Source organism: Tiliqua scincoides, chromosome 2 (assembly GCF_035046505.1).
Source record: "Tiliqua scincoides isolate rTilSci1 chromosome 2, rTilSci1.hap2, whole genome shotgun sequence".
NCBI classification, from domain to species: Eukaryota; Metazoa; Chordata; class Lepidosauria; order Squamata; family Scincidae; genus Tiliqua; species Tiliqua scincoides.
Window position 1 is genome coordinate 216717189 of NC_089822.1, and position 72089 is coordinate 216789277.

General features: G+C 41.7%; 1 protein-coding gene across 2 annotated transcripts; it reads right to left on the minus strand.

The window, feature by feature from the left end:
* Nucleotides 1-5287: 5287 nt before the first annotated feature.
* FGD3 (FYVE, RhoGEF and PH domain containing 3) lies at nucleotides 5288-58931 on the minus strand. 2 transcript variants are annotated; one of them, XM_066613943.1, is made up of 18 exons: nucleotides 58869-58931; nucleotides 57032-57626; nucleotides 46143-46232; nucleotides 44757-44893; nucleotides 42594-42750; nucleotides 41026-41164; nucleotides 31999-32057; nucleotides 27875-28021; nucleotides 25117-25209; nucleotides 24102-24181; nucleotides 23672-23702; nucleotides 22929-23030; nucleotides 21626-21685; nucleotides 19241-19363; nucleotides 15598-15750; nucleotides 9590-9730; nucleotides 6211-6271; nucleotides 5288-5682 (listed from the first exon to the last, which is right to left on the minus strand). In XM_066613943.1, exons 2-18 carry the CDS (start codon nucleotides 57575-57577, stop codon nucleotides 5672-5674), a joined length of 2130 nt encoding a protein of 709 aa, XP_066470040.1. In that variant the 5' UTR covers nucleotides 57578-57626; nucleotides 58869-58931; the 3' UTR covers nucleotides 5288-5671. The 2 variants fall into 2 exon arrangements, with proteins under 2 accessions (XP_066470040.1, XP_066470039.1); XM_066613942.1 differs by having other exon boundaries at nucleotides 5288-6271.
* Between the last annotated feature and the right edge of the window lie 13158 nt (nucleotides 58932-72089).

Below are 72089 nucleotides of genomic sequence, written 5' to 3' on the forward strand. Positions count from 1 at the left end.
AAAACAAACTCCGCCTCCTGCCTGGCCCCGCCCCCTGCACGCTCGCTCTGCTCGGCTTCCCTGGGCAGTCAGACGCTGAGCTGGCCTGTGGGCTCCTGCCTTTCCTCAGTGCCTGAGCGGACTGTGGCAGCGCAGGACGGAGCCCAAGCCCATCTACTCAGAAGTAAGTCGCAGAGTCACTGGGGCTCACTCCCAGGAAAGCGTGGGTAGGGTGGCAGTCTCACTGCCCAATCCCGTGCATGCCTACTCTGAAGTAAGTCCCATTAGAGCCAGGGGGGCTTACTCCCAGGAAAGCCTCTCCCCCCCCCAAAGCCTGGAGCATCACAGCTTCTGTCTTTCCCCCCCCCAAGCCTGGAGCATCACATCCTCTCTCCCCCCCCCCAAGCCTGGAGCATCACAGCTTCTCTCTTCCTCCCCCCCCCCAAGCCTGGAGCATCACAGACTCTTGCTTCCCCCCCCCAAGCCTGGAGCATCACAGCCTCTCTTTCCCCCCACCCCAAGCCTGGAGCATCACAACTTCTCTGCAACACACTTTCCCCCCTCTCTCACACACACAGGCTGCCCCCTTCTCTTACACACACAGATGCTCTGCCTCCCCCCACACACACTCACACAGCAGGGGAGGGGCACTTTCACTCACCTCATCCAGCAAATGAATGTAAGCCTCCCCCCCCCCAATCACAAAGAAAAAACTGTCTCCTTGGTCAGAATGCCAGTGTTTGCTTATTGCACAAGCCCCAGGCAAGGCTCGGTTCTCACCATAAATCCAGAGGTTTGTTGTGTCTTGAGAATTCAAGTTGTGGTTGGACTTTCCACGTGTTCATTTGTATTGGAATCACGGAAGAACTGGCGAGGAGGTAGATGTGGTGTCAGCAGTGGCCCCTTTAAGGGTAAGGCCTGGGCATCCAGCAGAGTGTGCTGGAAGGCAATAGGGCCCTCAGGGATATAAGGAGTACCTGAGGCAGAAAGGGTTTGTGGGTTTTGAAGGAGTGCAGGTTGGAGGTAGGAGAGGAGACTGACTGACTGACTGGGTTTACTGAATTTGGAATCTGACTGTGGATTGTGACTGGACTTGGATACCCTGACGGATTTGACTGACCTACCTGGAACCTGACCTTGGACTGTAATTTGGCTTATTGGCTCTGGACTCTGATTTGGCAACTCTGATTGATGGGACTGATTTACTTGGCATCTGTGGACTGGAACTGGACTCACTTTTGCTTGCTGTACTGGTGAGTTGCACAAGGGGGACTGATCAGCCTTAAGCGGGCACGAGGCCCAGTGGATTGGAATTTGGCAGAACATCATTGTAGCAGAAAGATAATGTGATCCCCTATTTGTGTGCACCTGCTTTTGTGAGCTTCATAAATTCTGCCTCTAGCGATGATGAGTTCTTGGGGTTTCCAGAAAACTAGAGTACTCAAACCTTTAAGTCTCTCCATTTGTTAATGACAGTGATAATGGTTCTTAATGCCACTGTTGACTGCTGTTCACTTTACATGGTTCAAATGTTATTCTGTTATAGTTTATTAAATATTTTATTACACTATTTGGTTCAGAATATTTTTTTTTTCCTGTTTTCCTCCTCTAAAAACTAGGTGCGTCTTATGGTCAGGTGCGTCTTATGGAGCGAAAAATACGGTAGTTTAAAAAAATAAAAATAAAATAAAATAAGGTGATGGCTACTAGTTGAAATGACTTGAAAAGAGGATTGGACAACTTCCTGGAGGCAGCAGCTCTGAACCATGGTGGTTAAATAGAACCTCCTTGTACAGGGGCAGCTTACCTCATTAAAACTGATGCTGAGGGCAAATAAGGTAAGCAATTGTCTTTACATGCCTTAATTGCAAGGACCCAGAGGCATCTGGTCAACTGCTGTTAGAACAGAACCCTGGACCAGACGAACATAAGTCTGAATCTGCAAAGGAATTTCCTTCTTAAATCCCTTAATAACCATAGGTACTTGCTCAGCTATGCTTTCTAACTGAAGTAGACCATTTTCACTTATTTCCTGCAACTTTAAACCAAAAATATAGGAGTGGCATTTCCTTTCTTCTTAGTTCAGACAGTAATAAGAACTGCGAACAAGCACCATTAAAAAAACACACCCAAACAAAAGCACACAGGAACAGCTTCAAACAGCCTACATTTCATACCTGCTACCACTGTATTGGGCTACATACCTACTACATATCTAGTGGGCCACATGCGTTGTCCATAAACCATAAGAGCAGCTTGACTAGCCTCAACAAGGTGACTCATGCTTGCAAGGTGGTCATTGTCCACAGCTCCTTGACTTGTATGTTACTTCCCTTTTTTCAGTCTGACTGGTCTAACCATCAATAGGCACCTTATTTCAAACCGATACATTATTTTGTTTTTCTCCTGCCCATCTTCCAAGGAGCTCGAATCAGTGTTCTCGTCTCATAACAACCATACATTAGACAGGGAGAAAAGCACAGCTTGCTCAAGGCTAAAAAAAGTAAGTTCCATAGCTGAGTAAAGAGTTCATTGATTTCTGATGTTTCAAACTTCTCTCTTGTTTAGGTGGAGGACAAGTCATCTCCAGGTGCTTTACTATTCCACAAGGACAGCTCAACATCCCTGCCCCTCCCCATTCTTTGGGAGCTGTTTTTATCTATTCTGTATCAGCAAAAGTAGCCACACAACTCTCTGCATGTATTAGGCCAGGACAAAAAACTCTCAATCTCAAGAAAACTTGCAAACCTAGGGATAGGAAGCATTTGAGTGAGAAAAGCGAGAGGAGATCACCAAGGAAAAAAACCCAAATGCAACAAGAGGCACAAAGCTTTCTAAGGTTTTTCATCCTTTTGTGTGCCTTTTACACAGAGATCCATGAATGTAAAATTGTTCTGGCAGCCCTAGGAGACAAACAGAGGATACAGTAGTTTTTGTCATCTTCACTTGCAGTAATTTTTGTTTGATGTAAGCAACCACATGTGATATAGACTGGAGTGACTGTATTGTGTGGCAATTCCGACTATACTGCAGTTCCACTCACCATATACACTGTTGCTGGCATTACCATCTTACTATATTTCTCATAAGAGTTCTGCACTCCATGGATACTGACAAGAATAATAACCCACGTATAACCAATCAGCAACTATCTCCCCCACCATTTTCCTTTTAATATCAAACTCTATTACTTAGATTGTATCATTTCAATCTGGAAGCACAGGCAGAGCCATCACACATTTTAACAAAAGATTTCTCTCAACTGGTTAAAGGCATCAATGTCACCAGATTCCTACATAATTTTTGCTTTATGAATTTCAGTGGCACGGCAGATTGATCTGATCAGAAAAATAAGATTCAAATTTCTCTAACAAAGTGAATTAAGCTGTTTGAAAGTTCCATCCCAGAAGAGAAGATGCAATTCATGAGCATTATGGTTTCATTCATTCTAGTTGCTTGTTATTTAAGTTATTCTAATCTTCACCTGGAGAAATAAAAAGTCTTAACTGTACGTATCCAACCAGTTTTACAATCCTTAGCAACCAAGAGGTTAATGAAACCTCCCCACCACCACTGGCATGCTCCATTTTAAGCACTGCATTTAATCAATTTAGCTGAGGGGGCATCTTTCTACCACTATGGAGTACATGGGCTTTCCCTTCCTATTAAAAAAAAATTAAGTACACTGAAATAGAATTTGAGAGGACTTCTTTTCCTTTTCCATAGCAGCATCTCAGGTGACAACAGGAACCCTGCCCTCCATCTCCCTCATCATCAAACTCCATTTGAGAATAGCGATGTAGCTCGACAGGGATGAGCAACCAGCAGCCAATTGGAGAAGTCTGGCATGGGATAATGTTCACATATTTAATTAGCTAAAATATCAGCTATTTACACATAACTGTGGCTGTCAGGAATGGGGGTCCCTTTTCTCCTAGGCTTAGCCACCAATGAAAGCTGACCTGCATAACTTCCTCACTCTCTCTTTTCCTTTTACTCAGCAGAGTATATCATACCACAGCAGTCAGGTCAAAAGCATCATACCTTGCAAAGGGCTCAACCTATACCTAACTATGATCCACATCCTCTTGCAAAACAAGTTCCTCTTCCCATGCCACTGAACTCCACTCAGCACAACTGCTGCATTTATACTGCAGACTACCAGTCCCCGTAGCAAATGCTATCTTCCTAACAGATGCCACAGTTCAGCTATCACGGGGCTCTGCAATCTCACCTCCAGGATTTCCTTTTTCCCCCTCTGTCTTACTGTCTGGTACAGAAGACATGCAGTCCTCTGCAGTTACTGTTTTCAGGGAGAAGCAGTGCTTAACCAATCAGATCCCAGGCAAACTTTCCAGTCACTCCATGTTACAAAGACAGGCAGCGCCCCAGGTTCTGAAGTTTTGGCTCTGATGTCAGTACACAGGTATGATGAACACTGACGCTGAAAGTGTGTGACAAAGCAGGCTGTGGAGGGTTGAGCCCATCCAGAACAGGCTACGGGGAAGGCAAAAGTGCTGGATGGTGACTAAAACCAAGGAACTTGTTTCACATCTATGGTTCCAAACCAACAGCCCAATCCTAACTAAATGGCTGTGCAGCAATACAGTGGTGCTGGCATGGCTTCCACTCCATCCTGCGGGGAGGGGACAGGGGGGCAGGGCAGGGCAGGAGACTGGCTATGGGAGGCTTTCTTGGAGTAAGGAAACATTTGTACGCTTGCCCCCGAGTAAGCACCAGCAACTGCAGTGGGTCAACATGGAACTGCACCAGCTCGACTGGGCCTAATCCACCCTTCTCCACTCCGTTTCTCCCACTTCTCCTCTGTTTTGCCTTCCCAGCCCCATTTCACCTACCTGCTCTGGTGGGTCTTCCACTGGCATGCAGGAGGCCACTCCGCCAGCAGCCTGGCAGCATGTGTTGGCAGAGGCTGCTTTGCGACTTCTGTAATGCAGTCTCCTCTGCCACAATGTGTGGTACGTTGGTGCCCAGTTGGCAATGGATTAGGCCATAAATTTGCTGCAGTTTGAGGAGCTGGCTCAGAAATAAGTGACATGGATTTTTATTTGAATACATAAATACTTCTGCAAACAAAAGGTACACAGGAAACAAATTACAAATTCAATTTATACAAGTGTCTTAATCTGAAGACTAAGTCTCAATTAGATCAGTCATAAAAAATTCTTAATATGTGGTATTTACAAATTATATAAATAAATCCTTGATTACTCAAAAAAGTTAATTATTCTAAACAAAAAATGGTCACCTTACTGGGTGTACAAAAATGTTCATTTATTGGTAACATCCCAGTTTGCAGTATAAAACATTTGCATACATTAAAAAGGAGGCCATATAAAGAAATCAGAAAAGTGTGGGTAAAAGTAAAAAACCAATATATATTTATATATATAGAAATGCTTGATAGTTTGAGATATCTTCTTCAATGGCTTTCAGAAGACTTAGAAACATTTTCTACAGTATTTGTCTTGTGGAAAGGTCATTTCAAGAAAGAACAGACAGTGTTACCAAAAGAAACAATTTCATTACATTGCTCACAAATCACAGAGGAGATCATTTGTTTAATCCCAAAAGAGCAGACAGAACAGCATGTCAGTGGCCAGCCACAAGCCTTGTACAACAATTAACTTAAAGGCAACACTCCTGTAACTCACAGACTATACACATCTTGCATTTAATCAGCAACTGAAAGAAAAAGAAATATAGTGAGAGGAGAGAGAGAAATGGATGGCTGACTGATGGTTTTCCAATTACCTTTGATAAAATTAATGCTTTTCTTTTTCCCCCCTTTTCCATTACTATCAACATAAACACCATTAACAACTACACCTACTTATTCCATTTAACAACATATATGTCAGACAATCAGTACTATATGTGATGAACGTACAATAAAAAGTGAGAGGGGAGCAAAGAAACCACTGAAATTCCTCTACAGACGTACAGAAATATAAAGCCATACAGATTTTCAAAGTGCCATGATTACAAGTTCAAGTGACTCATCTTTTTCTCCCCCATACAGCCTGGACCACATAAAAAGGTATTAACTCTAGGAATTATTGGCTTCTTCACTTGGATTGTGAGTCTCCCCTCTAGATGCTTTGGTGAGAATATCCATCCATTTTATTTGCAGCTCCTCGTCATCTGCACTGAAATACATAGTTTGTTGGGACTGAGAGAGCTTGAACACGTATTTTGATTCAAACTTCTCACCAGAATGTGGAAAGTCAACTTCATATCCTGGCAGGGGTATACTGCGTGGAATACGTCCCTCCTAACATACAAAAGAAAAGAAGATGTGAAAACCAACAGTGACCATGAGTGAAAACAAACCATAGAATAGGTTAACAGCATAAGCATCTGCTTAGAAGTCAGAGTAAAACACTTCAGAGTGCCAACAATGTCTAGAAAATTTTGTGATCTACTTGAAGACGAATTAAGTACATGAGTGACACATCTATTTTAGTTTATATCCAGAACATAAGAAGAGCCCTACTGGATCAGGCAAAGGACCCATCTAGTCCAGCTTCCTGTATCTCACAGTGGCCCACCAAATGCCCCAGGGAGCACACAAGACAACAGACACAACCTGCGTCCTGGTGCCCTCCCCTGCATCTGGCAATCAGAGGCAGCTTGCCTCTAAAACCAAGTGCTTATGCTTACCTACTATGATTTGTAACCAGTAATGAACTTTTCCTTCAGAAATTTGTCCAATCCCCTCTTAAAGGCATCCAGGCAAGATGCCATCACTACTTCCTGTGGCAAGGAGTTCCACAAACTAATTACACGCTGGGTAAATAAATTTTTTTCTGTCTGTCCTAACTCTCTCAACACTCAACTTTCGTGGATTTCCCCTGGTTGTGGTGTTATGTGAGAGAGAAAAGTGCGTCTGTCTATCCATAGGCTTATGACCAGCCAATGAGACAACACACCAGGCTACCTGCTCTGTGGGCTGTCTTACAGCTGTCCCCAGGTCCCAGAGTTTAATCCAGGATTTCAACACAGTCTACTACAGTATCATAAATACCTGACTAGCATATCATACTCATCAAAGCTAATGAGTTGCTCAGGAACCACTGGGCAATCTGTTGCTGGATTGATATTCTCCACAGGCTTTGTTGTGCAGTGGCTTCTCTGCAGGCTTTGGTCTTGAACATCATATACTGAATTTATTTGCATTCTGCCTTGAATTTTCAGAAAGACAGGGCAAAATGCATTTTTAATGGTTTGCATGGAGTTTTTGCAATATTAAATATATAAAAAATGGATTTGCAAATTGTTTGAGCCTTGTGAATTTCAACTCTTTTTTTCTAAAAAAAAAAAAAAAGATGTACAACAAATGTAAGGAAGTTTGGTTTAGAAAGGAATGACAATATGTCAGCCTAGGAGACCAAAGGTGCAGGTCCTGATATAAGAACATAAGAACAGCCTCACTGGATCAGGCCATAGGCCCATCTAGTCCAGCTTCCTGTATCTCACAGCGGCCCACCAAATGCCCCAGGGAGCACACCAGATAACAAGAGACCTCATCCTGGTGCCCCCCCCTTGCATCTGGCATTCTGACATAACCCATTTCTAAAATCAGGAGGTTGCGCATACACATCATGGCTTGTACCCCATAATGGATTTTTCCTCCAGAAACTTGTCCAATCCCCTTTTAAAGGCGTCTAGGCTAGACGCCATCACCACATCCTGTGGCAAGGAGTTCCACAGACCGACCACACGCTGAGTAAAGAAATATTTTCTTTTGTCTGTCCTAACCCGCCCAACACTCAATTTTAGTGGATGTCCCTGGTTCTGGTATTATGTGAGAGTGTAAAGAGCATCTCCCTATCCACTCAGTCCATCCCCTGCATAATTTTGTATGTCTCAATCATGTCCCCCCTCAGGCGTCTCTTTTCTAGGCTGAAGAGGCCCAAACGCCGTAGCCTTTCCTCATAAGGAAGGTGCCCCAGCCCCGTAATCAACTTAGTCGCTCTCTTTTGCACCTTCTTGAAGGGGGGCAATATCTAGATTGCCCCCCTTCAATATTGCGAAATCTCAATATCAGCATTCTGAAAAGAGCAGTATTCCGAAGACAGCAACATTCCCTTAAGCGTAATGCAATAGTAGTCACTGTTATGACTCCATTAGCTCATGTGCCCTGAAGCTCCCTCACAACATTCATAAGGGAGTCCATGAATGAAAGCCAGAAAAGAGCATCTACTATTTGACACAAGAGAGGAAGCAAGCATGGAGATGAACGGAGCTGTTGAGCTTACCAGGTTTCCAAATCTGCTCTTTTCTTGTAATTATATTAGCAACTTATTATTCCTTCTCCCTGTCATCCATGCAAGGCTCTTGGGACCGAAATAGATGGGTATATATTGGTTTTCTACACATGGTGTCTTTCACCCCAATTGAGATGGGAAAGCAATTTTTCTGCATATTCTGTCAGTGAACATATTGCCCTTCTTTATCATTTCAGTGTTGACGACAGGGAGAGATCTGAAGATTGCTTTTATTGCTGTATTAATGCTGCATATTTCCAATGAATGTGATGCTCCTCTGAGCAGTCTAGAGCTGAGGAAATCTACTTGTTTCATACATTATCAAAGTACACTCTCAGCAGTTTTACAGTTGCAGAGATCTAATACTGTCAGAGAGTCAAACTTCATAAATCAAATGAAGATTTAAAGTCACGCTGTCGTACTGCCACTGCTCGGGGTGGGGGGGAATGAATGTTTCTCAACATCCATGAACTCTCTGAAAAAAATGTTTACGTTAAAACAGAGGCAAATAAAATAATCATTGTATATTCTCCTTTATGCCAATAAAGGTGAAATGAAATGAAAAGTATATCCTTTAAGAAAAAAAAGATGTCTGCTCAGCTCCCCCACCCCCGCAAAGAACATTTGAAGGCTTCTGAATTAAACTTTTCCTGAATTAAAACTGGAAGGACATAGCACTTTTATAAATGATTTACATTTTAGGGAATGTGAGATAAAGAAAATAGCTGCCCTGAGAGAAAGAAAGTAGTGAAATAAAGAAAAGATCCCACCTCACCCTTTGTATCTCTACACAAGTCCCTAAACATCTAAGTATATCTTCCCAATAACGAACATGACACACATGAACTCTTTTATGTACATATTGCACACACTGTCTACAGGATGAAAAAAGAAGATTAAAAAGGATGAATTTTAAAAAACAGAAATCCTGGAAGTCAATACTGGTAAAATTGACAACTCATTTGCAGTCAGAAATGACTATGTTGACAGACACTGTTGGAGACCTGTTATTGCTTATGTAATGTATTCCTTAAAAAAAGAGAAACAGGATAAAATGCAGTTTAAGGTATTTTAAGGAGATATGAAAAAAGGAGATTATAAGCTTCTTGTAAACAGGAATATTAAAAGTAATGTATAATAGATTGTGCGGGGTGTGGAAATTTGTGGGTAAGTAGTCAGAGACTACAGAACCTTTAGCTTATTCTTCATAACACACTAGCAATTATCTCAAACTGTTTACAAATTATTGTTCTGGCCTATTTCACAATGTGCGTGTGCATGTGCACATGTAGCGCTTGCATGTAAAATCCCAACATTATTACCTGACTTCCTCCTTGAAGGTACAAGACAAGGGGTTCCGTCTTAGGAATGGTAACCCATACTTTACACCAACACTTCCCTTTTTCTTGGAACAGGAGGTGGCTGCTAAAAAGACTGTTTTCTGCTCCCAAAATGCTTTGCTTCTATTGGGAATAAAAAAAAAAATACACGCACTTTCTATTAATTCCAAAGGTATTTACAATTTATTGAAATCTTAACAGTTTATGTTCAAATATTCATTGATGCGTAGACAATGCTGAAGAACTGTGATTACCAGAATATCAGTTTTAAATGTACTGCGGTTTAATTATCATGCTGTAGTTGCTACACGAATGTTCTTGGAAAATTTCACACTAAAATTCCACCTCCACAGTGAAAACTGAGAACAGCAATTAAGATGACACAGCTACTTTCAGGCTTAAAGTAGGTTGGGAGGAGATTGAAAATTAATGAGGAAGCTGTGTTAGCAGAAGTGCAATACTGCTACAAGGACAACCAAAATTCTAGGCTGAAAACAAATTTCTTTTCCCCAGAGCACTGTTAGGAGAGTCCACTCCTATTATTATTTACTTGGAAACAACTCTCACTAAGCACACACATATAGAACTGCTGCCAGACACAGTATAACCAAACTACAGCAGTAGTGAATCATTTGCTATGGAGATGCTGGTCATCTCAAATCGAAACACTGAAATACTGATATGCTTTCCTTATCACAACAGTATCATTAATTTGTGAACACACACATAAATAATGAGATTATACAAAGCTAACACCTTCCTAGAATTTACCAGTTTCTCATTCCCTTTAGCTCAACCTAGCCATTTTGGGGAAAGACAACAGCATATATTCTTAAAGAGGAAACAGGCTTGTATTTCATTGGCTAGGGTAGCAATTCCTGGCAGCCAGCCAACTCCTCTGTGATTTGGCTGGTTTATTCCATAATTCTTTTTTATAGGATGGTACTTAGCTTTAAGGGCAAGAACAGCTCAAAGCAACACAGTTGTCATTTTAAAGTTTCTAGATTTCATTCTTGAGGATGTGGTTTTGGTTATCCAAAACCCCACAGTCATAGTTTCCAAGCGCTCTCAGGGTGGGACAAGTTTAATTTGAATATAACAGTTGCAGACCAAAAATACTGAACAATTGTATCTATTAGTTGTAGTTTATATGAAATAAACACTACTAAAATGCACTACATAAATGGTGGTCACTTGTTCATTATGCTTTTCCAATATTTCTTTCATTATTAATCAGCCTACAAAGAACAAGTCAATGTTTAGACTCTCAACCCATTATGACATTTAAAGAGTTCTAATGATCAATGTTAAAAAAGAAAGAAAATAAGTAGTCTCGTTAACCTAGATTTTGACTCAGAAATTTTTTTATAATAATAGTTACCTGACAGCAAAAACCAATAAAAGTACATGTGGAGCCTATTTATCAGCAGCAGATCCCCAGACCTGCGTTGAGCCAGACTTCGCCCACCTGAACACTCCAAAGGCTGTCGTGTCTGGAGGGCTTTCTGAAGCCCACCAAGGCCACGCGCATCTATCTGCATCCTCTGCAGGCTTCAGAATGCCCTTACAGTCAAAAAACACTACTTCAGTTTCCTGAGGGCTTCCACCGGCCTCAGAATGTCTTAAAAGGCATTTTAAAAAAACCAAGAAGCACTTAAAAATGCAGGGGTTTTTTTGCTAAAAAAAAAAGCAAAAATGCTTTTTTGGCACATGAGGACCATTCTGAAGTCCACAGAGGTCAGGAGCAGACGCGCACAGCCTCTGCAGGCTTCAGAAAGCCCTCTAGAGGCAACTGGAGAACAGCTCCACTTGCCTTTGGAGGGTTTAAGGGGCTCAAACCATGGCTAAATTATGTTATCCATGGTTTCCGGTATCTGCGAGGGGTCCAAGAACAGATTACCTTGTGGATATCAAGGCACCACTTGTAATCTTAAATTAGGTTCACAACGCTGCAGACTTTGTAGAAATGAGGAAGATGCTGTGGTTAAAGTTGCCAAGGACTTTTAAAAACTCTGGCATGAAATGTTTTGAACATAGTCAATAGAAAATAAGATTTCACACGACTGTCACAACAAAATGCAATGGCACTTGAATAAAGAGTGCACGGTGCTACTGGTGCAACTCTCATATGTAGTTCTTTCTGGACTGCATCATCTGGGCACAGCACATCCAAATAGCAACCTCCATACACTTCCAGTTTGCACTTTTAACACTCAGCCAAATGTGCAAAGTATAAATGCAGTGTCTAATTTTTCATACGTCCCCATTGTGGCTTCTCCAATGTGTGCTTTACAGTTCATTCACAATCTACAACAAGCCCTTGCTTCTGCTGACATAAGGCTGGGCTGAATGAAGCCACCCAAGAAGCCTCTTTGAGGAAATTTCCCTATGAATATTAGAGGGGCAAGTATTCACCCACTGAGAGTCTTTAGTGCCCTTCCATTTACTGCACCGGAGTACAGCTTTCACTTCTAGGTTTTCGGTATCACAGAAAGATGAAATCTTCCTCTGTAACACTGGGGTCCTCTTTATAAGTCAGGACTGGAAAACTTGAACTTATAGCAAAACTTATACTTGAATTCGTCTCCTAAAAATCAATGTAAATATACAAAAGCCATACATCAATGTCGTTCATGGCACTTAAAAAAAGGAAATTTTATCCCATAAGAAATGATTGAAAAGGGGCGCAATCCTAACAGGCAGTTATGCCGGCATAGGAGGCCCTGGAGTGGGCGTGGAGTGGGACGTGGGCGGAAGCCATGTCGGTGCATTCAGATGCGCCGACATGCAGAGGCAGGCAGAAACCTCAGCAGCAGCTCCTGTGCCACCACTTGTGTCGGCGTGCTTGTGCCGGCACAAGTGGCGAAGGTAGGCGTGGGGGGCAGGGAGGGGGCGTTTCTGCATGGGGGGAGGGCGGGCGATGGGCAACCCCGGGGGCAAGTGCGCAGGGAGCTGGGGGCGGGGCTGGGACCCGGCAGTTATGCCGGATCCCAACCCCCGTCCTCAGAGAGACCCGAGCGGCTTCCAGCCGCTCTTCTCTCCTTTGACTTGCGCCACCTCCAGAGGTGGCGCAGGTCCGAGGAGACCCATAGGGGCGTGCAGCCCTTACCCAGGGGTAAGAGCTTCCCCTTGCCCCTGGCTGAGCTGCTGCAGCCAACGAACCTGCGTTGGATGCAGCGTAAGCCTCCTGGCTTGCTTGCTCCAGCGCAGGTTTGGATTGCGCCCTAAGACAAGTTTAGGTATCACAGGAACTATTTGCAGAATTAGTTTAGAGAAATGCATTTCACAGTTGAAGAACATCTAGTTAACACTATTTGGTAGGGCACCTACCTCCTCCTGCCTTTGAAAGCTCCAAACCTTATATTAATGGATCTCAGTGTCTACTATAGCACCTCCATTGCATAAAAGTCACATTGAGAGAAACGAAGTTGTTAGTACAGTGGAACCCACTGGTCCTAACTGCAGAGTGTGTATACAGGCAAGAAATCAGCAGCCAAGATGAAAGAATAGATTGTTAAAGAACCCATTTTGGCAGTAGGAATGGAAAGAAGAGGAGGCGTGGCAATACTGTGGTAGGAAAAAAGCTTTGAAGTCAGACCAGTTTTTATTTTATGATAAGGAAAGAAAATGATGAAAATGGTAATAGCTACATGGCTGATCAACTGAACGGATGGGTTATGTTGCTTGGCCAGAGTTTGTACGTATTACATTCCATCTCCATGCACTAAGAATTCAAGAGTTTCAGACTTCTCAGCATACTCAATTTGATTTACTGATAACCAACTTACTGCTTAAACAATTTAAAGAAGTTTATAGTCTGTGTCACTGATCCATGCCAACATCTGCACATAACACTAATAATTCACACATTTGGCTCTGCACACAGAAATACAACTAAAAATCAAAGAGTAATTGCACACACATAGAAAAGACTGAAGACAAGCTGAAATTCACCTGCCATGCTGAAGTCCAAATCCACATGTTCCACTTCCTCATCCAACACTTTGAACAATGAATCAAACTCCCTCTAAGTGTAGCTATTGAGTTTTTATGGTTCAAAACATAATCACAATCCCAGGGTGACCAGATACAATGGAGGGCACAGTGCCCAAACTTTTAACCATTGTATAGAATAGGGGTGTTGAAACCCCAGCCCGGGGGCCAGATGCGGCCTGGGGCAAGCCTCTATCCAGCCCATGGCCAGCCTCTGGTCCACTGAGAGCCTCTGGTCCATTCAACCAAACACAACTGGATCTGCGATCCAGTCATGCCCAGAGTGTGTTCTGAGGGTCGGGGAGGTGGGAGAATGTCAGTCCATTTGAGTGTGTGCTTTATTTCTGTGGTGTGTGTTGGTGCTTGGAGAAATTATAATGAATTTATTTAAATTTTATATTTACGATTTATTTTTTTTCTGGCCCTCAACACTGTGCCAGACATTTGGTACAGCTGTTACCAAAAGGGCTGTTTTGTTTTAGGGGAATTATTACAGTGCCCTTGTTGGAACCTCAGGATCGCAGGCTGGATAACAAGACGGCGCAATGCAGAGAAATTCCTTTTTAGCTTAAAGAGGAGACTGGGATAACTTTTAATAAAAAGTTTAATAAAAAGTTAATAAAGATAACTTTTAATAGAAGATTATAGTTTTATTACAAAAAGCACAAAGGTAAACATAATGCACATGGAAAAAATGATAAGTATATGTTTACTTGAGTCTAGTGTACCTAGCTTTTATGGTGGTTGCATGTAGAGAGTATTTGGTGCATCCGAGGAAATTAGAAAAAGGGAGAGGTTGTAGGGAAGGATTTTGGAGGTCCCTGGTTTGCCAAACCCAGTTGCTAACTAAAGATGGGGAGAGAAGGGGAGAAAAAGGGGGGAAAGAAGGGAAAGAGTGTCAGGCGCAAGATAGTTACCTGTCCTGAAGAGCAGTTGGGAGGGGGGGTCCTGTGAAGGAGACCCTCTACCTTCGAAGGAGAGCCAGAGAGAGAGCATGTGTGGAAAAAGCCCTCTCTTAAAAAGGGGTTTTCAGACCAGAGCTGAGCTCGGCTTGTTTACTGACACCCAGCAAGGCGTTTGGAGTCAGGATGTCCCTTATCAGCAAAATTAATGGCTGGCTTCCTAGCTGGGGGAACTTACACAATACAGTAACCCAGGAAGGCAGTTCAAATTTGCATAGAGTACTTAAGCAGTGATTGAGTTAAAACAATACAATGAATAGGAGACACTTAAACAATGATTTACTATGCCAGACTTCTTCCTCCTAGAGAGGTGGATGTTGTAACCATGAGCTTGTGACTTGGCCAGGGTTTCTTGGAAAAGTGTGCTGGGAGAAGGGTGGCCTGCATGATGTTTTAGTAACATAACCAGATATAAAATCACAACTAAGGAAAAGGGGGATTTTCACGTAACACAGCCCTCTGGCCAAAAAGTTTGAATACCCCTGATATAGAAGAGGGAATTTTGGCAGGTGCAGCCCAACATGGAAGGGTTTTTAAAGCTGTACCTGCCAAAATTCCCTCTTCTATACAGTGGTTAAAGGTACCGGCACTCTGTCCTCCATTGTATCTGGTCGCCCTGCATAATACACATTTCAAGGGATGAAATTTCTGGCAGAAGAATTCTCTAGTGTGCAAGCATTAGAAACAATGTGCACTGACTTCACAGTAAACAGTTTCCTTAAACACGCACGTGCACACAAATTCTGATTGGGTTACTTTTTAAAAAGTTTTTTTTAAAACTTCACTCATACTAAATGGAGTAATGACTGAGAAATGTACAGGGACAGGGAGGATTCAGGGAAGGTGTATAGAAAATGAAGTTATCTGAAAAGAACACATGTCCCTGTAGCACTAACCACACAAAAGCCCTCTGTTAGCTATGTGCAGTAAATGATGAACTACTAAATGATGAATGATAATGAAGGATAGAAGAATGAAAATTACGTGTTTGTGCTGAGGCAATCAGCATTTTAGAAATTAATTAACAAGACATACCTCCATGGTGATCTTTTTCTTTTGTTCTCCTGCAGCGTCGTTGCCTGAGATGTATGGAATTGCTGACGGCGACTGAAAACAGTCCTTACACACCCGATTGTGGCGGCTGTTATCAGCAAGCGTTTTAAATTCAGAACATTTTGCACAGATAACCTGGATTAAAGGAAACAAACCAGATTGTGTAATTCATAAGTCAATACTGGAAACTAAACATCCATATGAACCATTCTGGCCCTGTTAATCCTATTCAGGATTAACCCCAAAATCCTGAATGATAATAATGCAGGCATTTCAGACCCTAAGTCCATGGCATAATCAGTTCAAGACTACTGAAAAAACTCCACAGTCAGGGAATTAGAGGGCAGGTCCTCTCATGGATTGAGAACTGGTTGAAGACCAGGAAACAGAGAGTGGGTGTCAATGGGCAATTTTCACAATGGAAAGAGGTGAAAAGCGGTGTGCCCCAAGGATCTGTCCTGGGACTGGTGGTTTTCAACCTCTTCATAAATGACCTGGAGACAGGGGCGAGCAGTGAGGTGGCTATGTTGGCAGACGACACCAAACTTTTCCGAGCGGTGAAGACCAGAAGTGATTGTGAAGAGCTCCAGAAGGATCTCTCCAAACTGGCAGAATGGGCAGCAAAATGGCAGATACGCTTCAATGTCAGTAAGTGTCAAGTCATGCACATTGGGGCAAAAAATCAAAACTTCACATATAGGCTAATGGGTTCTGAGCTTTCTGTGACAGATCAGGAGAGAAATCTTGGGGTGGTGGTGGACAAGTCGATGAAAGTGTCGACCCAATGTGCGATGGCAGTAAAGAAGGCCAATTCTCTGCTTGGGATCATTAGAAAAGGTATTGAGAACAAAACAGCCAATATAATACTGTTGTACAAATCAATGGTAAGGCCGCACCTGGAGTATTGTGTCCAGTTCTGGTCGCCACATCTCAAAAAGGACATAGTGGAAATGGAAAAGGTGCAAAAGAGAGCGACTAAGATGATGACTGGGCTGGGGCACCTTCCTTATGAGGAAAGGCTACGGCGTTTGGGCCTCTTCAGCCTAGAAAAGAGGCGCCTGAGGGGGGACATGATTGAGACATAAAAAATTATGCAGGGGAAGGATAAAGTGGATAGAGAGATGCTCTTTACACTCTCACAGAACACCAGAACCAGGGGACATCCACTAAAATTGAGTGTTGGGAGGGTTAGGACAGACAAAAGAAAATATTTCTTTACTCAGTGTGTGGTCGGTCTGTGGAACTCCTTGCCGCAGGATGTGGTGATAGCATCTGGCCTGGATGCCTTTAAAAGGGGATTGGACAAGTTTCTGGAGGAAAAATCCATTATGGGTTACAAGCCATGATGTGTATGTGCAACCTCCTGATTTTAGAAATGGGCTATGTCAGAATACCAGATGCAAGGGAGGGTACCAGGATGCAGGTCTCTTGTTATCTTGTGTGCTCCCTGGGGCATTTGGTGGGCTGCTGTGAGATACAGGAAGCTGGACTAAACAGGCCTATGGCCTGATCCAGTGGGGCTGTTCTTATGTTCTTATGGGCTGGTGCAAAAGACTTGTGCCACCCAGCACAATCTCAGAATTGTGCTCTAAGTCTCCTAAAGCGAGGTGACAGCTTCAGCATGTAAGAAATTTTAATATTACTCCTGGAGCAATTTTTCAGTAATTTAACTTATATGGCATGTTCAAGTTTTGAGAAATTCTGTAGGAAAGACAGCGTTCTGCAGAGTAAACAGAAAATCTGTTTCATTAAGTTTCCTTGAAGATTAGAATATTGATATATTAACTGATAATATATCAGTTAATACATTGAAGACAATATATTGATATATTAATGAATGAAGATTTATTAAATGAATCTTCAAAGTAGAAAAATGTACATTTTCTTAGAAGTCTATGTATTTCCCAATCAAATAAATATCTATAAAGTATTAAAACTATCTGAGCAAACACCCCTACCACAACGTTCACAGCAGAGCTGTGCCTGAAACAGACAAGGATTTTAAACCATGGCCAAACATACAAGGAAGCCTGGAAGGTTTCAAGCACTCAGGATGAACATAAAAATAACGCTACTGATCCAGCCCTTTCAACAAGCACATTTCACCCACCGCTTTCCACTTCCCCAAATCTTCTAGATGAGGATGGGATAGTACATCATAGATTATCCTAAGAGTCTGCTTTGAAATCAGAACTGCAAGGACATGAATTCATTGTGGGGTACATTATATTTGAAGATGTCCAATTTAATGGCATGCCTTGTTAAGAACAGCTCAAACGATTCATAAAAGATTGCTCAACAGCAACTTCCTCTACAAGCTCCCAGATGAAAGCAAAGAGATACTTAACCAGACAGATATTACAAATCATTTCCTTGCTCTACACTTCCAAAACACACTACATGCATGAAAGCCCTTCACATGGCTCTTATGCCATGTCCACGTCTTATTGTACAACACCTGTAGTACTTCACTATCAATTTCGACTCAGTTTTTTGAAGCTCTTTTCTTTGCAAAACATCTTGCAAAAAACCTGTTCTGAACATCGGAAAGCCATTCAACTGAAGTTTGATGTACTGATGTTTCAGATATACTGTGAGAGTATGAAGACAAAGATGGCACAGAAACACTAATGTAATGAAATAAAAAGTTCCATTAGCTTTCTTTGGCCTATCTGGACTCAGGAGGGTAATGTAACATCTTTACTACTATAGTTATTAGAAGAATCTAAGCATGTCAATGGTTGAATTTTCCAAGGTACTGAACATTGATTCTTTATCAATGAAGTCAATGAACACAGCACCTCTATTTGTTGTGATGTGCTCCTGACCTTTGTAATGTGTCAAAGGTCAATACTACAAATACAGGGAGCCCAAGGCAGACCAGGAATGCATCAAACTCAAGTTAGATTTCCAAGGACATTTTTCACTTGTGCCTCGTTTCCCTCCCCCCTTTACTTGGAGAAGTTGTATTTATATTTCCTAGTGACTACCCTTGCCTGACTACCTCATCTGGACTTGAAGGGCATGCAACAATTATCAGGACAGCATGCCACTAGAGAAAATAAGGCCATTTAGATAAACAAAGAAATCATAGACTTGAACCTCCAGGGATCTGCCACTAGACAGTAGACACAAAGACAGAATACTTGACAGAGCTTGGAATATTCTGAGGCTGACTCCTCACATGATCAGAACTCCACTAGGTTCGACTGCACAGAGACCATGAAAAAGAACAAAATTTCGCTGAAGTCAATGAGTGTTGGAATAAAATTCCACTGATTTTAATGATATTTACTTCTTTGTTTGTATGTTTAAAAAAAGATGTGCAAATGCCAGATGGAGAAATGTTTTTCTTATTCAGAATCTGTATTTGTCCTAAGTGTGCCATCCATGTTCCTTTTCGCAGTATGATTTCCATTTTAAATTAACATGTCAGACCAGAAGATAAGTTTTGGGCAGTGGATAAAAATAGTGACATGCATACTAAAGTACTCCCTTGTCCTAAAAGGGTTTTAAAAAAAGTAAAATCCTTTTCCTGGCTGAAATGTGTAGACTATTACAACTTGTTCTGAATACAGTACCAACAGCATATCCCCAGACACTGAGTTCTCCCTCCAATACTTACAGCCCCACATTGCTTGCAATGGTGCCGTCTTTTTGTTATAGAGTTAAAGCTTTCACTGCAACTTTTGCAAGCTTGCTTCTCCTTGTCTCGCTTTGATTTGGAAGATTTTCTGCAGCACTCGGGCTGGAATGAAAAATGAAATCAAAAAGGAAGTTAAGCAAGGTTGCTGCAAAACCAATAAAAGGCAGCAAGATGTCAAAAGTAATGGAATCTATAAAGCACATACAAATAGTAGAGTGTTAAGATTCCCATATGCACCTTGACCCAAGCTTTGCCAGCAGTTTTTAGCCCATAACCACTTCTGTTGCCAAACAATTCCTGACATTTCAAGGGAGTGGCCAGGCCAGTCATTAAACAGCCTTTTGCAATAGTTGAAGTTGCTGAAACAAATACTGTATAGATTTTTTAAAGAAGTCTATTGATGTGCTCAAGGTCTCTCTACCCTTCCTGACATCTGAGCTGCTTTTCCCTCAGAAAATACTTCCTGCTGTGCTAGCAAAAGGTGAGATATATACAGGAGGCTACTTGTAAATCCATTAGACTCTAACCAGCGTTAAGGTCCATCAGTCTCTAACTGGAGTGAGACTATGAAGAATTTAGACAAGTTTATTCAAACTGTGGAACTGACAGTAGCCAGGAGATGCACAAACATTTCCTTGACCCTTAGTTATCCTACTGCAATCATTGAAAAGACTCAAATTGTAGCTTGTACCAATGACAGAGTATAAAAAACTATGCTTTGGGCACAGTGAACAACAGATGCCAGTAAGAATATGGTGGCTGCTGTGATGTTAATAGTTTAATAATGCAAGTTAACAACAAAGCAGCAAACACCACTACCACTCAATGGTTATTTAGTTTATATTAACATCCCTTTCTTGAACCCAAAGAGCAAGAAATTAATATTGTACAAAAACCAACGATTAAATTTTATGGCATGAATTACAGATTTTTTGTCTGCTGGTTTTAATTCAAAGTCTGCTGGTTTTTTAATAAGGGCTGGTTCCAACATATATATTCCCTTCTTGATCACTACCAACATCAAGCAGTGATCTCCGTGCGCCCATGAGCCACCATGGATTAGAACAGCAGACTTGTCACCTCGGAAAACCACACCTTCTCCGTGGGGAATAAATCTGCTCCTTTAAAAAAGGCATTTAAACCAGCCATGAAGCTGACGTTAACAAACATTTCTAGTTACAGTTGTTTTAAGCTGCTGTTTTATTTAATGTTTTTATAGCTACCAAAGTAATATGGCATGTTTACAATATTGTATTTAGAATGTAATTGTATCAACAAACACAGCAGGAGCCAAAGCTCTTCACTGCATTTGCGCAACCCTCCCTCTCTTCCACTCCAGCACAAGCAACCAAACACTGGTGGATCCTAGGCATATTGATAAGCCACCATGTCACAACTGCTGAAACTAGTGGGCTTATTTTAAGGAGTTGCAGCAACTCCTGGTCAGGAAATAACAATGTCATGGTCCTACTGCTCCTTCCTGGGAACATTATACCTGTGCTAAAGCAGAATCTCCAATTGCTGAAGGGCAGCTGCTTCATTCTCTTTTCCAACCCCAACTGTATCTGGTATTTGCTGAAAAGGGCAGAGGACAGCACAGTAGCTCATAGAACTACACTGCACAACAATACTGTGGATTGTGTTGTAAAGCTATGCTCATACTTTAGCATATGTGGCCAATTTGCAACCGAAAGCACTATTAAGGTGCTTCTTAGACTGATAGCACAGTGTGAACTGCTATAGATAGGATGCACACATGATTGCAGACAAACCCTCTTGAAAACAATGGCTTCCAAACAATGCATAATAATTCTGCTGATAATTAAGATTTCAGTTAAAATACTTATTTTATTTTTGACACTTTTATAATGCCCTTCCTCCCAGGAGCTTAGGGTGATATAGTTCCTTTTGTCCTCACTGCTTCATAGCTGATGGGAGTTTGAACCTGGATCTCCCGGATCCAAGTCCAAAACCATTGGTCAGAAATGGCTTAAATTAAGCTCAGTCAAAACACTCATCTGAGTAAACAGATACTCATTTGTAATTCTTGCATATTTTGGTACTGGTTTCAGGAGACCTATGGCCTTTAGTTAGCAACACTGATTTCTTATTCATAGAATTTTTAAGGAAACATAGGAAATGTAGCCAGCATAGAAGTCCACATTTCATAAGTGAGGTAAATGTTGAAATTTTACACCAGAAAAGATTGTGAAGAATTTTTTTTAACAGTTAAAAGTTTTTGTAACTAAAAACCAAGGATTATAGACTATGTTAGATAGTATCTAGAATATATTCTCTCTCTCTCTCGTCTCAAAACAAAGCATTTTAACATTTGCTTTAATGAGGCATTAATCTAACTCTCACCCCTCCAGATGTGCTGACATCGGTCCCTGGCATAGATTCCACAGAACTGGTACTTGCAATCTGGGGGGAGATGGAGACAAAAACACTTCAGTGATTCAAGGGTTCTCAATCATATTCATTCCAAAAAGAGAGAATCCTGATGTTACACAAGATTGCTAATACCCAGTACCCTAATGGCTTGATGCTATCAGCCTTGTGCTGTCCAAGGAACAGTTTGGAAATGGCCAAACTGCTTGCTCGCTTGGCCATCTTTGTTTGGGACATATAGTACATTTAAAAAAGAATAAATATCCTAGCGAGTTCTTGGAAAAGAGGTCTGGGTTGCACGGTACCAGTCTACCCAAGTGAACTCCACCACCAAGAGGAAATGTGAATCTGACTTGAGAAAACCAAACCAAATACTCCAGCGACTACACCACATGAAACTCTGTCACACACACCACAGCACATCCACCAACGAAACATAGCCATGATTGCCTGTCCTGCCCATCAAGTGCAACTTCATGAACACACCAGCAGTGCCAAAACCAATGAAGAACACTCAGGGTCTTTCCAAGAAGCTTCACGTCCAAGAAAAAGGCATCCCCATCACCACAGCAATGAAAGGAGGGCAGAGATGTGGGAGGGCACCTGCACTGAATACAATCAAAGCTTTAAAAAACCAGCTGCCCTCAGTGACAAGTTTGGGGGTGGCTCCCAAGCCCTTGGTTGGAACAAACGTAGGGCTGGGACAGTCCAAGGAGGCTACCCCTTTGAATGGGGGAGAAGGACCAGGGTAGAAGGCAACCTCTTCCCCCCTGCCATACCTCCTCATGGATGAAGCACTGGAGAGGGCTCTGAGACCCTCCATGCAACCACTAGCTCCTTCTTTGGGTACTCAATGCCAGCTTTCCCCATGCAGCCCCAGACAGAGCCCCAATTTGGCTGTTGCCATAAATATGGCAAACGGACAGTGTTACAGAACAATAGCATTTCGGTCTAGCATAATATAAAAGTCATGTTTAAAATGCGCAATAGCAGTGTGCAGATCACTGCGATGTCTCTGCAGCAGTGGACAAGTTGCTGAACCATCCTTGCTGCTCAAAATGTACTGGAAATCATGGCTAGAGATATCCATTTGTGCATAATTACTCATGAGAATGTATGGGCAAGAGGATAATACAGTTGACTAAAGGAATTTGAAATCAACACCTATGTGCACAAAGAAAATCAAAGACAGAATTTTATAAAATACAAAATCAAATGTAAAACTTTGCAGGTGTAAGTCAAGGGCAGGAACCATACAATACATTCCAGCACTTACCGATGAATCTGGGATATGTTCATCTTCTTGAGAAAAAGAGTTATTAAAAGCCCTAAATGTTTCACTGTTCTGTTTATGTTTTTCAATTGTTGCTTGAATAACCTGGAAGATGTCAAGAAAAAAATAAGCATAATTAAAAATGGCCCAGTATTTAGGGGGGAAAAAAACTTGTTTAGAAAATAAAAGTCCAACATCTTTTCTGTATCAGTTGAAGATGTCTGAAGAATTTTCCAAGCATGGTACACAAAGGCTGAATTTCTGAAACTAGTGTGTTCTGTAGGAATTAAGGGACCATAATCACATTGCTAACAAATTCAAGGAGTCTAAATCACTACCAGAATTTTGTAAATGAATTTTTGAAAATTTTGTAAATACCTGTATAAATAAATGGGAGGGGTGAAACAGCTGATGTGCAAAAGGGCTATAGCTCAGTTCATTTACATGCACCAGGTCCCTGGCATTTCCTACTAGGAAAAATCCCTGTCTGAAGCCCTGGAGATCACTGCCAGTCAAAGCAGACAATGCCAAACTAAACACAACAATGATCTGACTCAGTACGTGACACTTCCATGCCTTCTGCTAAGACACACAAGATTACAATGCAGAGATACTCAGTTGCTAACCTCAGAAATTAAAATTTTGTTTCCTATGCAGTTTAATTTGCTCAGTAGAGAAGAATACTAAAAATTGAATGAGTCCCATTATATTGATGAAAGTGCTCAGTAAAACAGAATGATATTAACCTGAATCCATTCTTTCTTCTCTTCTTCTGTCCTAAATAAAATGAGAAACATAGACACACATGTATTTTGCTTTCTGCAAATTCAGTAAATTAGTGCACCTGCTGACATTTTTACTGTCCTATATCCAACAGCAATTTTCATTTTTACGTCTGCAATGTTATAAGCAAACATCACTCACTCATTGCTTTGATCTCTACAGTAAATTATGAAAATTTATGAATTGTTGCTGGAATCTGATAAGCCATCTTTTCTAAAGCAAGCCTTCGCTATTCCTTTGAACTTTTCTTTCCCTGCTGATACAAAATAATAGAACATGCTACAATAATTTATTTCACCTATCGGTCGCATTGGTCTAATCTTTAATTAAAATAAATAAATCTTATACATACACACTTATACACACGCACACAACCCCAAGTAAACTCTGTACCTAGCTTGTAGTTCCAAGGACCGCTTTTTCCCCGTTATTGAGAATGTATGAGACACATTTTGCTTGACAATTTCCTGGACCTGGAAAAACAAGTCAATATTTTAGCATTTAAAAAAATTTAATTCCAGTCATTTTAATGCCAGAATAAACTGTCACACTCTCTAAATCAGGGGTCTCCAAACCCTGGCCCGGGGGCCAGATGTGGCCTGCAGCAAGCCTCTATCCGGCCGGGGCCAGCCTCTTGTCCCCTGAAAGCCTCTGGCCCACCTGACTGAACATGACCAGAGCTGTGCTCTGATTGTATCTGGAGGGTGTTCTGAGGGCCGGAGAGGTTGAGTGAACGAGCCCACTCATTCATTTATTCATTCATCTAAGTTCCATCTCTAATTTATTTATTTAAATTTTATATTTAAATTTTTTTCCTGCCCTCAGCACTGCGCCAAGTGTTGCATGTGGCCCTCTGAACAAAATGTTTGGAGACCCCTGCTCTAAATGCACAACAGCAAAACAGAGAAATAAGTATTTTTAAAAGTCTCCTTTTTATGGCAAATCTATTACAAGCATCATGTTCCCAGTAGCCCTCAACAGTACAGACAAGGATTGCCAACCATGCAGTTACTAAGAAAGCCTTGTGTTTGAATCTAGACTGCATTTGTTCCTAACCTGGGTTTGTTCTATGGCTATCCCCTCACTACATATCAGGTTAATGCAGGCAGCTCAGCACTTTCCTATAGGCACTGATACCATGCGGTGTCAATGAGCAACTGCCTGGGGTTTTGCTGCTTTATTTTTCTCGTGGGCTTCTCCTTGCTTAAAGAATGTCATATTCCCTATATACAGTCTTCCCTACAACAGTAGCACTTCTTCTGTCTTCCAGGCTGCCTCATACCTTGTTTGCACACTTGGGAATACAGTTAGTGCTTCTTTCTCAGGTAAGGGATCTTCCATGACAAGACTGACCAATTCTGAAATAAACACATAGAAGCGAAGCACAGAAGCAGGACAAGACACAAACCTGTAATCCTGCAATATCGATCTTTTCTCGAACACTGAATTTCTGGCCTATCAATCTCAGTTTTGGCACACAGTATAGCACCATGCTGTTAAACTGTAATGGACAGAAAATTCTCATTAAGAAAGGCATGCAGAAATCAGTTCAGAATACAGCCACAAAGTACTATGGTTTACCACTCATCATAAAATACAGTAATGCTAAATAGTTCAATATGGTTCATTTCTCCAAGTGCTCTCAAACAAAAGTGTTATAATTTTGCTTGCACTTTTTTGTTTTTTTCAAGGGCAGGAAAATTACCAGATCTAGACTTTTACCACAACTACATAAGGAGAGACTGAAAAAGAAGTACAGGTCCAGCCTATTTATACACGGATTTTTTATACACGGATGTGACTCAACACAAATGGCCACTGCAAATGAGAAGGAATGTGCTGATCCCTGGAGAAGGGGAAAAATGCACCCCTTTAAAATAGTTTAAATCGTTTAAAAAACTGAACAGTCCTTTAACAATAGCCTCCTTAATGAGAGAGAGAGATGGTAGGTGGCTGACAATTCATCAATCTTTCTCTCCCCAGTGGACCCCTTTCCCACTGAGCAAGTAAAAGAAAGGTGATCCCTTTGCACTGGTGAAGGTAGGGGCTGAGTGTTTTTAAATCATCGGAGCAAATAAACTTTGTTTTTTAAATGGATTTGCTATAGTTTTTTTTCACCATCCATGAGTGCTTGGAATGGAACCCACTCAATAATTAGTCTCAACCTGTATGTAAGAAAAGACTGAAAAAACCCTGCTTTTTTGGACCCCTGAAACCTTTTACCAAGTGCAAATCAAGTCCATTACAGCCTACACTTGGTTCCTCTCTTCCAAAAGGTGCCTCTCTTCACTTCAGTGCAAACAAAATCAGTTCATGTGCTTTCTGGACACCTTTAGACTATAGCATGTTCCCCTCTACAGATCTAGCTTCCTTTGTTACAGGCATTCCTCCCACATTCTCCCAAGTCCCTTTAGGGCATATCTGTATATTTAGTTAAATGAATCCCAGACATTTTTTTAAACTCAAGGTTCATTGCTTAGAAGTACTTTGGCTTCGCATGGTGTCACAAGTGTTTAAAAAATGGTGTTTGTATGCACCTGTATTATGCAAGTTTTATGTATAAGTTATGCAGGATCAAAATCCTGCATAACCGATTGGCCCAGTCTTATGGCTGGCCAATCGGGAGGTGGATCGAGATCCTACCCATTCAACTGGCCCTCTAGTTTAGCCTGCCAATCAGGTGGACTGAGACTGATTCACCAGCACCAATTGTGGGGAATCTGGGCAGCGATAAGGATTATAAAGCAAAGGGTGTTTGCCTTGTGTTTTCATTGCTAGGTTCTGTTCTGAAGATGAAATAAATGTATCGAGCAGTAATTTCTTGGCTTTCATTTATTCACATGGACGCACTATTTAACACTTTGCATTACCCTATCCACACACGCCCAAAAGGGTGCTTGTTCCCATGAGGTAAAGTGACATATCTGGCAGCCTGCCCTCCACCTACTAAACAAACTCGTCAAAGTCATGAAGCTCAGTGAAACTGTCTTTTTCCTTTGGGAGACTGCATCTGCCAACTGACTTTATTTAACCAAAGCTTATGTTCATATTGCACATACACATGCATAAGTTGCTATGTGCCTATGCCTCCCAACAAGCATGGGTGATTCACATGAATGTGCACACATCAGGAAATTGTATCTTTTCTAAGCACATAGGCACATTGCAATTTGTACTCACAAGCAAGGAAGAAAATGGGCTGTGGAGAAAGATTTGGGACCAATAGCTATGCCTACAATACCAAGGTTCCCAAACTGGAGCACTGTGATGCCCCAGCCAGGGGAAAGCTGTTGCTACCTCCTTAACAGGTGTGGCAACATTACAGTTGTGGCAACCGCACCTCTAGGATCACTGCACCACCACAAAAAAGGGTGCTTTATTAAACTCACAGGATATGTACCAGTCCTCCTGAGAGTGTGGGAAGCCCATAGACCTTTATGTGGGCCTCCCTACGCCTCAGAACAGCTCCGTAACCCTAGTGAGTTAAAAAATGCTCCTTTTCATGGCAGTGTCACAATCCTGGAGTTGCTGCCGCCAACCTGCACCCCCACCGCAACATACGGAGGTCCCAACTCTCCAGGAAAGTTGGGAACCTATGCTATAATGTATGCTGCTATTTTATAAAGAATCCACACCTCAAGAGAAAAACTGCACAAGAGTGTTTCCAGAAGAAGTTTTACCAATATTCTGTTCACAACTATGAGAAACTTAGAGACTATGTACGGACATTATCACACCTGGAGAAACATGCCAACTAATGACTGTATGTGCTTGCCTTTAGATTTCCAGAGAGTTGCTTCTGGCATACTTGACTTTGACAACGACAGACCTTCTGCTTGAGCAGCTTGTGACTGTTCATAATTCAGAAGCTCATACTTAAGTTTGATTTCAATGTGTTATTATTTAAATAATATCTAAGTGCCGCTTATCATGCAGTAGCATGAATACCAGGCTAGACTAATATGAAAGTAAGCACCAACCTTACAAAAATACAGAGCCACATTTTAAGAACAGCACAACATCTGGAAGAAAAGAAAATGAAGGAGCTTGCTCAAGGAGAACAGAGGAGGCTTTTCCAAGGAGAACTGCAACCAATCTTATCAAAGGGGATGGTGTATCTATGAAGTAGGCAAAACACTTGATTCCAAAGAAACCAAGTGACTCACCAGAAAGAGATACCTATCCTGAGCTGTACCATTCTTTGCTGACAGTTTCTGAATGTGCCCTTCTTTAATCAATTCATTGGCTGGGTTAACAATATCCTCTTCTCCTCCAAGTCGCTCATATACTTCTAACAGCTTGTGCATCTTTTCCTGTACGAATAGAAGGAAAAGGCTGGTTCAGTCCAGAAGAAACAATGACTTCAATTAACTCATGGAAAAAATGAAATAAATGTGAGCTACTGAACATGCACTCTAGATTCATAAAATTGTTTCTCAGTTTTCTCAGGAAAGTATATTCTGCTTTTAGTCCCATACTATTAAGTAATACTAATCACTGCATGCCCACAAAATCCTGAACTGCCCTCCGAACAAACTAGTCAGCAGATTGCTTTCTAGGCAACACATGAAAGAACAAGTTTCTAGCTAACATGGCTGCACCAGGAAAAGTTGAAAGCAAAAGGCAGATGGGGATCTGACGTCATATTTAATTCTGAATAACAGGGGCTGCCCTGCACACATCCATTTCACAGTGATGGTTTAAGAATTAATTCCTTCTGTATCTATGAAGCTTCCCTGGCATTGAAATGTGTGATGAAGTAATGGTTACAGAGAGTTTAAAAGTATACTGGAGCCCCTTGATTTCCTGGTCCATGTCCCATAAGCGGGAGGTGCAAGGGGTAAATAGTACCAAGAGCCAAGTTTAAAAAGGGTGCCCAGCAGTCAAAGGAAGTGGCCTCAGAAATTTCCTTTCTCACATTTTCTGATCTCACACATAGTTGCTGCCAGCATGGGATCTCAGTTGCCCTTGAGGCAAAGAAATGGAGGCCAGACTGACTGGGAAGCCAGGTGCACTGGGTGGGTAGAACTAAGCTGCAGAGACTTTTTGGGACATCACCATCCTCCCCCCACCCTTTTGCACCCACCCTGCCCCGTCACCACCCTCCCGCATCCTGTTTCATCCCCTTCCCTCCCCTTTGGGGAAGGGACCAAAAGGAAACTGTACCCCTTGATAAAACTCCTTTTGGAGGCCCTGGTCTATGGAGAAATGCTCCTGGTCTCAGGAGGAACTTCTAATGATAGAAAGAAATTCTCAATGTGAGGTGAGGTCAGGGCTGTTCCAAGGCCTCCAGACACCTGAGATGGTATGCAAAATGTTACCTTTCCCTTACCAGATATTGTGCCAGCCTCTGCTCCTCCCACTCTCCAATATTCTAGCTCAGCACATTCTTCCCCCTCCCACATTTCCTCTTTGTCCCACCTTCCTTTTCCCACCCAGGAAGCGGGCACCCTCCATCAATCTGCTGCCTGAGATGACCACTTTGGTTAGCCTCATGGATAGGCTGGCCCTGGATGACGTTTATTCTGCCAAAGCCAAGAATTCCACATCCAAATCCTTCACCTCTTCTGGTAAAGATGAATAAAATAAATGGGTGACATGACAGCATGACACTTTACCACCCTGCTTGCATTCCACATTACTGGTTGCTGAGGTGGGAACACATGATGTCACATCACACACTTCCCTTATCAAACATCATGGAAGAACTAGATTTCTATTTGCTGTAGCAACTCTGTGATTAGTATCAAACTCAATCCTAAGAACAGTTCCATCCTAAGTCTTCCTACCCTCAGGTAAGCTGAACAATTACTTGTTCTTATATTTTCAAAAAGGAAATAGCCATTACTCCTTAGCTTCCAGTGGCCCTTAGTGCAACCTATAATCAGTTTTGCACGCAGCATGAAGCTACCTAATTAAGTCTGCATAACAACTTCTGTACTTTTTTAAAGATCTTTTTTAAAGATGCTTCTACAAACTGCAGAAGTAGGTGTTTTTCCATCATGTTCAGCTCTCCCCTCCCCCCTTAGCATTTTTGTTTTTGCTCAATATCCAGCCTGAAGAAGCATTTTGGGGAACTCAAAAGCTTGCTCAACATTTTAGTTGGTCCTAATAAAGGTGTCTCTCTGCTACTTTCACATCCAGTTCATGATTCATTTTAATCTCACGTCTTTTCTCAGTATTGACAGCTTCCTTTTTTCCTACTTGTTAGCTATTCTTATGTGAAGAACTAAGACTGACGAATGACCAGACCAACACCTCTATGCAAATACCATTGTCTCCTTTCTACCAATTTAATATCAATACTCTAATAAATAATTTTGGTGGGCCGCTGTGAGATACAGGAAGCTGGACTGGATGGGCCTATGGCCTGATCCAGTGGGGCTGTTCTTATGTTCTTATGATTCGGGTTTGCCAATCAATTGCATACACATACATATTCAATTGCTTCACAAAAACACTTATCAACACAAAAAAAGCTGAATACAGTTTAGTTTTATGTACAGATATAGGACTTTGGGAAAGATTTAAATATTTAGAGGTACAGTATTTCATAGCTGATGCCTGAAATTCTAAAAATTAAAATGTTTCCTGCTCTCTCAATAGAGAAATAAAAGCAGCACTGAAATGTGGCTATGAACCAAGCTGCCAAAAGGGAGAAACCACAACTGCTTCCTGCAAAGAAAGTTCAAACAGAGGAAAAAGGGGGCTAATACATCCTTTTCTTATAAAACAAACAAAAAAACACACATCCCAAAACAGAAGTATGACAAAGAAGAGAACACTGGAGATGCAAGTCAAAATCAGATAAATGAGGAGTGTGTAAACCTCGTATTTTCCGTTTTTATTGTTAGAGAGCATTAATATAAAACAGCAGGGTGTAAGTTTTAAAAATTAAAAAAAATCTGAATTATTGATTGACACAGTTTATTGCCTTGAAGAACCTAGTGTTCAAAATTCATCAAGATTCCCTAACAAACACTGAATTTCTTCATTTGGGGGTAGTGCTGACTGAGCAATTCTTGCTCGCTTATTTTTCCCCATATTGTCACCTTAAGAAAAGTCCCAGAGTAAGGTTCAATAAGAAAGAGGCTTCCCTTCACTGAAACCAGTGCCTTTGAGGAAAAACTGCACAGCCAGAGCAGACAAGTTGTTTTGTGCATTCCCCATCTTCTTCGTCAAGCACAGTAGGTCCTAGCCAGTTCACCTTCTAGGATTGGCATGTGCCAGTTCATCAGCATCTGAGCCCACGTGACTGGGTTAGAGGGCAGACATTCATGCCAAAGTCATCATAAGCCCATTTAATCAGACTGATCATTGAAACAAATGTGTAGTGGTCTCAAAGCTCCCGACTTGGGACTCTGAAATGCCCAGTGCCAACCCGTCTGGTTGTTCTTCCACTGCTATTATACTAAATACACTGGCATTATGTTATTTCATAACATCACATTACCAACTACAAACAAGATGCCACAGAAGATACCTTCTCAATGACAGAGATGTTCCAACTTGACCCTTAATTTGGGACCATCTCATGTTTGGGACACTGAAAACCCACAATACTGGGCCAATTCTAACATTTTGGCTGGCATTAAGGTTTTTTCAGAGCGCGATACCATAGTCTTTCGAGACTGAAGGTTGCCAACAACAAGGTTCAATACAGAGTGCAGAGTGAGATCACACCTCAGAAATACAATCACTTGTCACCACACAAATGAACTCATGTGTGAAGTCTGCCTTTACGCATACAAACATACAATCTGCTCAACATCTATGATCCTTCCCACTTCCCAAAAGGTGTGTTACGATCACAGAAGTTTGCTAAAATACATGAACACCCTGGTCATGTGTGAAGATAACATTCATAGCATGTGTGTGCACGCACTGCTGAAGTCCAGCCCTGTTCTTCACCATATGTACATCTATAACACTGGGTCAAATGCTGGCCCTATTCTACTGAATTTGCAAGAACAATTGCCAAATACTTTGAGTATACCAATACAGGCATTTCTAAAATATGCAACAAAACAAGAGGAGTGCTTCAGAGAGTAGCAACACAAAACACTGATAATGAATAGGTGAAGAGAAGCACAGGCAAACCTGCTGCACATACATAGATAATAAAAATAAGAAAGGCACCAATTTGCACTTCAGCTTGATCTATACCAGATTTTCAATCAGTATGAAAACCATCATTAGGGTACCATGTGGTAATGAGAACAGCATTGGTTCAAATAAGGACCTCAGTTAATGGCTCAGATGATGATGCTATTACGCAATTTCTACTCACCATCTTTCGGATGGCTGCATTTGAATGGTTTGCTGCTGTAGAAATGAGCTCTAGTGATTCTGCAATAAAGAACAGTAGCAGTTATACATTTTTAAGATAGTTATCAGTTAATAGTGTAGTTTTGCTGCTTTTTATTTCCCTGATCTAAACAGCTTGACTGCAAAAAAAAAAAAATTCCTGCTAAATACAAACACATTTGTAAGCAAGAGACCCATTGCATCATATCCCTGGGGTCATCTGAGTCAATTGTACACACAAGAGCATTCCATTTAATACTGCAGATAACGTACCTCAGAAAAATATTACACAACATGCAATGTAAAGGACAAAAAAGTTTTGTTTTTTTAAAAATAGAATCAGATCTCAAGACCCAGTAAATCTTGTCCTTTGGGAACTTTTTTGTTGAGAAAAGTATATAAATACTTTTCATAATAATTACTGAGAATAGAAGAGGATGCTTGATCAGACAGAGCCCTACATCTTTATACAAATTCTTGTTCATGCTTGTAGGAAGGGAATTTCTGTTCTTTAAGCTGAGGCAGTGCCAAAATAGGCTCTGCCTTGCGCAAATCCAGTCTCAAACTCCTCTCAGATTTTTACATGTAAAGGCACTCGCTCCCAAACTCTGTGCTTTTCTGGTTGTACATCCTGCTGAACTTCATTGGCACTCATTATTTAGAATGAAGTTAGCCACTGTTTGTCTGTAGTTGTCCTAGGTAAGAATAAGGCAACTGAGGGCCCAATCCTATGGAACTTTAGCACCAGCACTGAACTCCAGCACTGGCACTAGGTGTCATAAACATGCAGTAAAGCATGTTAACGGCACTGTGGGAGGAGGGAGTGCCAGTGCCGGGCCAGTCCCAGTCAGCGCTGGGCCCAGCACTGTGCTGAGGACACCATGTGGCTGCCAGAGAGAGGTAGGAACACCAGGCAGTGATGTGTCTTCTAACCTTAACCTTACCTTTAAAGCAACCTTAAATCAAAATTGAAAGTTAGCACCTAAGGGTGGTACATAGGTCTATTCGTGAGTAAGAGCAGAGTCCTACACGTGAGTAAGAGCCCAAGGGTCAGGCATTTAAATCAAAGTTGAAAGTTAGCTGCACCTAAGGTAGCACCTAATCGAAGGAAGGGAGGAGGATAAAGTGGAAAGCAGGTTTTTCTACTTGTTTAAATTAAACCTATACTTAACCCAAGTTAAACTTAATCTAAGTTAGAACATAACCTAAACAGGTCAGTAAATTGGGATACAGGATCTAGAGAGCAATAAATAATTAAACAAACCCAAATAAAAACTAGCTTGAGGTTACAAAAACAGTCCAGCCTAAGAAAACAGAACTAGGAGGGAAAGAACCTAGGAAGGGCCAATTCCCAACCCATTAAGAGCCCCATTAGGCTAATCCAAGCAGTCCATTCAGGAGCCTGCAGAGTAGGTCACGCCCATCAGCAGCCATTTGCCTTCCTGAGCTTTTGTAAACTCACCTGGGAAGGCCAGCCCCCTTTCAATCAGGAAGGGAGGAGGAGCCAGCCAGGAGTATAAAGCTAGGCCGGCCATCGCGTGTGGCCTCTGGGAACCAAGTGCCTCGGGAACTAAGTGCCAGGTAAGGCACGAGAGTTTAGCATCTGGGCAAGTTCAGCAGCAGGGCAAGGAGGCCAGGGCCCCATACACTGCCCTTCCTCTTCCCTTCAGAAGAGGGCTGCTATCCAGTGCACGGTTTTTAAAAGGACCCCTAAATAAAACAACAACAACAACAACAACAAAAAAGCTATGCAGTCAGACAGCCAGCAGCAGGGTGGGGGCTATCCAGTGTTCTGCATCGAGTGCCACATGTATGATTATATGCCTCTGGGGCATAAGTCATGGGTGTGTCCTCGGTGCAAGGAGCTCCAGGGTCTCAGGGAACGCGTCCGCTCCCTTGAAGCCTTGGTGGCCGACCTGGAGAAGCGCAGGCAGGCAGAGGAGGACTGTGGGGAGACTTCCGGGGACGATCAGGCTTCGTCCCAACCTCAGGCGTGCAGCTCCTCAGCTGCCCGGGTGGGAAGTCTCGGGACTGGAGGACGTCATCCTGGAGAGGAGGGAAACAATCCCCTAGGGGGGACCCCTTCTCCAGGGGATGGGCCCGTATCCGAGCGCACTCGGAATACTCCTCGGCGGGAGGGGGGTCGGGGGCTTCTTGTAGTGGGGGATTCGATTATTAGAAACATAGAGGGGGGGTTTGCGACGGATGTGAGGACTGCATGGTGACTTGCCTGCCTGGTGCGAAGGTTGCGGACATCACTTCTTGTCTAGACAGGTTAGTAGACAGTGCTGGGGGAGAGGTAGCGGCTGTGGTGCATGTCGGCACCAACGATGTGGGCAAGTGTAGCTGGGAGGTCCTGGAGGCCAAATTTAGGCTTTTAGGCAGGAAGCTGAAAGCCAGGACCTCAAAGGTAGCGTTCTCTGAAGTGCTACCTGTTCCACGCGCAGGGCCAGCTAGGCAGGCGGAGATCAGGGGTCTCAATGCGTGGATGAGACGGTGGTGTAGGGAGGAGGGGTTTAGATTTGTTAGGCACTGGGGAACGTTTTGGGACAAGCGGGGCCTGTACAAGAGAGACGGGCTCCATTTGAACCAGAATAGAACCAGACTGCTGGCGCATAACATTAAAAAGGTGGCAGAGCAGCTTTTAAACTGATCCCTGGGGGAAGGCCGACAGGAGCCGAGGGGCATCCCTATGGGATGAGGATGGGGAGGTTAGAGAACAACAAGACAAAGGCAGGGTAGGAGAAGAAATTGGGAAACGTAGGGTGATGGGATGTGATAGACAGTTTGGCACAATGAGAGGATGCGGGACAAAGGAGCAAATAAGCAGTCCATCCTGGGGCATTCCGTGTATAAATGCTTTTATGCAAATGCCCGAAGTCTACGAGCAAAGGTGGGAGAACTGGAATGTCTGGTGACAAGGGAAAATATTGACATAGTGGGCATAACGGAAACCTGGTGGAATGCGGAGAATCAGTGGGATACCGCAATCTCAGGCTATAAACTCTACAGGAGGGACAGGCAGGGGCGTGTTGGAGGTGGGGTGGCCCTTTATGTTAAGGAAGGGATAGAATCCAGCAAAGTAGAGATTGAAGGTGGGTCCGACTCCACCGTAGAATCTCTGTGGGTTAAATTACCAGGCTTGTGCAGCGATGTAATACTGGGGGCGTGTTATCGTCCTCCAGACCAGAAATCGGATGGGGACCTTGAAATGAGGAAACAGATCAGGGAGGTGACAAGGAGGGACAGGGTTGTAATCATGGGGGACTTCAATTATCCTCATATTGACTGGATCAATTTGTGTTCTGGTCACGATAAGGAAACCGGATTTCTTGACGTGCTAAATGACTGTGGCTTAGATCAGGTAGTCACGGAGCCCACCAGAGGACAGGTGACTCTGGATTTAATATTGTGTGGTACGCAGGACCTGGTTAGAGATGTAAATGTTACTGAGCCATTGGGGAACAGTGATCATGCTGCGATCCGTTTTGACGTGCATGTTGGGGGAAGAATACCAGGCAAATCTCTAACAAAAACCCTTGACTTCCGACGGGCGGACTTCCCTCAAATGAGGAGGCTGGTTAGAAGGAGGTTGAAAGGGAGGGTAAAAAGAGTCCAATCTCTCCAGGGTGCATGGAGGCTGCTTAAAACAACAGTAATAGAGGCCCAGCAGAGGTGTATACCGCAAAGAAAGAAGGGTTCCACTAAATCCAGGAGGGTGCCCGCATGGCTAACCAGCCAAGTTAGAGAGGCTGTGAAGGGCAAGGAAGCTTCCTTCCGTAAATGGAAGTCTTGCCCTAATGAGGAGAATAAAAAGGAACATAAACTGTGGCAAAAGAAATGTAAGAAGGTGATATGGGAGGCCAAGAGAGACTATGAGGAACACATGGCCAGCAACATTAAGGGGAATAATAAAAGCTTCTTCAAATATGTTAGAAGCAGGAAACCTGCCAGGTTGGCCCTCTGGATGGTGAGGGAGGGAAAGGGGAGATAAAAGGAGACTTAGAGATGGCAGAGAAATTAAATGAGTTCTTTGCATCTGTCTTCACGGCAGAAGACCTCGGGCAGATACAGCTGCCCGAACGGCCCCTCCTGACAGAGGAGTTAAGTCAGATAGAGGTTAAAAGAGAAGATGTTTCAGACCTCATTGATAAATTAAAGATCAATAAGTCACCAGGCCCTGATGGCATCCACCCAAGGGTTATTAAGGAATTGAAGAATGAAGTTGCAGATCTCTTGACTAAGGTATGCAACTTGTCCCTCAAAACGGCCACGGTGCCAGAAGATTGGAGGATAGCAAATGTCACACCTATTTTTAAAAAGGGAAAGAGGGGGGACCCAGGAAACTATAGGCCGGTCAGCCTAACATCCATACCGGGTAAGATGGTGGAATGCTTCATCAAAGATAGGATCTCAAAACACATAGACGAACAGGCCTTGCTGAGGGAGAGTCAGCATGGCTTCTGTAAGGGTAAGTCTTGCCTCACGAACCTTATAGAATTCTTTGAAAAGGTCAACAGGCATGTGGATGCGGGAGAACCCGTGGACATTATATATCTGGACTTTCAGAAGGCATTTGACATGGTCCCTCACCAAAGGCTACTGAAAAAACTCCACAATCAGGGAATTAGAGGACAGGTCCTCTCATGGATTGAGAACTGGTTGGAGGCCAGGAAGCAGAGAGTGGGTGTCAATGGGCAATTTTCACAATGGAGAGAGGTGAAAAGCCGTGTGCCCCAAGGATCTGTCCTGGGACCGGTGCTTTTCAACCTCTTCATAAATGACCTGGAGACAGGGTTGAGCAGTGAAGTGGCTAAGTTTGCAGATGACACCAAACTTTTCCGAGTGGTGAAGACCAGAAGTGATTGTGAGGAGCTCCAGAAGGATCTCTCCAGACTGGTAGAATGGGCAGCAAAATGGCAGATGCGCTTCAATGTCAGTAAGTGTAAAGTCATGCACATTGGGGCAAAAAATCTAAACCTCACATATAGGCTGATGGGTTCTGAGCTGTCTGTGACAGATCAGGAGAAAGATCTTGGGGTGGTGGTGGACAGGTCGATGAAAGTGTCAACCCAATGTGCGGCAGCAGTGAAGAAGGCCAATTCTATGCTTGGGATCATTAGGAAGGGTATTGAGAACAAAACGGCTAGTATTATAATGCCGTTGTACAAATCTATGGTAAGGCCACACCTGGAGTATTGTGTCCAGTTCTGGTCGCTGCATCTCAAAAAAGACATAGTGGAAATGGAAAAGGTGCAAAAGAGAGCGACTAAGATGATTACGGGGCTGGGGCACCTTCCTTATGAGGAAAGGCTACGGTGTTTGGGCCTCTTCAGCCTAGAAAAGAGACGCTTGAGGGGGGGACATGATTGAGACATACAAAATTATGCAGGGAATGGACAGAGTGGATAGGGAGATGCTCTTTACACTCTCACATAATACCAGAACCAGGGGACATCCACTAAAATTGAGTGTTGGGCGGGTTAGGACAGACAGAAGAAAATATTTCTTTACTCAGCGTGTGGTTGGTCTGTGGAACTCCTTGCCACAGGATGTGGTGCTGGCGTCTAGGCTAGACGCCTTTAAAAGGGGATTGGACAAGTTTCTGGAGGAAAAATCCATTATGGGGTACAAGCCATGATGTGTATGCGCAACCTCCTGATTTTAGGAATGGGTTAAATCAGAATGCCAGATGTAGGGGAGGGCACCAGGATGAGGTCTCTTGTTATCTGGTGTGCTCCCTGGGGCATTTGGTGGGCTGCTGTGAGATACAGGAACCTGGACTAGATGGGCCTATGGCCTGATCCAGTGGACTGTTCTTATGTGGCATTTTGGAGTGGAGGGAGGGTGGAACAGGGGAAGGGACAGGGAGTGGGACCAGCGGAAGCCTCTTCCACTGGATCTTATCCTCTGTGTCGGGCTGCAAAGCCTGACACAGATGTTCTAAAGTTTGCGCCGGCAAATTAGCCGGCGCAGACATGAGAAGCACAGAAGTTCTCTTCCTTCAAGGAGACCTCCTGTGACTTCCCAGTGCCCACAGGATACAGCCACTGTTCCTCTGAATGCCGGGAGTGAGTGAGCTGTGAGTTGCCAAACAATCCCTTTCTCTCTATCTAAATCCTTAGCGCGAGGAATGTGAACTACAGGAGAACTCAAGCCATACTAGAGAGATTGTGCAAGTTAGGTATAAGATCAGTCAGAATGATCATGTGGCAGGGCATGGGGAAAAACTTTGGTCCCATACCCCACCACATATAGATTCCATTAACTTGGGCAGGGCAAAACCGAGCAAACTGTCAAAAAACCTTTGTACAGCAATCATATTCCACTTAAATTCATAAAAAGATGTCAATGACATTCCTTATATAATCAATATTTATGATATATTTTAAAGGCAATTAAAAAGTACTGAAATTTAAGATAGGAGGGAAGGAAGTAGGAATATTATAATGCCATTGTACAAATAGATGGTAAGGCCACATCTGGAGTACTGTGTACAGTTCTGGTCACTACATCTCAAGAAGGATATAGTGGAACTGGAAAAGGTGCACAAGATAGAAACCGGAAGGAATAAGGTTCCTCTCTTATGAGGAAAGGCGACAGCATTTTGATTAGGCTCTTTAAAGAGACTAGGCTCTTTAGTTCAGAAAAACAGTGCCTGGAAGGGGACATGATTGAGAAGTAAAAATTATGCGGGGGATGAATAGAGTGGATTGAGGGGTGTTCTTTTCCCTCTCACACAACACCAGAACCAAGGGACATCCACTAAAATTTAGTAGCGGAAGAGTTAGAACAGAGTAAAAAAAATATTTTTTTTATATTCTTTAGCCAATGTGTAATTAATCTGTGGAACTCCTTGTCACGTGATACGATCATGGCATTTGGCCTAGATGCCTTTAAAAAGGGATTGAACATGTTTCTGGAAGAAAAATCCATCATAGGTTACAAGCCATGATGGGTATACACCACTCCTGGTTTTAGAAGTAGGCTAACTCAGAATGCCAGATGCAAGGGAGTGGAAATAGATGCAGTTATATTGTTGTCTTGTGTGCTCCCTGAGGCATCTGGTAGGCCACTGTGTAATATAGGAGGCTGGATTAGATGGGCTCTTGGCCTGACAGTATTATTATTATTCAACATATTTATGTACCATTTTCAATAAGAGTGGTTCACAAGCAGTTTACAAAGTAAAGTAAATCAAATGGTTCCCTGTCCCCAAAAGGCTCAGATTCTAAAACTACAGGTGAGATACCAACAAAAGCCAATGCAAAAGATGCCATCCTGGGGTGATGATAATAATAATAATAAAAGTATTTATATACCGCTTTTCAACTAAATGTTCACAAAGCGGTTTACAGAGAAAAATCAAATAACTAAATGGCTCCCTGTCCCAAAAGGGCTCAATCTAAAAAGATGCAAAAAGAATACCAGCAGACAGCCACTAAAACAGACAGTGCTGGGGTGAGGTGGGCCAGTTACTCTCCCCCTGCTAAAAAAAGGAGCACCCACTTGAAAAAGTGCCTCTTACCCAATTAGCAGGGTGATCTGTAATATATAATGTCTTCTGTCCATGGGACTTATGTGACTTTTTTCAAAGTACCGCTTTCTCCTTGCTCTGATTCTTCTCTCAGGCCCCTTTTACTACCTTGCCTCTTGGATCTGTATCACTTACCTTTCCTAACTCCTGAGAATTCTTCCACAGTGTTCTGCATGTCTCATAAGTCTACTCGCTCTCTTACATGATCTCTTCTTAGGCAGGAGGTCTGGTCTAGAGGGTAGAGCCTCCGTTTGCCTGAAGATAACATCCGCAGGTCGCCAGTTTGAGGCCACCAGCACCATGCGACCTTGAAGCGGCTGACAAGCTGAGCCGAGTTATTCCATCTGCTCTGAGCGTGGGAGGATGGAGGCCAGAATGTGAAACCAGATCAGAAAGCAACATCTGAAATGTTGTGGTTCTTGAAAGATAGAACCTTCTTTCAATTGTAAAAATCCCTACGGGGATTTAAATAGCCTGCCTATGTAAACTGCCTTGAATAAAGTCTAAGGAGAAATCTGACAACCAAGAAAGGCGATATATTTATTATTATTATTATTATTATTATTATTATTATTATTATTCCTAGGGCTCATGTAAGATAGTAAGCAATATAAGTGTATCCTTCAAATTTTGCAAATGGCAACTCCAACTTAACTCCATCAGAAGTTGAAATGACAGAACATACAGGTTGAGTCTCATTATTCCTGTGGGTTCCATTTCCAGAACTCACCTGGATGACAAAAATCGAACTATAGCAAATCAATTTAAAAAACAAAGTCCCTTTGCTCTGGTGATTTAAAAACAGCCTTGCTGACCTTTGTGATGTTAAGAGTCATCAAGACGACAATTCAAGTCTCTTTCTCCAGATGCTTTTAAGGGATTATCTTTCTTTCATGTGTACAGGGGAAAGGGAGGAGGTCACTTGGAGAGAGAATCATTGATGGATTGTCAGTTGGCTGCCCTCTCTCCAAGTATTGTAAAGAACTGTTTTCCTTTAATTTAAAGGGCCCTTATCATGTTGGGATAAAAATCTCTACAACAGTAAGAAAAGCATTTTAAAGGGGTGCATTTTTCCCCTTCTTCAGAGTTCAGCACATTCCTTCTCATTTGCAGTGGCCATTTGTGTTGAGTCAAATCCATGTATAACAAGGTTGGACCTGTATTCTGGGCCATTATGCTAGTTCTGCCAGCTAACATCAAAGGATTTGCCAACATGTCCAATATAATATTATCATGATCATGTATAAGATATCAATCAACAATCAATGGCTAAAGGTGCCATAAATTAATTAGAAATCTCAGGTTTACAACTCAAATTGATTGCCATCATTATTATGGACTTTTCAGCCAGAGACTTTAAAATGTATGATATGCTTTATGAACAGTCCTTGTTCATTTAAATAAACAAATAAAAATAGATTTTGCAGAATAGGACAGTTTTTCCAAACCATGAGGATCAAAGGTTACACATACTTTCAGCATCTTTTGTATCTGGTGACTCTTCTGGAAGCTTTTTAAGATAATCTTTTAGGAGAAGTTCATAGCGAGGAATTCTCTGTACAGGTTCAAGCATGTGATGCTGTAATGTCAAATTTCCACATATTTCTTGTTTCTGTAATGCATAAAAAAACATATTGCGATGGCCAATTAAAAAAAATAATTGTGTCCTGTTCACATACTTAAACCATTTAGGGCGCAATCCTAACCCCTTATGTCAGTGCTTTCCAGCACTAGCATAGCGGTGCCAATGGGACGTATGCTGCATCCTGCAGTTGGGTGGCACTCATGGAAGGAATGTTTGTTCCCCTACTACAGAGCTGCATTGCCCTTATGTCAGTGTTGGAAAGCACTGAGATAAGGGGTTAGGATTGCGCCCTTAATGAAGTAGATACCAAGTATTTAAAGCTGCAGAACCATTTAGGATTTTAAGTAGATGTTCAAGGCAGTTCAATGAGCTTCAATAATCAATTTGTAACAACATGAACGTGACAGCAATGACTGCAAAGTAAAAACATAATCAAAATATTGCATGGAACTACATTCAGATGTATAAATAATGAAGAGTTAAGAAAAGTCAAGAGTTCCAATTAGCCTCTCCTAACTTTCAACCAAGAGAATATGATTTAGAGAGGTCCCCAACCCTCCTATCCTTTTCATAGTCTATTCTTGTGACCTTTAATAACAGTGTCCAATTTAGCTCAGAATAATTGAAACTGGACCACCAACCCTAAGGAGACTGGATCATATTCAAGTGTTATTATTGACATCACGTCAGTTGTTACAAAAAATCAGCGGCTGCATGGGTAATGTATAAATAATTGTTCAAATCTGGGTTAAACAGATCAGGTATACAGTTTTTTGGTCTAAAGGCACAAAATTCAAGTATGTTGCCATAGTAACCCCACAATGCTTTGCAGTGCAGTCTGTGCACTTTCATACTCTTGTGTGTTTGGTGCAGTTGAAAACTGGTGTGCAAGCGGTTTGTTGCTTATGCTTGAGTTTCCATACAGGACTCCAGACAGGGGTGGGTGTGCGTGTTTGTGGAGGTGTAATTATTTGCAGTAAGAGCATTAGTAAGCCCTGAGATTGCAACAACATGTGAAAACATTTGCAGTAATTCATGAATATTGATTAACTCAGTGGAGCGGAAGAGCAGTTTTTAGCAGCTGATAAGGCATGATTCAGCAAAGTCCAAAAGCCTACTTTGGGATACAGTCAAGCATTTTTTGCCATTTATTTTCTATAAATCACAGCAATATTACCTACACAGGACAAACAGGAATCCTTCCACTACACAACAGTATTATATATGCCTATCTAATTGTGTATAACAATAATCATTTGGTGTGTAAATCCAATGAACTGCCACATACTTCACGGCTTCTGAGGCACAATCACATATGTTATGACATCACTCAGCCTCCTCCCTCACATGCACCACTGAGGCTTACATTTAGAATAGCTACCCACACTTGTATAAGAAATCTAAGTGGAAGGGCTTTCTTTGGTTTTGGACTCCGTGATGTTCAATAGCTTTATACCTGTATGTTTTGAATAACATCTTTAAAAGAAGATGACCTCTGCATCCATGTATTCACCATGTCCATTGCTCTGTCAAAATTCTTCACATACTCGCCATACATCTTCAAAAATGGAGCAAGTTTTTGAAGGATGTCTCCTAACCGTGGGTTTATATTCCTACAGAACAAAACCCCCAAATTTAAAGGCAGAAACATGGAAGCTAACAAATTAGGAACTACAGGCATACATCTCATATTTCTATTTGTATAGATATAATTGCCTTACATATATTACAGAAATCAATCTGGTGCATATAGAAATAAATTTCCCTTACACATCAAATTAAGCAGGATTTGAAAATAGCTCATGTTTTGTATGTACATTTCCATTACTACATAAATTTGGAACAGCTACAAGCTCTGTAAACACTTTTTTTTCTTTTATTACCCTGCATTGTCAACAAACATGGATTGGAAGCCCAAAGGTATACAGTGTTGAGAGAACTGTATTCCTGCTTGTCTTATGAAAATTTATTCTCTGAATCCTTTTGGAAATCTTCAGTTTGTCTGGGATTTCACGATTTTGAATAATTTTATGTCATTCACAATCTTGGGTAACACATGAGTCACCTCTAGTTCCTTCATGAATATGTTAGACAGCAATAAAGATTTTAAGAACATCACTATTCATGTGACATTTATTGGTTTATAATTTGGTTTAAGTTTTGTTAACTGCTAGCTCATAACCATCTTTGTTTCCTGTCTTTTGATCAGGAACTAGTCCCTTAAGAGAACCTGTCATCTCATTCCATGACAACTATCTTTTCTTCCGAGTCTTTGGAGAAAAACTCTGACCAAGCTTTTTGACAATCCAAGTGTACCATGTTTATCTGACTGCCCTCACCTAAGTTTTAAAAGTACTGTGAGATGAGATTTCCCTTTATATAAGTTATGTCTATTTTCTGTCACCAATAAAACTGCAAGCGATTGTTAATTAGTCACATTTCCATGTTTTGAGTTCTTATTATGATTCTTGTTTCAGTCTTGATGTGGACCAAATTCTGTGTCCTGCACTTCAGTGGAGCTTCAATAAAACTTCTCCAGTAATGTCACTATGGAGCAACCTCCATGTATATAGTAGAAATGTACCCAACAGTGAAGAGGGTACGGAAGACCACTGCTTCTGCACCAGTAGCTGCTCCCTCTCTGTTTAAAAGATAAAAGAAAGCAGCTCAAGCCTACGTTATACCACTGGAGGCAAGGCGTAATAGTTTCCAGATGCACCATGGATTCAGAGCAGTGACGTCACTAGGGTTTGCGTCACTCAGTGTGGGAGACCAGTGCATCACCCCCATGATGGACTGCCTCTCATGCAATGGGCAGAGCAACAACCCATGTGGTGGGTGTAGTGATGTTCCATCACCCCTCCCCCACTGGCTTTTGGCTATACCTTCTGATAGAACACAGATATTTCAATGTGGTTTGTTTAATTGCATACTGCATGAAATTACACATTGATTGGTATACAACATGATTGAGCAAATTTGGTCACTAGCGGTGTCACCCACCCCCCCTGAGGGTATCACCTTACTAACACCATATTGGTTCCATGCGGTATCATAATATCCCACTGACTTTTCAAACACTCAGTCTCATTGATCCATTTCGAATTAAGGGAATGTACTTTTTTGTTACATAAGACAGTTGCATTTTTGTTTTCAGGTTTTATGGCCATACCTTTTGATAAAATCAAAATATTTCACTCCAGTTTTTTTCATTGCATTCCACTGTAAATTACACATCAAATGGTATATAGCATGATGGTATTATTCCTACAAACTACGATTGTAGCAATTTTGGTCACTAGTGGTGTCACTCTTCCTTTTGCATGTCACCTAGTGCGGCCTGCACCCATTGCAGCCCCCTAGCAACGCCACTGTTTCAGACCCAGCAGAAGTACGGAACTGGCATAAATTAATGATAGAACTACTGCCCAAAGGCCAGCTGAAATATGATTTGGTTTTCTGATGCAAAACAAAAAATTCAAGGCTCATGGAAAACTTAAGTATGAAAATGATGCTTAGACATATCATACTTTTGAATAACAGCACATCTTACATATTACAAGTTGACATGTTAGTAATCAGAAAGTGCTCAAAACTGAAACATTTGATGGTAACCCACCACTCATCTGTAATCCTTGTTTTGAGTTCCGGCAGGAGAAATTGTTCATGAAAGCGATAGATGGAAGAAATATTTGAAAAGATGCCTGTTACCACATCAGGTGGAATCCCGGCCTCATACAATTTAGTGCAAAAGACCTGCACAAAAAAAAAACAAAAAAAAACAACACACACACAGATTCACAAGATATCAGAAACGAAACTATATTTACACTGATTTAGTGCAGCTGGATAATACAGAGCAAGCTATTTGATAGATGACTCATTGTCTGCAGGATATGTATTTTTGGAATTGTTTTTCCATGATGCATTAGAGAGAAATGTTTACCTTGTTAAAATGATTCCTCAGTCAAGTGCAACAATATATACTTTTTCAATAAATCTGCCACCTGCTTAATTTCAAAGCTGCTTGTTAGTCATTTTGAATGAAAGCCAATATAAAAGTCTGTTTTTCTTCAACACTATATTATAGGAAAGAAACCAGTACCTCAAATATAAATCAGAGTTAAAGGCTCTTACTATTTTCAAGTATCTTCCCCAAATACTTTCTGCTAAATAAAAAACTGTTTTGCACCAAGGTTTTTTTTTAACCGTCTGGATAGTGATACTCTTTTCCTATTTCCACATTTAATTTGAAAGGAAAGCAGACGTCTGAGACAGTTATTTCAGACAAGTTTGACCCAGGAGGAAGCTAATGGTCCCCAAATAACTGCCATGCTGTGTTCAAAAATGAAGCAATGCAGAGCAAAACCAAGCAAGAATTTCAGTTCAACAACAAATTCATCATGAGAGACTTCATGATTATTTACTTTTTTCCTTACAAGTTCAGCCTTACTAATCTCCCATGAAACATTATAACCAATAACTTAGAATCTATATTAATAGCAGCACTTATACAGCGCTTAAAGTTCTTCACATACATTAACTCAAGAATTCTCACAACAACCCTGTAAAGTAGGAAGGAATTATTCCCATATTGCAAAGGGTGGGATTGAAGCTGTTCATGCTTTGGCATTCACTTGCCACAGATTACCCCTTAGTACCACAGATCAGCAAACAATTAACAACTCAGGGGTGCCTTTTTGATAGCTGATATAGAAGGAGTCATAACAAGGCTGTATTGGTTGTAACAGTCTGCCAGGTGGGGAGGATGCATCTGAAGTAGTGATGAACATATTAAGAGCAAGAGTCTCACAAAAGCAAAGTCATCTGAGGGCACTGGGAATAAAAGCAACCACTCTGGATAGGTAGTCACTACTAGAATGGTAAAAATCAGTTTGACAGACTGTTGCATCTGATCACAAAAACATGTGAATGATATTGATGGTGAGACTGGAATAACAAAGAAAAAAATCAAGAAAGTAAAATGTGGAAGATGCAAACTTACCTGATCTAAAAGATGAAGCCTTTTGACATAAGCTTCTTCTGTATGAAGAAGTTCATTTGCAATGTTAAACAGTTTCTGTGGTTCAGAGCACTGCAACATAAAAAAGGCAGAATTTTATTAAGTAATCTAAGAACCAAGGAAATAAGAATCTTTTTCATATTTCTTTCTTGCAAATGTTGATACGTGCTCTCCAGTGAAAAGAGTTCTTCCATTTCATGTTTCAGTGGTGCACACATGTAGTTAGTTCATGCAAGCAATTATGGAGGGAGTGTATTTTTCTAAAAGATTAATATGGTGTAACCTCTCATGATAGGTTTACAAACAGTTCAGTTCTATAAATATTTTAGTTTGCCAACCACAGGTCCCAAGCATATCCAGTTGGACCTTGGTATCTGCAGGGGATCCGTTTCTGCACCCCTTGCGGATACCAAAACCCACAGATAATCTAATCCATGGGTCTGTTTTCCCTGCATCTCCTGGATGCAACCGGCAAAGTCTTCCGGTTGCATCCGGAAGTTACTAGGAGAACCTCCTAACCTATGTTGGGTCAAATCAGCAGGTCCCAAACCCACGGATAAGGAGGGCCAACCTGTAAAATTTCACTCCAGAATATAGTCCAATACAGAATATAGTCCAATACAGAAGGCCCTTCGTCTCAACAGAAGGGAAAAGGTAAGAAGTTAAACACTACTCAGCTGGTCTACTGGAATTGACGGCCTACAGCCAACAAAGCACAAGTGTCCAAAATCAACTTTGATAGTTTAAATAGTTTTGCCATTACAGGTTATTATCCCTTATCCAGACTGCTTGAAATGGGAAGATGTCTGGATTTCAGAATAAACTGCATATAAATACAATGAGAAATGTTTCCTCCTGATCTTTCCACTGTTACCCATTCAGAGGTCTACTGTCCTATTGGGCATTTTTCAATAAGTCTGTACATGTACACACCATGGAACAGAGAATAGAACTTACTGCCTGTACCTACTTTGTGCATGGGAATGAGCACAGGACCTTCAAGTGTTCACACTACAGAAAGTTTTCTTTTCTTTTTTTTAAGTCTTGGATAAAAATATCTGCATTTCAGAATAGTCAAGTACAGTGTTTCTCAAACTCTGGGTCAGGACCCACTAGATAGGTCACAAGCCAATTTCAGGTGGGTCCCCATTCATTTCAATATTCTATTTTTAAATATTAGACTTGATGCTACCATGATATGTGACTGCATTTGGAGAAATGTTACAGATCTGTACTTTTAACAGACTACTATATATATGCTTTTAACAACGACAGTAAATAGGACTTACTCCTAGGTAGGTGTGGGTAGCACTGCAGCCTAGGATTGTTAAAAATTTTCCTGCTTGATGATGTCACTTCCAGTTATGACATCACTTCTGGTGGATCCTGACGGATTCTGATTCTAAAAAGTGGGTCCTGGAGTTAAAAGTTTGAGAACTACTGGTAAGGTGTTGCTTGGCAGCAGGTGGAGAAGAGGACAGCCAAACTAAAGATTCTTTGGGTAGATCTAGAGGCCCAAAGGTAAGTGGTAGAGCACAAGTTTTTGCAGGCATACAGTCCTAGGTTCAATCCCCAACATCTCCAGGTAGGGCACAGAAAAATAAATTCCTGTCTGAAACCCTGGAAAGCTGTTGCTGTCAGTCAATGTCAATAGTACCAAGTTACATGGATTGATGTCCTGACTCAGCACAAGGCAGCTTCAAGTGCATGTGTCGCTTCGAGTCACAATACCCTCCAAGGGAATGAAACCTACTGTGTGCAAGATTAGTCACCAGCATATAAAACTGCTTCAGCATCTCCAACTCTCATCATTTGGTACCAGTCTAGAATATTTCCATACCGCCTCTTGCTATCTTCAACCCCCATTCATCATTCCTAATTTTCAATATTTCATATACAGGCATCCTCCCATATCTGCAGGGGATTCATTCCCGTGTGGATATGAGAACACTATTTATATGGTGCCCCAAAGTGCCCTCCAAACACATTAACGTTGACTGAAATGCGATTAAGTATTAACAGTAAAGCAGTAAAGTTCCTGCTTCCTGTTAGCGTTCGATTCAGCTTTTCAAACATTCAGACTGCCTGCAACCTGCTTGAATGAACTATAAGCCTGTATGCTTATAGAAACCTACGAAAGGAAGAACATTTTTGCAGTGGTAAAGATCTAATAATAATAATAATAATAATAATAATATTATGAGCTCAGGGGGCGGAGGGAAGCAGCCTGCCCTCCCAACACAGGTGCCTCCTGTCACCCCCTTTACCACTTTAATATAATAATAATATAATAATAATAATATACAGTATTTATATACCGCCTTTCTTGGTCTTTATTCAAGACTTTATTCAAGGCGGTTTACACAGGCAGGCTTATTAAATCCACGCAGGGATTTTTACAAATTGAAAGAAGGTTCTCTCTTTCAAGAACCACCACATTCAAGATGTTACGCTCCGATCTGGTTTAACATTCTGGCCTCCATCCTCCCACGCTCCGAGCAGATGGAACAGCTCAGCTGCAGCTTGCCAGCTGCTTCAAGGTCGCACGGTGCCGGTGGCCTCGAACTGGCGACCTTGTGGATGTTAATCTTCAGGCAAATGGAGGCTCTACCCTCTAGACCAGACCTCCTGCCCAACCAACGCCTAACCAACGCTAATGGGTGTGCAGGGAGCACGAGAGATCCTCCAGATATGCAGATAACTGAATCTGTGTATACCATATCAGCTGATACAGGGGTGCTGCCTGTACTCAGAAACAACTAGGCATGCTCTCATGAACCTGCTGGAATGGATAAACCTAAACACACTTTCATGCAATTTCTTCTTCTGGATGTATTGAGGTTAGCATGTGTCATAAAATGCTGGGAGTGCAGAAATAGAGACATTATCAAAACTAATAGGCTCCCTTGTGTCAGCTTTCATTTAATAGTAGAGAGAGAAGATCCTCGATTATTCAGTCATGCTCACATTGTAATAAATGTACAGGTGTGAGCAGACCATGAAGCAAGAAAACCAAAGATTGCTGATAAATTCATCACTGCACACGTTTAAGCCCTTCCTCCTTCTCTGTCCACTTACAAAATCATGAAGGCATTAAATATTTATACAGTATAGCTCTTCATGAGTGTGCAAAACACATGATTCTTGATGTTGTCCTTACAACAACCCTGTAAGGTAAGTATTCATGTCCTCATATTGTAGTTGGAAAGCTGAAGCAGAGGTTTGCCTAAGGCCACCTAGTGAGAATTCATGACAGAGGCAAGTTGTGAACCACAGAAGTCCTGATTTAGGCTCTGAGTCGCTACACCAGGCATCTCCAAACCCCGGCCCAGGGGCCAGATGCAACCTGTGACAAGCCTCTATCCAGCCCACAACCAGCCTCTTGTCCCCTGAAAGCCTCTGGCCCGCTCAACTGTACATGACCAGAGCTGGTTGTGTCTGAAGGGTGATCTGAGGGCCAGAGAGGTTGAATGAATGAGCCCATTCATTCATTTATTTACTCATCTAAGTTCCATCTCTATTTATTTAAATTTTATATTTAAATTTTTTTTCCAGCCCTCAACACCACACCAGATATTTGATGCAGCCCTCTGGCCAAAAAGTTTGGAGACCCCTGCGCTATACTATGACAGTTTTCTATTTAAAGAAAAATATTTTAACAATTAAATATTTTATGGAAAAAATTTTCAGTGACAAATATTTCATTTAAGGAAATTTATTTTAAAACCATAGTGTCTTATCGTCGGCATTCAAAATTAGCTGAGTCAAGAAGAGCAGAGATAATTGTGGCTACAGAAGAGTGAACCTGCTCTTTTGCGAAATAATTTGACGTATGTGCTCTTGAATCGCTACCGGTCTAGAAAGAGGTGGCTGTCAAGTGTTAAGAAACATACTTGATTTATAAGGTTCTGGATTCAAGTGTTGGCATCTCTCTGTACAAAAGTACACACCTGACAAATTCAGCTAACCAATTAATATCATACAATTGTAATGCCTGAGAAGTTATTCTGGAAAGTTATGAGACTTTTATGAGATAAGTTATTCTGGAAAGAATACAACATAGAAGGACACGTGCCATATAATACAATAGAACCTCTTTAAGTTGACCACCCAAGGGACTGGAGGAAATGGGTCAACATAGGGAGGTGGTCAACATACGGAAAAAAGGCATTTAAATATTATCATGTTTGGCTCCCAGGACAACAAATGCAAGGCCAAGATTATCTAGATTGGATTTTTAAGAAGTTTTATTGCAAATATCAATGAGAATTCATCCTCTTGTGATGCTTACTATTTATATCATCTAATCTATATCAAGATACAGAGAATAAACAGCCCACAATCAGTGTTTAAAAAAACCCCTGAAAATTCATATGCTTAAAAAATATTGTAAGTTAAAAAAAATACTTGGTTTTTAACATTGGAAGACCAATGCTATTCCTTGCCAGCCCATAGCATGTAGCATGTTACATAGCCCCCAGCAGCTAAAAAAAAACAACACTTTTTTACTTAGGCTGCCTGGCCTCCACTGGGTCTCCCCAGATTCACTAAATGTCAGAAGGTGTTTGATATGGTCCCTCACTAAAAGCTGTTGAGAAAACTCTACAGTCGGGGAATAAGAGGACAGGTTCTCTCATGGATTAGGAACTGGTTGAGGACCAGGAAACAGGCAGTGGGTGTCAATGGGCAATTGACAAAAAAAGTGGAGAGAGGTAGAAAGTGGAGTGCCTCAAGGATCTGTCCTGGGACTGGTGCTTTTCAACATCTTCATAAATGACCTGGAAACAGGGATAAGCAGGGAGGTTGACAAGTTTGTGGATGACACTAAACTTTTCCAAGATGGGACAAACCAGACAAAACATAGGCCCACAGTATTGCATTCAGTGGGCAACTTACAGAGGGTAAATTAATACTCTGTGCATTGGTCTGTGCAATGATCAAAGTCGTCAAGATACAACTTACGGAGGTGGTCAATATAGAGAGGTGGTCAACTTTGGAGGTTCTACTGTATAGCATAATTTAATTTTCAAATGCAATTCAGAAACTGCATTATACACAATACAGGTCATGTCTCATTATTCGGAACCCCAGTGGATTGAAAAAAATCAGTGGATACCAAATGAGTGGAAAAATAGCTTTAACGACCCATTTCCAAGTTTCTTGCTCTTCCATTGTCAGCCCAGAATGCATCAGTATAGACACTATACCGCATTCAGACAGTAGATGGGGTTAATAATTGAATCTAATTATAATGGAATGAAATTATAATTATTTAACAGCACAAAGATAGACAATGGAATTTTGGTGCTTTTTTGCTTGTTACAAGGCATTTAAAGGTGTACCCTGGTATGAGTTAAATCAGTGGATGCCAAATCAGTGGATACTGAGGTACCACCTGTACAAGAAGAAATTAATTTAGGAGGTGAAGAAATATAATAGAGACAATGAATAACCAGAGTGTTTTCAAGAGGCTCCTAGTCACACTTTACCCTTATGAAGGGGCCTCATAAAATATTTTTTTAAGTAGTGAAAAACAATGTTCATCTAATTCTCAACATAAAGTTGACAAGAACACCACACCTTTTATTTTCTCTGTTTAAATTGGGAAAAATGGAAAGGGGAAAATGGGAAAAATGGAAAGGACAGAAAGTTAGCAGAGAATAAGTTAAGATTAAAAACAAGGTTTTTAAAATTGCTTTTCTGTGGTTAATGCAGAGATGCAGCCCTTTTTAACTTGTAAAAAAAAGAAAGAGGCCTTTAGGGTCATATATGTTGTATATCCATGCTTTAAACAGAACACAATCACAAAATTGGGAGCAGCCAAAGTACCTCTCTGTTTCTGAGGGGTGCATTTCACTACACAGGAAGGAACACAGCTGCATGGTGCTAGCAGAGTTATTTAAAAAGAGCACACCTCTGCAAAGCAGACCAGCAAATGTGGTCCAGAAGAGAAGACAGATTGGGAGAGAGAGGAAGTCAAAACACAATTGAGACTGTGGTGTAGCTGAACATGAAGATATCCAATTCAAAATATTTGCACACATTAAATAAAAAATTTAAGTTAATTCCATACATATTGCTCTTTCAAACCCAAATATGTAAGCTAATAAAATATTCTAAACCTGCTTTCAAATATAAAGTTTCATATGTCTTTGATGCCTATTTTGACAGGCATTTTCAGCTTTTAACTTGCAATTTTTATTAGGTAGAAAGAATGAAAAAAAATGAGAAAGGTATGTTTCCTTATTCTTTCTATGAAAGAAACTGTATGGTCATCAATGTGTGCATAAGTTAAATAAGAATAGCTAACAGACCTGATACTAAGGATCTTAATGTGTATTTAAAGATTAGTTGGTTAATGCTGTCATATAATCCAGGCTGCTGCTAGACAGACAGTACTATCTCCACCTAGAGACTTGCCACTGTGAGTTTCATTACATTGTAGACTGTGTGCGTTTATTACGCTATAGTGCAGAGCAAAGCAACGCCACATACTTTGAAGGGCTGCATTCTTCAGAATAGATTTCCTGATTTTATCTTATTGTCTGCTATTACTCTACCCCTAATTTTGCAATGACACCAAAATCAATATTTTTGCCCTTTCTTCTGGACTTGACCCATATTAATACACTGACCCAACACTCACGCATAAAGATTCAGCGACACTATTTCGGAGTCTATTCCCATGTTATTAAGCTTCAGCAAGGTACAATCGTGCTTGTTATTCACTGGGATTCTATTCCAGAACCCCTAGTGGATAAACAAAAAATCAATGGATACCAAATTAGTGGGAAAATAGCATTAAAGACTGACTTCTTGCTTCTCCACTGTCACCCCAAATGCATCATATAGATGCTATACCGCACTAAGCCACTAGATGGGGGGAATAAAGGAATCTAAAGGAATACATGCGTCCTCCGCTCATTTGACAGGTTAGGGACCAGAGCAATGGTGAAAAGCAGAAACCGTTGAAAAGTGGAACCCAGTCTTGTTTTAGTTTACAGATGTTGTTTCTAATGCTTTCCTAGCTAGTAATTATAAATGCCTTTTTTATCTTGCAAACTTCTGCTGTCACACAAAGATTTTTGCAAATTGACTCTCATTAACACCTTCGGGAATGAGAACAGATCCAAAGTTGGTGAGTACACTCTGTACACTTTAAACAAATTAGCTCCCCTTCTTTCCCCCAACAAATGACCCTGGTTCTGCCCTGCAGTCCTGCTGGACCCCACCTCCAGGGTAGCTCGCCTGTTCAACCTGCAGAGGTCCTCTCTCCTGCCAGCAGCCTCCCGCCACTACAGCAGATCCTTGGTCCTCAGCAGGTCTTCAGCACAGCAGCCACACTTCAAACTCCAGTGTCTCCAGCAGTCCGTTAGACACAAAGTCAGTCAGAGTATCCAGGGCAGAGTCCAAAGTCAATAAGCCAAGTCACAGTCCAAGGTCAGATTCCAAAGTAAGTCAGTCAAATCAGTCAGAGTATCCAAGTCAATAAGCCCAGTCAGTCAGTCTCCTCTCCTACCTCCAACCTGCACTCCTTCTACAACCCACACCCCCTTCCTCAGGTGCTCCTTATATCCCTGAGGGCTCTGTTGCCTTCAAGTGGCTGCAGCTGCGCAGCACACTCTGCTGGATGCCCAGGCCTTACCCTTAAAGGGGCCACTGCTGTCACCACATCTACCTCCTCACCAGATTTTCCAGGATTCCAATACATATGGCGGTTATGACATCTGCTTATCTTACATGGATACTAAAGAACTCCCCCCACCTTCCAGAGGCACCCTGCTGGAAGGAAAAAAGGACACAGACTCCAGAGGTGGGGAAGAGAAGAAGCCAGAGCTGGGGGGGGGGGGGCAGCCACAGGCCAGCTTCTGCCCTGCCTGCCTGCCTGCCCTCCCTCACTCAGGCTGCAACCCTCTCCACACTATCCTGGGAGTAAACCCCATTGGCTACAATGGGACTTCTGAGCAGACAAGTTGGTTGGAGCTCTCAGGTTGCAGTCCTCTCCACACTTTCCTGGGAGGAAGCCTCACTGTCTACTTGTGAGTAGACCTGCACAGGAGGGAGCTGAGGCTACAGCCCTCCACACCTTCCTGGCAGTAGCCCAGGGACTACAGCAGGGCTTGCTCGTGAACAGGCCTGCTGGGAATGGGCTCCCACTCACCCGTCCTTGCGCTTGGCCTTGAGCAGGCTCCAAGGTTGCAATCCTAGGCACCCTTTCCTGGGAGTAAGCCTCATCCAATGTAATGGGGCTTACCACTGAGTAGACACGCACGGAAGCAGGCTCCAAGGCTGCAATCCCAGGCACCCTTTCCTGGGAGTAAGCTTCATCCACTGTAATGGGGCTTACAACAGAGTAGACAAGCATAGGAGCAGGCTCCAATGCTGCAATCCCAGGCATCCTTTCCTGGGAGTAAGCTTCATCTGCTGTAATGGGGCTTACTACTGAGTAGACACACAGGATGTCTCCTCTGCTGTGGATGAAAAGCCTCTCCTCGCACTGAGTGGGGACCTGCTCAGGGAAAGGCAGGCTGCAAGGGCTCGCAATGGCTGAGGAGGAGGGCGGCGTCCTGCTGGAGATTTGGGGAAGGGAAAAACAGGGAGCTTAAGCCTGCAGAGCGGGCAAAATTGAAAAGGGAAACCAATGCGGGGCAGGTGGGGGTGAAGGGAGAGGAGGGCAGTGAGCTCAGGGGGCGGAGGGAAGCAGCCTGCCCTCCCAACACAGGTGCCTCCTGTCACCCCCTTTACCACTTTAATATAATAATAATATAATAATAATAATATACAGTATTTATATACCGCCTTTCTTGGTCTTTATTCAAGACTTTATTCAAGGCGGTTTACACAGGCAGGCTTATTAAATCCACGCAGGGATTTTTACAAATTGAAAGAAGGTTCTCTCTTTCAAGAACCACCACATTCAAGATGTTACGCTCCGATCTGGTTTAACATTCTGGCCTCCATCCTCCCACGCTCCGAGCAGATGGAACAGCTCAGCTGCAGCTTGCCAGCTGCTTCAAGGTCGCACGGTGCCGGTGGCCTCGAACTGGCGACCTTGTGGATGTTAATCTTCAGGCAAATGGAGGCTCTACCCTCTAGACCAGACCTCCTGCCCACTTTCACCCGGAGGAGCCACAGCAGACGGCTGAAAGAGCCGCATGCAGCTCCAGAGCCGCGGGTTGCCGACCCCTGTCCTAGGTGTTCCTGCTCCAAATCCAACACTTTAAACATTACATCATACAGGTTCACAATCAGATTTTACAATCTATAGAGATACTGTAACAGTAGGTGGTTGGACCAGATTACATCCAATGTCCCTCCAAACTCTAACGCTCTATGATTCTATCCAAATTCTAAGATTTGTGAGTAACCTATGTGAGCTGAGCTGCCTTATCATAGACAATATACCATGATTTTGAATGGTTAATGAAAACAAGCAACAATCTTCTAATGAATCTGTTTTTAATCAGAGAGGAACAACATAGCTATCTCTATGGACCTAGTTACAGATGTAAGCATTTGGATGGGAAGGAATAGAAAATTAAACTGGTAGCTATTTATTTATGTGATGGGCCTGAGCATGAAAAGATCACCACATATCTTATGGTTGCCCCTTGATTACATCCCCTCCTATAACTCTATGTTTTTGAACAACTGTTGCCTCTAGCAATGTAGATCACTGTTTCAAACTAAAACTGGAAAAGGGGAAGTGACAGGTCATCAGTTCATCATGTAGCCAGAGCTACAGACATAGGAAGAAACACATAAAATTACCATATACTGAGTCAGGTCATTGGTCCATCTATCTCAGCTTTGTCTCCACAGACTGGCAGATTTCCAGGGTTCCAGAAAGAGAAAGATCTTTCCTAGTTCTACCTGTAGATGCCATAGAATGAACCTAGGATCTTCTGCAAAACACATGTCCTATCATTGAGTCACAGACCTTCATCAGGTTCCCGATATTTTTAAATTATAATTTTACTCTTAGTATTTGCTATTACTAATGATATCCTGATACCACTGAGGTATCACCACTGGTTCCTGGTATGATTACAGCCACCACAGGGTGATCCCAGTGTAAATACCCATCTGTTTCCAGTCTGAGTGATGATAAAGATGATGAAATACAAAAGTATGGAAAAATCCCATGGACTAATCACTAAGCAACAGCAGCTTAGGACTGAAGGAAAGAGGCAAAGGCCTCAAAGGATAATGTGGCTGAGGCAGCAGAGAGGAAAGTGTCCGAAGGTGACCCCAAAGCAGCAGGAAGAGAAAATGGGGCTAGCAAATCCCCTAAGACAAAGGAGGCTGCCCACATCTCAATACAGTTGTGCCTCAGCATCCACAAGGGTTTGGTATTGGGACTTTCTGCTGATAACAAAAAATGTGTTAAATAAAAGCATTTTTTAAAGTGTCTCTTCACACATGGCTTAAAAACAGCTTTTCTTACTGTTGTAGAGAGGCTGTCAGCATTTAGAAATGTGATTATGAATCACATTTGCTTGGGCTGTAACAACCAGGAAGACTTGTAAGTTATCCTTGTTAAAATGTCATTAATATGCAGCATTTCAAAAGATTACCAACCAAAACCATAACCAAAAGGAGGTTATACTCAGCGACAGAACAATTCTCAGCACACAGAGGGGCAGACTAATCTGGCCTGAAGGTTTTTGGACTGCCACTGCCATCCAGAACAAATAATAATGTATAAAACATCCAAGATGGTATACAGCAGCTTCATATGTTCATCAAATCAATATATATATATATATATATATATATATATATATATATATATATATATATATATATTCTGAAAGTAAATTTCAGTTCTGTTCACTGCAGTTAGATGAACATACAAGTTAATATTTTACCTTGTTAATATCCACACATTCCAGCTTTGGCACATCTGTTTCCTGTTCTTCACTGCTTCCCTCATCCATGTCACTGTCTTCATCTTGCGCAGAGTCTCTCTTCTGCTCCCCATCAGAAAACCGGACACCCTTTTTGTCAGTTTCCATCTCTGCTGGATTCCCAGTCACAGGTATTTTTTTCTGTTCTCCACCATCTTCATTCAGAAAAGTTTCTCCTGCCACACTACAGGAAGGGCTGTCAATTCCACTGTCCCTATTGGGAATTTTGCCATTACTGTTCAGCTCAGCAGTGGAGTCCTTACGGCCAAGCTCTACTGTTTGTGCTATGCTGACATGCACATTCGTACAGTCTTCAGTGCTTGTGGCATCGTCTATATTTAGTTCTTTAATTTTCATTATGTCTGCATTAGACATTTCAGTGCTACAAAGCATGCCAGAGTCAGTCTCATCTAGTTCCTTACTGTCATTTGTAGAAGAGGCACAGGAAACTACTTCATCACAATTGTTTGGGCAACACTGCGTAGATGAGTTCATTTCAGGGTCCATCTTAAAAGCTAAATGAAACTGGTTTCTTTGACCAACATGCACAGGGCGTCTGCAAACAAAATAAAGGTACTGGATTAGTGGCATCACATGCAAAGTTTTAGGAATACAACTAGAATCAATCAGTTTTGAAGTTTTCCATTGGTCTAAATACCTATTGCATTTTGGAACAAGGTGTCCCAAGATCATCCCTACCGAGGTGATCTGGCTTGCTGCAGGTGGCAGTTTTTGGGACACCATTAAAGGGCAAATAATGGTTCTTTTTTATTATATGCTTGCCATGGTGTGGGGTGCCATCTGAATTTCCAGCCTCAGGCCTCAAACTGTCTTGGGAGATCTCTATAAATTTCTCATACTCACTTAAATAGAGCAGTAACAATCAAATTATGAAATATTTTAGGAATTTCTAAAAATGTAATCTAGGAATTGCTGAAGATGTAATTAGTCTGAATGCCTGCTTCAAATATTTATATTGTAGTATGAATTTAAACATAGTAACTTATTGAAATTTGTAATATAATTCAATGTTTAAGAAACAAAATGAAAGCCACAATCTGTTTCTTTAAAAAATTAAGAAAATTATATTGAAGAAGTTGCTGCATGCAGTGGGCATAAGCCTAAATAGCAAGTAAAACATTTATAACCCATTAAAAGACCAGTAAAATATATTTAGACTCATAACAAACCACAAAATAATACTTATGGAATGTTTTTAACATTAAAAACAACTCCTATATATCCTGTCTTACGACAGTACATACAAAGTTATTGATTTTAAAACCAGAAAACTCAATAGAAAAACTGTGCAGTCTAAATAAATCATCTATGCACATAAATTCCAGGTGGATAACCTCTTAATAATATCCGATATTTTGCATCCTTCTATATAGCTGGCTATTTAGTCCAACAGTATCCTTGAATCTACTGATTCTTTCTTTATACCTGAAATTCCATTTTTACTGAGCAAAAACAGCTAACCAAAACCTGTTTTGATTGAGCCATTCATTTATAAAATACAAGATGATCCAAAAGTAGGTGGACAGTCGGTGAAATAAATGTTATCATTTACTGTCCACCTACTTTTGGGTCACCCTGTATATCAAGTATTAGGCAGCTTTAAAATATCTCACTAGTTTCGGGACAGGCTGGGGAGCTAATTGGGAACAAATAAATCCATTACAATTTAGGCATATATGACAAGTCATACTTTTATCTTTCACTGTTAAAATAAGTCTTTCCCCCCAAAAAAACTTATCAAAAGAACAGATGATATCAGTAAAAACCAAATACTTACTTAATATTTTCAAATTTTTCAATGAGCCTGTTAATGTCTGCCGAGGTTGGTGTTAGGTTGCCTTCTTCAGGCACTAAGCTTCTTGATGACTTGGGATCTGCTGGCAAGGGCCTGGATGGTGCCGGAGGAATCCTCTCCTGCCCAGCAGGCTGGAGATGAACAGGTTTAGGAGGAACTAAAAAAAGAAGAAGCAGTAGCTACATCTTTAACAACAACAAAGCTGATTGCTCCAATAAAAAGTTGGAGACACCAATGCTTTACTATGCTGGAAGAAATGTAACATCAGATTATCTTCATACATCAGCACAACAGGTTGCTTTAAACCCAACTCCTCGTCTTCTCATTTGTATTTTGTTAGAGCTCTCAAAGACTCACAGTGTGACCACTTCCTTGTTGCTAAACAGGATGCACAGTGCACACAGACACTAGTTTTGAAAAAAAAAAATTAGAACCTTCAACTCTAGTCTGTGCCTCTAACAGTGACTGCCTAGAATTCAAGACTTCTGTTGCATTAAACACTGAACTAAATCTAGAAAGTTGACATGGATGTTGTCTTCTCTCACACAAACCATTTTGGAAATGAGGAAAGCAAATTAGCAACAGCCCATGATCTCTAATTTCCCCATCCCCCACCTCCTTGATATAATCTGCATAAATTTCCTTCCTCTTTTACTGCTGCTCTGAATGCATTGCTGAAACACAGAGCTTACTTAACAACCATGTGCTATCATCTGCTCTTTTGGAAAAAAAACAACTATGAAACACCTGTGCAGTTCGTACAGAACACTGGGATAGATCGGCTTTTTGAATATACAGCAAACCATACGAAAGTTCCTCATTTTTCTGTGAGTAAAAAATATTTTTTGCAAGCATGCAAACAGTAACTCCTAACAATGGATTCATGTGATCTCACTGTTCCATATAGCCAAAAGCAACTTAATTTAACTAACCCTTCAACTAGAAACTCACTAAGGGCAATTAACCACAGTTATTCACATTTCCAGCAGTTGCTGCCAATATTCACTTGGGTACAGATTGCTTAATAGAAGAAAAACTGCAAGTGTGTTGTTCTCTTGTGTAGAAGTTGGAGACCATGCCAATATTAATGTGCTGTTTTCATATAAACACTTTGCACTCTACATAACAAAATGAGCCAAATTGGACAGGTTCAAGCTCCAAGGTATTTGCAATCTGAATTTAACAGTGTAGGAAACAGGAATTTCCTAATTTGAAGCACATTAAGGGAGCACTGACTCTCATGGGAAGGGATAAATAGAGAAAAGAACATAGAATATAATGTTTTAAAATAAGCATATGACACGACACATAAACGTATGTGACACTTCAAGTTCTCCAAGCCTTTGCTGTGCCTGTCCTAGTGTGAATACACCTCCTGAATTAGCCAACGTATTACGCAAAGAAGCTACAAGAATAGACATGTTACATGTTGAAATTTTACCACACACACCCCTGAACAAGACCCTATACAACATAGGTTGAAAGGACCATCTTATTTTTTATACTACCTTTTTTTCCTTACAGATCTTTGTGCAGCGTGTGTGGCTCTTTCCCCTCCACCTATACACACTGTAATCCTCACAACAACCCTGTATAGTGGATTAGGTCAAGAGAGAACACATGACCCAGGATCACCAAGTGAGTTTCATGGCTAAGTGGGGACTGGAAACCTGTCTTCAAAAGTTAACTGACAGAGCAAACTTATATAAGTCTACGCAGAACTAAGACAAACTTCCAGGTAAGTATGTACAGGATTCCAGCCTACGAAGCTGAATCTACAAATAACCATTCAGTCATGGTGCATGACAGATATTTATATGGGCAGCTGACTGCCAGACCAATAGGGCCACAGGCAAAAAGCATGGTCCCAAGCCATCAAAAGGCAAGTCCAGAAGGATCCGAAGTGGGCAATCCAGTCCAAAACAGGCAGGAGTTTGAGTTCCAAAAGGCAACAGTGTGGGGAACAAATAGTAGCTCCACATGACACCTGAACTGGGCTAGATACAATTCAGAATACTGTCCCCCTTTACTGATCTTATCAGGGCTAAGTATAATATAGATTTCATTCCATATAAGTATTTTATATTTCTTTAATGAATATTTACAGTCAGACCTTTGTATCCAAAAACCAGAAGAACTGTTTAACAGCCCTCCAGAGGCCTTAGAAGGCTTTTGGAACACGTGTGGATGCAGAGTGGGGCCTCCCCGGCCCTTGGAAGGGTTCCAGAGGGCAGGCAGAGGAAATGGCCACTCCCACAGGACCCACAGGTGTGGCACCCCGGACCTTTCTCCCCCCCCCCCCCCGCAATGTACTTTAGAGTAAGGTCCAGGCAGTGTTTATTTTTTGTATTGGATGCGCTCATAAAGTTCATGCTGTCAGTCAACAGTGATTGTGGAATGGGACAATTATTTGACTGTGAAATCTGTCAGTACAATTGTAGAATCACAAAACTACTGAAAGAGGCAAATTACGTACCTTGGGGTTTTGGTAGAAGATATTTGGGGGCACGATGAGATTTGGTTTTTGGCTTCCGTCCAGCTTGAAGAGTACATTGTATGGGATCAACACTCTGCAGCTCATTACATGTTTCCAGCACTGGTCTTGAATCAATATGACACCTGACTTGAAAAGAAGAATGAGGGCAACCTGGAACAAAGGAAGGGGTCAATATTTATCTCCTCCTTTTGCTATAGAGCAAGCACAAGGATCTCTGGCAGCTGAGCAGATATGAGCAACTAGAACAAAGAGAGATACACCTGCTTAAAAGGTGTAGTTCTGAAATAATTCATCCTACCCATGGATCATTACATTGGTTCGTAAGAGAATTCTTTAACCTTCCTGATCAATTCAAGCTCTCCACACAACAGTTTCTAAAATACTCTAGCACAGTGGTTCTCAAACTTTTTAGCCCAGAACCCATTTTCTAGAATGACAATCTAGTGCGAAGTGATGTCATTGCCAGAAGTGACATCATCAGGCAGGAAAACTTTTACCAATCCTATTCACACTTATGCAAGAGTAAGCCCTATTGACTATCATTATTAAAAGCATATACACTGTAGCCTGTTAAAAGTACAGATCTCCCCAAATGCAGTCACATACCATGTTGGTATCAAGTCTAATATACTCAAATAAAATACTGAAATGAAAGGGGATCCACCTAAAACTGGTTTGCAATCCACCTAGGGGGTCCTGACCCACAGTTTGAGAAACAGTGCTCCAGTGTTTGACAACTGTGGTGCGAGAGAGTAAAACTATAATTCAGTTGTTTTCAACCTTTTTCACGGCACACTGATATGGCTCTAAAATTGTCAAGGCACACCATCAGGTTTTGGACAATTGACTAGGCATGTTGCACTGCTAGCGGGGGGCTCTATCTCCAAATGGCCCTACTAATAAATGACCCTCTCCTAAACTCCCATAGCATACCTGCAGATCATTTGCAACACACCAACACAACATTGTAAAATGCTATTAATTGTAAAACCTCTGTAGTCCTGCTGAGCGATACAGCAAAGACAACACTGAGGCAAGGCAGTAGGTTTGTTTCCTCAAGTTATTAGTAAATTAGCTAGCTAGGTGATCATATTGACCTGAATGACATAATAAGCATTTCACCATTTCTATCCCCACTCCAAAAAGATTCACAAAAAACAGGGTCATTCATTGAGTATCTATATGGTATTGGTATTGAACATAATAAAACTCTGAAATATTTATACTGTTCCCTGGTGGATTGTAGCAGGAAAACCATATTTACTGATGTTCTTCTGAACTTTCAAAAATTACACAATTCACTAACCAAATTGGCTAAATATAACCTAAATAATGCAACACAAAACAAAGTATCAATTAGATATTATCAGAAGCTGATGATAAGATACAAAAATGAAATGCATTTAGTTTGCTCATTTACTGAAATTAAAAAATAGTAGGAAAGAGCAATATCATCAATATAATTTACATGCTATCAGGTGAAATTTGGGTGGTGAAATTTCAGAAGTTCCAGGAAAGAAGTTGGCTTTCAGTGGTTGGAACGTTGGATGTCTGTAGATGATTCAGGTTCAAATCCCTCCCACTCAGCCACAAAGTTTCCTGGGTATCTTGGGCTAGTCGCCATCTCTCAGTCTCACCTACCTCATAGAGTTGTTGTGAGCTACCCTGAGCTCCTTGGGAGAAGGAAGGGTGGTAGAAAGTACAGGTTTCTTGCTTTCAACTCTCTTCCCCAGGGCAGTAATGCTAATGTTCTTGTACAGCCCAGAAGTCACGCTAAAGTATTTCTTTAGTTCAGTTTTGGAAAGCTTGGTAGAAAATCCTTCAGTCCCCTTCAGACCCAGTCTGAACTCACATGTCACCTGAAATGGCATGCAAATTGTGCTCTCCCTGCCACCATCTCACCCGCACCTTCACTGGGGATCAGAGGGGCTGTATTAGCACCTGGAAAGTTAACACCCTAAGTAGTAACAGTGAGCTGAGATGCAATAGGACAGTGGTTCTCACACATTTTGCACCAGGACCCACTTTTTAGAATGAGAATCTGTCAGAACCCACTGGAAGTGATGTCATGACAATAAGTGACATCATCAAGCAGGAAAATTTTTAACAGTCCTAGGCTACAATCCTACCCACACTTACACAGGAATAAGTCCCATTTACTATCATTGTTGGAAGAATATACATAGTAGCTTGTTAAAAGTACAGGTCTGTAACATTTCCCCAAATGCAGTCACATCCCATGGTAGCATCAAGTCTAATATATTAAAATAAAATGTTGCAATGAATGGGGACCCACTTGAAATTGGCTTATGACCCACCCAATGGGTCCTGACCCACAGTTTGAGAAACACTGCTTTAGGAAATTATGTTGATTTACATTTGCCTATAATCAACTGCTTGTACTTTTGCTAAAATCCACACCTGGGCATTTGCTACACCCAAGCCATTTTCCAAGCCTGCTTGTTCTATTTTCTCCTCATTTGTTTTATCTAGCAACCACCCACATGAAAACACCCTTTTTCTGTTTTCACAAACTCTTTTTACATTTAACTTTTCACCAGCCAGTTGTTGGTAAAACTCAGTCAGAGCCTTGCTGCAAGTCTCCAGGCTCCTTGGTTACCTGCTACACCCTAGCTATAGGCAGTGGAGGAATTCTTCATGTGACTGGGAAGGAGGCTCTCAAGGACATTCTCTCTCTACCTAGCTTTGTCCTTGTGGTGGCAGGGTTTGGGGCAGGGCAGATAAGAAGAGAGGAGGAGGAAAAGAGGAACAGTACCATGAACCTGAACACTGCAACCTGGGAAGAAGAACTGCAATCATGTGCAAGTTCATTGTTCCAAAATGACAATGCTCATGTCATTAGTATTAGGGTTGAAGTTCTTTTTTATTTTTAAGAACTTTTGCCACTGGCTTATCAGAAATAAATCACGTTTTGCTTTAATGGCTATAGATCAAAGCAAAAACACAACCAAAAGCCACAGGCTCAGTGCTGCTTTTCTAGACTGAAAGAGCAGCTGGGGTTAAGCTCAATTTATCCATTTTAAAACAGGTGGAAACACAGCGGCACAAAGAGAGAGAGGAGAAGAACCATGGCAGAGACATGTGAAACCACCTTGGGATGACTATTTTCAAAGTCACATACATACAACACTCCGGAGAGTTAGAGATTTTTTTTAAATTAAGCACAAGGTTTTCTTCTTATCATGATTTCTCTTTCTTTGGCTGATAGGTATATCATAGATCAATAAAGTAGCATATTCTGAGATGAAATTAACATGTACTGCTCTACTGTCTTAAATAGACCTAATTGAATCACATCAGCTTAAAAAAAAGGAGTCTTGTTCAAAGAATGTAATAACTTGAAGAAAGTATTTCAGTAACTTCTAGTTAATCATTAAAAGCCACTTCCTTTTCAAAAGCCACTACCTACATCATAAGTGAAAACAAGCAACATAACAGACTGCCTTAAAAGAAAAATTCAACATCCTGTAACATACAATTTAGTCCACAATGTATTTTCACCAGCTCTCTTAATATCCTGACTTTGGTACTGAAACACAAAACAAGAATGTCCGAATGGCCATCTCCAACATTGAGGAGGAAGTAATATCAAAACCTAGTACTCTTGGTGTATCATGCAGAATTTACTATGCTAGAATAGCATCTGCTGCGGTGGGACCATATTACCCAACCACAGGGAAACATCAGGCTTCCCACTCAGGTAACATATAAATCAATTGTAACGAATTGGCCTTAGGTAATTCTTGTATAACAGCAAGAAAGTATGTACTTGTTTAGAAAAATGCAATATAGCTGGACCTGGGCTACAACACAATCCTCTTAGAAGGCTCTGGGTTTCATATCCTTATTTCGATGATTATCCGTGAGGAGTTGCAGCACATTACTCTTGAATTTAGTCAGTCTGGCTGACCACAACTAGACCAAGCATTTGAAAACAAGAATGAATCTGTTTCTGGGAAGTTAATCATCTGGAGAATTATTAATTTTCCCAAATAAAGCCAACTCGTTAGGCCTGGCTAGATTTTTAATTAAAGCCATTAATCTTTTTATCAGTCTGGTTCAAATAAGGTGAGTAAAAAGTAAAAAGGAGCAGACTTTTCCATTTAGTTGAGTAAACTAAATATCAAGTTTTAGGGAACATTTTCAGTCCATGAATTAATGTTTGTCTCTTCCTTTGGGAAGGTCAGGCTAAGTTACAAGAGACTTCATGACAGCCTCCCATCAAGACAGTGGCTGGTCTGAGATATGTATAGGTATTACATGCCCTCAAACCAGCAAGGACAAAAGAAACCAGCTCTTCAATTAGATGCCCATGTATTTAGATTGATCCATATATAGAGAGTGGATGCAGTATATTGACAAAAGAGACTGAGTTGCAAATCAGAACTTCTCCTGTTTTTTTGAAGTTCTTATACTTCGGTATCTTCTGTTTTCTGTACCTTTTGAAGTATCTTATATTTGTTTTGTTATGTGTACTTCCTTGCATTTAAAAAGAACTAAGTTTTTATAAAAGCGCATGAAGAGTAGTTGTCATAGCCATGGCTGATAAAAATCTACTAAACTTTAAATCTCTGAAGAACTCTGCTTAAAAAAAATGGTAATTAAAAGTTAATCACAGTGAAGTGCTATTTAAATGCTGGCTTTTGTAAAGAAGCTATTGATACCTTTGAAGATGCACTAAATCAGGAGACTAATATTTCTTTCTTTTTTTTTAGGAGACTAATAGTTCTATATGGAAGTGAAAAGCACTTTCAAAATTAGCTGGAATGGTACAATGCGGGATTTAAGATATGCTTCATTATTGGTCGCAGTAGAAGTTGACTGGGACCAATAGCAGTCAGCTAGTACCCATCTTATGGCATGTTTACACAGATATCTTAGAAGCACAGCTGCCACAGCTCACCACAACCGAAAGTAACAATAGGTATAGTAAACCAGTAGAACTGCATGCAGGACAAACGCAGACGTGTTCTACCAGTGTTCTCCTCTCACCTTCCAGTTATTCCCTGCCCTCTGTGCTGTGTCCCATGCTGCTGGCAGAGCGCCCCCCCCCCAACCCTCAGCAGCAAGTTTCAGTGAGTTCAGGGTCTTCAATAGGAAGAAGGAGGTAAGGAAGGGACTTCTGAGGAAGGGAGCATACACTCTAAATCAGTTACGGATTTGTCAATGTTACGGAGCCACTGGGGAACAGTGATCATGCTGCAATCCGTTTTGACGTGCACGTCGGAGGAAGAATACCAGGCAAATCTCTCACAAAAAATCTCCTTGACTTCCGACGGGCGGACTTCCCTCAAATGAGGAGGCTGGTTAGAAGGAGGTTGAAAGGGAAAGTAAAAAGAGTCCAATCTCTCCAGAGTGCATGGAGGCTGCTTAAAACAACAGTAATAGACGCCCAGCAGAGGTGTATACCGCAAAGAAAGAAGGGCTCGACTAAATCCAGGAGGGTGCCCGCATGGCTAACGAGCCAAGTTAGAGAGGCTGTGAAGGGCAAGGAAGATTCCTTCCGTAAATGGAAGTCTTGCCCTAATGAGGAGAATAAAAAGGAACATAAACTGTGGCAAAAGAAATGCAAGAAGGTGATACGGGAGGCCAAGCGAGACTATGAGGAACGCATGGCCAGCAACATTAAGGGGAATAATAAAAGCTTCTTCAAATACGTTAGAAGCAGGAAACCCGCCAGAGAAGCGCTTGGCCCTCTGGATGGTGAGGGAGGAAAAGGAGATAAAAGGAGACTTAGAGATAGCAGAGAAATTAAATGAGTTCTTTGTATCTGTCTTCACGGCAGAATACCTCAGGCAGATACAGTTGCCCGAACGGCCCCTCCTGACTGAGGAATTAAGTCAGATGGAGGTTAAAAGAGAAGAAGTTTCAGACCTCATTGATAAATTAAAGATCAATAAGGCACCGGGTCCTGATGGCATCTACCCTAGAGTTATTAAGGAATTGAAAAATGAAGTTGCTGATCTCTTGACTAAGATATGCAACTTGTCCCTCAAAACAGCCATGGTGCCAGAAGACTGGAGGATAGCAAATGTCACACCGATCTTTAAAAAGGGAAAGAGGGGGGACCCGGGAAACTATAGGCCGGTCAGCCTAACATCTATACTAGGTAAGATGGTGGAATGCCTCATCAAAGATAGGATCTCAAAACACATAGATGAACAAGCCTTGCTGAGAGGGAATCAGCATGGCTTCTGTAAGGGTAAGTCTTGCCTCACAAACCTTATAGTTCCTTAGTGGTTCTCACACTTTTAGCACTAGGACCCACTTTTTTAGAATGAGAAACTGTCAGGACCCACCGGATGTGATGACATGACCAGAAGTGACATCATCAAGCATGAAAATTTTTAACAATCCTAGGCTGCAATCCTACCCACACATTCCCAGGAGTAAGTCCTACTGAATAGCATTGTTAAAAGCATATATATAGTAGCATGCTAAAAGTACAGATCTGTAATATTTCCCCAAATGCAGTCACATACCATGGCAGCATCCAAGTCTAATATATTAAAAATAAAATATTGAAATCAATGGGGACCCATATGAAACTGGCTCGCGACCCACCTAGTGCGTCCCAACCCACAGTTTGAAAAACACTGCTCTAGATGATATGGAAAATGAGGGGAACGTATGCTGACAGAATATACCGGTAAATGCAATATTTCCCTGAAACAAAGAAACAGAAACAAAAATTGTGTATTCAAGGTAGCAAAATCCACTAGATGCAAAACGATGAAATTATTTAGGATAGGGGTTCCCAAACTATGGATTCAGGACCAACCAGTGGGTCATGACCCAATTTTTGGTGATTTGCAAAACTGATAGGGCAGATTAGTTGTATGTTTAACCCAGTAGTTTTCAAACTTTTAAGGAGTGTTACTCCCTAAGTAAGTCTTTGCAGGGGAGAGGTGAGGGCAGTGAAGTGATCCCCAGGATCGCATCACTAAGGGGGTGAGACTTTCACTTACTTTGGGCATCTGCAAGCAGCAGGAGGTGAAGGGAGCCCCACGCAGTCCTCCATAAGGCTCCATGAGTATTAGAATGGTGAGAACAGCACACGCAAGCCAACTCCTGCAAACTGGAAGTGGTCTGCGTGTGCCGTTTCTCAACATTCTAACACTCAGGGAGCCCTGTGGAGGGCTGCGCAGGGCTCCCATCACCTCCTGCTGCTTGCAGATGCCCAAAGTAAGTAAAAGTATCCCCCACCTCCCTTAGCGACGTGATCTTGGGATTGCATTGCTGCCTCCCCCTTCCGCCACCCCTTAAAGGGACAGGGGAAGCTTTACACGAACTAGTGGGTCATGACCCACCAGTTTGAGAACCACAGACCTAACCTATATGTTGGGCCTATATGTTTAACCTATATTAGTTAATCGCCATTAAAGCCACACCCCTTGGCATTTATCAATCAGGCCGCACCCTCTAGGCCTCTAAAAGATTTGGGAACTACTGATTTAAGAAATTAGGACAAAGAGAAGGGGAAGAGAACACACACAGATGAAAAACTCTAGAAAGTGCATTGGTTTCCATTTATTTTATAAAACAAGATGCGATGCTAGAGTTAGACAGCCGCTGTTGTGTAACCACTCTACTGAACTCTACCACAGCATACCACTCTACTGCAAGTCTCTTTGTTGTTGCATTCACAGAGAGTAGTGCATTTACAGTACATAATACCTGAAGCACATTTGGAATTAAGGTTGTAGTTAATTAAGTACAGTCATTTTCATGTGAAGGAGTATCAGTGTTCTCAAAGGATGTAATTACCCAGTCAAAGTATGGATTTCTCAAAAGTTCAGTCATTTGACAAAGCCATTCAATTCATCTGTAAAGTCAATGCTGTGAGGTACGGTCCCATATTTGGAAAGCAGCTGTTAGATTTACTTAAAAGATGGAGTCAATGGGATACAGAACAAAATATTCATGCTTTAGCACAGTGGTTCCCAAACTTCTTATTGGAAGTTGGGGAAATGCTAAGTCTTTGTGGTGATGGGGAGAAAGCAGCAACACAATCACCAAGATTACAATCCACAGAATCACCTGTGCTGCCTGGGGGGGGGGGGGAGTGCAGAGAGCCCCAAGCCTTAGAAAAGTTAAAAATAACTATCAGAAACCACTTCCAGTTTTTGATCGTGAAACCAGAAATGGTTTCCAGTCCTTATTTTTAACTTTTCTCAGCCTTGGGGAGTCCTACAGAGGCATCTGCAAGGCTCTCCGCACATCCCTGGAAGTCAGCACAGGTGGAGCTAAGTAGAAAAAATCCCCATACAACCCTGGCAGTGGCAGGATCCTGGATAATGCATTGCTGCCTTCTCTCCCTCCCCGCCCCTTTAGGGGCCAGGGACAAGTAATTCCAAACTGATGGGCTGTGACCCATTAGTTTGGGAATCACTGCTTTAGCATAAACTACCTGAAATTGTCACTGTAAAATGTTAATCATGTTTATTGAAACTTGAACGGCCAGCAAAACAATATTCAATGAATGCAAGACAATCACTAAGAGAAAAAGGAACCTCCCATTTGCCAAGTCAGCTCAAAGTCAACAACAAATAGACTCTAATGGCCCAATCCTAAAGGGCCAATCTGCTGGCAGAACTAGCCTTCCCCCAGTGGAGACCGCCTTATGGCAGTTCCAAAAGAGTCTCCACAGCACGAAAAGCCATGTGCTGTCAGAGTACTAGGGGGGAAGCTGCAACAGCCCTGCACATGGTGATAGTTTGGAATCAGCCTACCAAGCCAGGTAAGTCAATGAGGAGGCAAAATAGGAGCTGGATTGGGTCCAATAAGGGATCAGGTTCAGCAGCCACCAAATCCAAACCCCCTTCCCAGGCCTGATTCTACAGTTTACGTGAACATGCACCAGCAATTTCACTGGTGCAAGTCCAAGTATACACTCCCATGCCTCAGAGGCTTACTATAGGTAAGTGAACAAATGCTCCCTTATCCAGAGGGGACCTCTGGAGCTGCCTCTCCCCCCAGCAGGATGCAGTGTCAGCCATTTTGGAACAGCTACATTGATAGGTGGGACACTCACATAGAATTAGAATAAGATAAAGGAGCTGTTGACTTTGATCCTACAGGTGATGTCAGCCAGGTAAGACATCATATATAATGGAGATGGCCTAGAAGCAAAATTGCTTATGTTCTTGGTGTGTATCCAGAAAAACAAAAGCAATCAGGGAAGCAAACAACATTTGCACACAAAGTGATACAGAGATGCTAAACAGTCAAAGATTCCATAAGTATGTTAAATGTGTTGATTTAAAACCAACAGCAATATGAAGGAATTACTGCAGTGCTCTTACACCCCTTAATAAACACATAAGAACGGTGATTTGGAATACCACTGTGCCACATTTATGGATAAAACAATCATGCATTTCAACAAATCAGTAGCAGGTCCTGCCTCAGACTCCTCCCTCTCCTAAGGGTGGGCTTCTAACCAAGATGAGGCTAAATGATTGGCTCTTCTATTATGCGTATTCCCAACTGAGAGCCAGTTTACCAATGTCAGCCCTAAGGGGTTGAGGAAGCTGAGCTGCCTCCACCAGACTGGAAAGCATCTGAGGTCAATTTTGCAATCAACATCTGAGAGATTACCAGCAAGCTTCTGAGCCTGATGGCATCTAGAGATTGGCACTGGTCCCCAACTCTGACCCTGCATACTTCAGGGTGCACACCAAAATCCCTTTGCCCCACCATACCTATAAAGGTCCTGCAAGGTGCACTGCAAAGATATTGGCTCCAATCACAGTCAAATGCACCTTGTCATTTCCAAACAAGTGTATGCTGCAAATATATGTGCCAGGATGGGCCATCATCACCCTCCCAGCTTTCATCACAGCCCTTCCCAGTTCATGATTAACTTTCCTCCTGGCCCTATCTATTCCATCACAATTGACCACACCCCACCAAACCCTATGCTGTTCTACCAGAGTATGAAAACACTGGGGATCCGCTCACAAAGGAGAGCCAAATCCTTAACTGCCTGCCATCAGTAACATGAAGCAATTACTGCATTTCAATATTAGATTACAAACAATATTTTCAGAGAGCCTTCTGGCATCTTAATTAAAGACTAACACATTTATAGCAACATAAACTTTCGTGTTTTGAGCTCATCTTGTCACATGCATGAACAATCACCCTCACTTGGCAGGCACACATACACGGGTATACAAAAAAAAAAAAGAATTCCAAACAGTGGTGCAAAAATGCCATGAAATACAAGAGATACAATTTATGACATGCAAAGCTGAAATGTATGCAAGACAGGCACAATGACCATGAATTCAAAGTGTAATTTAAGAAAAGAAAAAAGTAAAGTAACATTGAAGAAGGAAAAGACAGGAGAAAAAATTGGTCTGCTTGAGCCCCAATATTTTATAGCATATGATACTCTTAGGCCCAAATCCTAACCAGCTTTCCCGCAGTGACATAGCTGTGCATCCTGCAGTTGGGTAGCAGCCATGGAGGCCTCCTCAAGATAAAGGAATGTTTGTTTGTTCCCTTTCCTCAGAGTTACATTGCCTCAGTGCTGGAAAGTTGGTTAGGATTCTGTCCTTATTTGGTCAAGTCTCCAAGCCTATACAGTTTACACTTTCCTGAAAGGTAGTTCCAATAAGTGCCATGGGGTTTCCTTCTGAGTGGACAAGCCTATGATTAACCACTAGTCTGCAACAGGG

Excerpts from the sequence above, each read along its gene's own strand:
- FGD3 (XM_066613942.1), bottom strand. The coding sequence starts at position 57,577 with ATGGACCCTGAAATGAACTCATCTACGCAGTGTTGCCCAAACAATTGT. Across the intron at positions 25,210-27,874 it reads AGGATAGGTATCTCTTTCTG|TTTAACAGCATGGTGCTATA; the intron begins GTGAGTCACTTG and ends TGTCCATTACAG. Across the intron at positions 9,731-15,597 it reads AGAAAAAGATCACCATGGAG|AAGCAAAGCATTTTGGGAGC; the intron begins GTATGTCTTGTT and ends TATTCCCAATAG.